The 72089-nt window shown below is 33.8% G+C and overlaps 5 protein-coding genes, 1 long non-coding RNA gene and 1 pseudogene across 7 annotated transcripts; 2 read left to right on the top strand and 5 right to left on the bottom strand.

The window, feature by feature from the left end:
* Positions 1-21393: 21393 nt before the first annotated feature.
* Positions 21394-22590, bottom strand: LOC140878852 (F-box protein At3g07870-like). Its single transcript, XM_073282475.1, has one exon. The coding sequence runs from the start codon at positions 22588-22590 to the stop codon at positions 21394-21396; it is 1197 nt and encodes a 398-aa protein (XP_073138576.1).
* A 4057-nt stretch (positions 22591-26647) lies between these two features.
* On the top strand, positions 26648-30332 carry LOC140884852 (uncharacterized). Its single transcript, XR_012150747.1, has 3 exons — positions 26648-27104; positions 27741-27863; positions 27959-30332. It is a non-coding gene; the product is annotated as an uncharacterized lncRNA (long non-coding RNA).
* Positions 30333-35385: 5053 nt separating this feature from the next.
* Positions 35386-37469, bottom strand: LOC140881348 (F-box protein At3g07870-like; annotated as a pseudogene).
* Positions 37470-38092: 623 nt separating this feature from the next.
* LOC140885150 (F-box protein At3g07870-like) lies at positions 38093-39397 on the bottom strand. Its single transcript, XM_073292084.1, has one exon. It carries the CDS (start codon positions 39359-39361, stop codon positions 38165-38167), a length of 1197 nt encoding a protein of 398 aa, XP_073148185.1. The 5' UTR covers positions 39362-39397; the 3' UTR covers positions 38093-38164.
* A 4729-nt stretch (positions 39398-44126) lies between these two features.
* On the bottom strand, positions 44127-45648 carry LOC140885058 (F-box protein At2g23160-like). Its single transcript, XM_073291972.1, has one exon. It carries the CDS (start codon positions 45510-45512, stop codon positions 44304-44306), a length of 1209 nt encoding a protein of 402 aa, XP_073148073.1. The 5' UTR covers positions 45513-45648; the 3' UTR covers positions 44127-44303.
* Positions 45649-49984: 4336 nt separating this feature from the next.
* Positions 49985-51811, bottom strand: LOC140884788 (F-box protein CPR1-like). The gene has a single exon (XM_073291647.1). It carries the CDS (start codon positions 51764-51766, stop codon positions 50459-50461), a length of 1308 nt encoding a protein of 435 aa, XP_073147748.1. The 5' UTR covers positions 51767-51811; the 3' UTR covers positions 49985-50458.
* Positions 51812-62708: 10897 nt separating this feature from the next.
* Positions 62709-66790, top strand: LOC140882368 (protein-tyrosine-phosphatase PTP1-like). Of its 2 annotated transcripts, none has more exons than XR_012150204.1 (8): positions 62709-63063; positions 63611-63707; positions 63793-63875; positions 63981-64115; positions 64560-64694; positions 65360-65508; positions 65587-65723; positions 66265-66276. XR_012150204.1 is itself a non-coding variant. In XM_073288336.1 (8 exons), exons 1-8 carry the CDS (start codon positions 62839-62841, stop codon positions 66346-66348), a joined length of 1050 nt encoding a protein of 349 aa, XP_073144437.1. In that variant the 5' UTR covers positions 62709-62838; the 3' UTR covers positions 66349-66790. The 2 variants fall into 2 exon arrangements, 1 of the variants encoding a protein (XP_073144437.1); XM_073288336.1 differs by having other exon boundaries at positions 65582-65723; positions 66265-66790.
* Positions 66791-72089: the final 5299 nt, after the last annotated feature.

Genomic DNA, 72089 nt, shown 5'->3' with positions numbered 1-72089 from the left:
GAACGTGTTGGGCCTCTAGGCTAATTAATTAAATAGATCTAATGGGTGCAGGTGAGCATAATATTGATGATGACCATATGGCCCCCGACTGGCGGTGAGGGCGTCTGAGTGCCCATGCAGCTAGTCTGCCCTTGACCTTCTGCTCAGTTGATGTTTAGCATTTTTGAGATATTTAAACATTATGTTATTTTCCGCATATGATATAATTTTATTTAGTTGTATGGTTTGAGGATTTTCTAATTATTTATGCATGGAATTTGAATTATTGGATTTACGTCTAAGTTGCATGGATTTTTATGTATGTTTAATTATTTAATTAAATTGCATGAAAATATACTTTATGTAAGTTATTTTATGTTAAGATTATTTTAAGTATATAGAATTATTATATTTTAAAAAATTTCTAGAGAGTTAGGGTCTGCATTGCATTTAGTGTTAGTTTAATGCACAAACGAAATCGTTTATGTTGTGATTACTGATAGTATCTACCTCCATGTTTTTTTTTCTTTTATTGAAGATTATTACTTACGAATTTGGTTAGTAATAAAGATTATAAACTGTCGGTGAAATGCAATTAAGATTGGTAAATCTTAAAAGTAAGAGATTCTATTTTCCTAACCAGCTTCCTATTTCATATATAGTAGGAAGTTGAGAATGATTTTTTTCATTTGAAGGTGGTGGGAGTTATGTCTTCGGATAAAGATCTTTTCCTTCTTAGTCAATATTCTATCATAGTTATATTACTGGTTTACTAGGCCGATTTCCTATATACGGGGAAGTTGTTCGGTGAGAATTTGGGCTCATTATTGCGAGATACTCAACCCCCACTCCCTCCCTCCCGGCCCCACCCACCCAACCAAAAAAATAAAAAAGAAAATAACAAATGTGAAGTAAAGGAAGGAAAATATTTTAGACTAAGATAGATTTTGAACTTTTGACAGTTTCTTTTCTTTGTCTTAATTATAGACTTGCATAACGCTGGATATCTGCACATATATATATTTTCAAATGCAGTTTCAGAAGAGACCATTGAGCTGTTAGTGACCCATCTTTTCTTGAAGCCTTTTCCATTCAGACCTCCATGCTCTTGAATAAGTACTGGATTTCTGAGGTTAATTTCTTTCTCATATGCTTGTGTGTGTGGAAGATTCAGGTCCTTCTATTAATCTTCAACACCCTTCCCATTATCACAGGTGGGTGTTTTGATTTTTTTGTCAACTTTTTTGCTAAGTCAAACTTCATTCAATGCAACTAACATATATATATTTCTAAATTGTTGGTTTTTATTGATTGACTCTTTCAAACTTTTTTGGTGATTAGATATTTATTTTATCATATGGCTTTAGCTTAATAGAATTGTGATGTTCTGCAGTGTTATAACTTCCATCTGATGATGTGGAAGATTCACTATGTCTGATTATGAGTGGAGACTCATTATGTGAAAGGAATATTTTATTCCTTAAATTTCTTCAATTTTGAAAAGAATTTATTTAATATCTTTTGTCTTTCTTGGACATGAAGTAATGTTATATAAGTTATTTATTTTCTTGAATAACTTGATTTGTGATATTATTAAGTTTATCATATCATATCTAATGGGTATCGTTTTTCTTATTGTGTAGATTTAATATGATCAAATCTAGAGAATCCTATGCATACAAGGAAACCAAGAAGAGAATGATTCTTACCTATATATTGAGATAGGCGTGCACAAAGAAAACGGACCGACCGAAATCAATAGAGAGACCGTGAGGCTTTCTGATAGCTTCACATACGTACTTTGAGAGAAAGATTGAAGATCTGTGGAAGCTCGTATCGGTCAAGACTTCTTGATGCTTTGAAGAACATTTGAAGATCAAAGATTAAAGAGTGTTTCGTTTCTACAAGTTTTGGCATCAAGATTTTTAACTCCTTACTCTATTTTATTTATTCTATCTTGCATAAAATTTTTAGGAGTTATTTTTTATGGTTTATTTTCTCACATGTTTTGAGAAATTGAATTTTACAATAATCACTAGTTTTAGGGTTTGTAAAACTCTTTGAATTATTTTCTAGTGAAATTTTGCCCAGAGGCGCTGCAAGAGTATTTTATACTCTTGCTTATTTATCTGAGTTTATTTATTTGGTTGCTTGTTTATTTTATTCACGTTTTAATTATATTCCGCTGCAAATTACTCAAGGTGTTATTGTAGGTGTTGTCAACACCTCAAACTATTTATGTGCAACCACTATTCTCTTACATTATGTGTTTGTAATTGTATGTAGTTTAAAGTTGGCTGTGGATTAATTTCTAGATATTTTATCATTACATACCTTTGTGTGTATTTTCTTTTTTTAGTCTAAATGTCGGCGCATTGCATCCTATTATAGAGGAGGTTGTCAGAAGAAAGTGAAAAAAATGATAGGTTGTCAATTTATTTTGTTTTCATGGTGAGTTCAGTGTTGCATCTTTTTTTATTTGAAGTGGAAAGACTGAATTCTTATCCATGGGGTTGAATTACTTTCTGGATAGAAATATAAAATCGGATATGTTGATATTATTGGTTAGCAGACATAATATTCTAAAATCCACCACCTCAACTCTGACATTTCTCAGTAATTGATTAGCTAAAAATGTTGCCTGGTTGTATTAGTTTTTATTTTACAATGACTTTAAGTTCAGATGACCCCAATGACTCATTGAGTTTGATTTACAAGTTAAATTTTTTTTTGGGTTGTTTTCACCATGAAGAATAATTTCTTACTTTTAGATTCCTAAGATTATTATCGCAGTATGATTGGGGTTTTTCTCCATTGATTGTTGACATCAATGGTGATTTGACTTCTGATGATGAAATAGAAATTAAAGTTAAGTGCTGCAACTTAAAAGCGAACATCGAGGCTAGCAACATATTTTCTAATGACATATTCGAGTGGTATCAATGTACTGTTTATACTGAAATTTGAGATCTATTCGTATGCCTTCCATTATGCAGAAAGAGTTTTCAAATGTATTCAAGGTGTGGTATGATTCTTTGGGAGGAGATTGTGTTGGTCTCACGTTGCTTTCAAAGGTATACATCATGATTCTCATTGCTGAGTCTCTCATGAATGTGACTATTTCATTCTTCACCCTTAATTATATGATTTCAGAAATGAAGAAGATATGAGTTTTCAGAAGATGACATGTAATTTATTTGATTCGCTACAATCTATGGGTAAACTGGTAAAGGATTCATAAAAAGTGTTCATCTTCTCAATACCCTAATACTAAAGAGGTGTACATCCAAGCGTATTAAAGAGAGAGCCCAAAAAGCTTTGTGCTGAAATTTACATTCATAAGTAATTTATTTGGAAAAATTACTTAAAAGATTGTGATTTGTCATGTCTACACTTGTATTTGTTTCGAGTACTGCCTTTATTTTTTGTAAGATCCAAATGATAAGATGGTGGGGGGCTGTAGGTTAATGAAAGTGATTTTAATTGATGTGTTGATATTGAGATCATGGGATATTGGAGTTAGGAAGTGTGGGATCATGAGAGAATTGTAGTTTTGATCTGATGAATAAAAAAAATCCATTATTCGGGTCGACAACGTTGTTGTCTGCCAAAGCAGAGTGGAGATCCCAACACAGCTGCTGCCATGATCGATCATTTGTCTCTGAACTCAAGTAGTGTTGATCACATGAATCCCAATTACAGTAGTAGCTCATCAAATCCATGTGCACGTAGATACCAATCGTACAAAAAATTCTTTCAAATGTTAAGTGAATGAAAAGACTGCTACTAGCTATATATGATTAATTAAAGTGATTTTAATTGATGTGTTGAAGTGTTGATGTTTCTTGCGTGATCAAACATTATTGCTTACATTTATTGGTTGGGTGTTTATATATTTTTACGGATGTCTTATATTATTGGATTTCGTCTTTAATTAGTTTCATAGTTTTGCTGCCGTTATAAATTTATTAATAGCAGCCTGCATTTGTTTCTTTTATGTTGTAGGCCTATTCGTTGTTGTGATGTCTGATCTTTGAGGTCTCGCTACGTCCCAAAGAGAAAGAAGGTGTTTTGTGTTGTCTTGATATAACAGAGGAGTTGCCTGTGCAATATTGTGGCACAATCATTTTGTCTACATTGATGTTTTAAACTTAATTTACTCGAACGTTTGTGGTTTATGACTAGTATTTTTGTTGTTTGTATGTAAGTAGATTTTGACCAAGTTGTAGAAATTTTATGTAGTTTTGATCAACTAATTGCACATTTTATGATGTTTTAAATATTATGGACATCTATTTTTTGTAAATTGACCCTTCACTGGGCGTTGGATTCCCATAGAGACTAAAGAAAACGGTTTTTATTTTGAATATAACCGTTGTTTAGTTTGATCAAAGACAACGGTTATAAAACATTGTCTATCTCATTTTTAACCGTTGTCTATTATGGTCAAAGATAAGGGTGAAAAAATGTTGTAAAACTGATGTCTTTTGTCCTAAACGACAACGGTTATGTTTTTAATAAACAACAATTAAAAACCGTTGTTTTTTACTGTAAAAGACAACGGTTTTATTTCTTCAAAGACAACGGTTTAAAACTGTTGTCTTTAGACAACGGTTTTATGTTTTTAATATACAACGATTAAAAACCGTTGTCTTTTACTATAAAAGACAACGGTTTTATTTCTTAAAAGACAACGGGTTAAAATTGTTGTCTTTAACGAAAAAAGACAACGATTTTTCATCGTTGTTTATGACCGTACTTTTAATTACACGACTTTCAATATCGGTTTTGCATCCTCAATTAACTACATTTTTCCACCGTAGTCTTTAATTGTTTTTGTTGTAGTGACAGTTCGTAAAATATTTCTTCAAATGACCATCTCACCACAGAGAAAACAAGCACCAGAAACACGAAGACACTGGCTTAGAGAGTGTCTCCTCCTACACTGCTCACAACTACCATTCTCTTACTGCCAAAGCGGTAAACACTGTCGGATCTAGAAGAAGAAGAGGAAGTATCACCCTGCTTCTTAAAATACTGGGCTCGCAGACCTAAGGAACTCGAAGGTCTATAAGTCTGTAACTCCCTCGCTCTCCTCAAACTGATCTCTTCCCAGCGACAACGGTTTACCAAGCCCTCATACGACGTAGAATCATCGCAAACAGTCACTCTGTCAAAGATCTCTTGGTTCATACCAGAGAGAAAGTGGTCGTACTTTGCCTCAGAACTGGGTCAATGTGCGGACATTAAGGAAGCATATCATTAAACGGACATCGTTCCCTGCTTCAGATTAAGGAGCTCTATCTCCTTCGCCTGAAGAAGGGCTAGATGAAAGTGCAATTGTCGCAACGAACGACAAAATTCTGGTTACCAGGCATGACCTTGATCGTGGATTAACTGAGCGGACACGGATCTCCACCACTTACGGGCTCGTCCCTCTAACATTAAAGTTGCAGCCTCCATATTCTGGTTTTCGGAACAATAAAATGCAAGGAAACAATTCTCCATCCTCTCTCGCCAATCCTCTGCTACCTTAGGATTCTCGCCTCTCACCAATGGCTTAGGCCTGATCTGCACAAAATAATGAAACTCAAACCGACATCTACCTTCTCTACGATGACGGTGAGCTCGGTGATGTCTCTGAGGCTCCTCCTCATCACCCAGTGCACAACACTGCTCTGTCTCTCGAAGTCTCTATCCGCCATTCGAAAGGACTAAGACACATTAAATACCCACAGAGCCAAACCTAATTTCCAAGAATATCCTATGCATGCTCTGATAACAATAAATATAGCGACCCTACCTGGATCCGCTACTAGTCAAAACTAATTAAGCATGCATTAAACTAAAACCAAACATAATCAGAATTTAACAACGGAAAGATTTTTTTAAAAAATCCAAGTATAACCAGTCGACGGAATACAACCGACACTAAAACTATGAAAAATTTTGTTTAATACAACCAAATTGAATAGGGTATCAAATTCCTAACAACTAAGGTGAGCTCACTGCAATCCTGGCCCCTGGTCTCCAACCTGCCGCAATTAGGGATGACAATTTTCTCCGAACCCGATGGAGATACCCGACCCGAATGGAGGAGGGTATGAAAGAGTTTTTTGGACCCGATTAAATAAATAGGTAAATGGGTATGGGATCTCATAAATGGGATGGAGGCGGATGTAGTAACATCCTACCCATATCCGATCCGATACCCGATTAAATAAATAAATATATATATATATATATATATTTAAATATTAATTTATATTAAATAAATGCTAAATTAATTTGTTTTTGTTGAATTATGTTAGTTGGATGGAATGATGAAAATTATTAGTATAAACCTAACACTATTTTGTAGGATAATGATGTTGACATAAATTATTTCTAATATTTAGTTATTTATTATGTAATTATTAGGTTATTGATTTCTTTTATATTTCATTTTTTTTATTATTTTCTCTTAAAAATTTTGTATAAAAATCTCTTAAATAAGCATAGTTTTATCAAAACAATTCAAATTTGAACAAATGTATTTGTATGGGGTAGATACGATAAATGGGGATGGGTAGGGTAGGGATATCCTATACTCCGACGTATATGAGGATGAAGATGAAATTGAATACCCGATGGGTATAAGGATGAGGATGAGGATGAGGAAGGGGATGAATTTAATAAATGGGTATGGGGTTGGAGACATGATATCCTACCCATACCCGAATCATTGTCATCCCTAGCCGCAATCCATCGGCGTCGTCCAATCTGAGATCTATCCTATCTAATGGGATGTCCAAAACATATAAAAAATACCGGGCATGAGCAACTACGCATAATACGAAAGCTATGATATATAAACAAATATGATGCATGCAATGAATTTAAAACTCAGTCTGCTCAGTGGCGATAATCAAATATGCAGTACCGGATGGAAGACACTCCGCAAGGTACATCCACATACTCACCCTATCATCGTGGCGTCAGTCTCCGCCTTCGCGGCGTCAGTCTTCGCCGTCGCGGCGTCTCCTGGTGATAGAAAAACACTAAATATAGGGCTGAGCCTCCCTACCGATGTGACTCATTTCTAAAGAGATACGAGTCCAATATGGTCATGCATGTGCGGTAAACAATAAAACATGTCACATAAAGTGCACGATATAAACATATATATCATGCCGGATATCTCGGTCAGTACTTACGCACCTCGACTCCAAAAACCCCTAGAACAACAAATCTAGATCCACGCCTACAAGTCAACAATATCCGAGTCACTATTACTACTTAAAAGTGAAAGCCTCAACTAGATTATTAGATACTCTCTAAATTTACTAGGGACCCAAAATTATACCTGCGTCCGCAGTCAGCCCGCTGATGTTGACAATCCAAACTCCTAAACACAGCTCCACTACAATTTTTGGAACGCCTTGCCAACTCTCGGTCTCCACTTTGCTGGCTAGGAATTGCCTAAATGGACTAGTAAACAAGAGGATATGAATGGACGAGGTGCACCAAAATGAGCTCTCGGACCCCTTATTTATAGGCCAAGATTGGAGCCTCCGATCAGCACCATCAGAGCTTCCGAACTTCCACAAACTCTACGTGTAATGAGCTCTTGACAAGTGTCCAATCCTAATGATTTTTATAACATGGCATGTACAATCTTGGGCGCACCTGTAAAAAATTTTTATGTAAAATTTTTGTGAAAATAAAATTAACTCCATCCGGGTTATGAGCATGAGATTGAAATCCTAATCACCTTGTTCTAGAATAAATATGCGGATTAAATGGGGTTAAGAATTTAAAAAGTTTAAAATTTTGAAATAGAATCAAGAACAATTCCATCCGGGCTTGGAAAGTGATTGAAATTCTATTCACTATTCCACATCTAAGTTTGCGGGTTCAATGGGATTGTAGCTCCATCCGGGCTATAGACGAGGAGATTGAAATTTGAATCATATCTTAGTTATAGATAATTTTGCGGGTAATTATTGGGGCTTAAGAAAATCGGGTGAAAAATCCGGAGTTGCGTAATTATATCTCAAGAGAATTGTGTTTGTTTAAAGATTGTTGGGAGGAAGGGGCTTTTGATGGTGATACTCACAGTGATGTGCCATAGGTCGCTAAACAGTTTTAAAACTATGTCTTTTGAAGTTGCATGTAGCTGGAATAACATGACACACACGCACGTTCGCGCTTAACTGAAGGTGTATCTTGGAAAATCAAGAGTATTCGTAAGTTTATTTTTGTATGTTGGAACTTCTCTGAGGCTGTGATGTTCATGATCCATCCTTGCTTATGTTTTTGTTTTGTTTACATTTTGTTTTTGCATGTCTTGCTAGAGGGCGAGCAAGGTTTAAGTATGGGAGAATTTGATAGTTATGTTTTGTATGCATATTTGGGTTTCGTTTTACTGTTGTTTTACATGCATTCATGTGTCTTTGTTTATGTTTTATTTAAGATTTGTTCTTATTTCAATTTTAAAAGAAATTGTAAGGAGATAATGGGTCGGACAAAAAGACAAATTCAAATGTTGTCACTAGATGTTTGCAACATCTGGCATAACATGCAGCGAAAATATTAAAAAACGTGATTAAAACAATACCAACTAAATAACAACACACAAATAATTAAGCACAAGTCCAAAAAACTCGTGCAGCACCTCAGGACAAAACTTTCACTAGAAAGATAATAAAAAGTTTTACAAAAACTCTAAAACTAGTGAATTATTGTCAAAATCAATTTTCTCAAAACATGTGAGAAAATAAATAATCAAAACAATAAAAATAACTCCCTTAAACAACAACTCAAAGTAGAATGACTAAAACTCAGAAGGGGTTGGCCCTAGATGCCAAAACACGAGAGCAACACAATCTTCAATCTTCAATATTCAAATGCTCTCAAACCTTCAAGACATCTACAAACAATAAATTCAACAAATAGACAAGAACTTTGGTGTTGTTGATGATTTTTTCAACACGAGAGGCAACACTATACTTATGAATATATCATGTGCATGTGGTTGCATTTTACTTTTATGTTACACTCTGTTTTATGAATAAAATAAGTCATACATAGGCATTTTGTGTGAATAGTTCTCTGGTTTGGGTAAACTTTCGAATAGATAAAGTTTTATGGAATACCCTATTTACGAAAAATTGAATTTTTGTTTTCAAGTGGAGTTAAGATGAAGTGGAGTTATTTTTGGAATTTTGGGCAGATATCTATTTCGGATTATTGTCATACTTAGAAAAATTTTATTTCCATTTTCCAAAAGCTTTCGGCTGTTTGAAAATATTACCGTTGGTAATTATGGAGAGTGAGTTTTTAACGTTTGATGGGTTTGTTAAATTAGATAAGTTACCGTTTGAGAGTAGATTTTGTGCTTATATTTAAGGATATTTCACATAATCTTCTTATCGTTTTCTATCTCTCAAACTTTTCCCCTTCAATTTTCTCTACATACCCTACCCGTCTCTTACTCTCAAATTTTATTTCCAATGGCAGGCTTTGATCCACATGATATCCGAAGTGAAATGGGCTTCAAGGAATGTTGCCCACAATGTTGCAACACCGGAATTCCAATCTTCACCACCCTCTTTGGCTATAGTTAGAGTTCCTGAAGAGCCAACTCCTCTAGCTGTTGTTCCTCCTGGTGAATCTGGAAACGAGATTGATGTGGAGAATTTGCCCAATTTTACTGTACTCAATCAAGTGTTTCCCACACAACCAATTGCGCATCGATCCAAGAGGCAAGCAGGATACAATCTAGATTTTACACCTTCAAAGCATTTTTAGCAGAGGTGCTCGTACTTCACTTGGTGATGATGATCACACCTCTGGTGATGATTCCAATGATGAGAATTATGAATTAGTGGCCCGCAAGAAACCCACGGTCGCCATTTCCACCCCTGCATCTGCCTCTATTGTTGTTTCTGAAGGCTGTGTCATGAGTAATTCTAGTGAAACTGCGGAGTCTGCTCCTACTAAAATTTTCGAGCAGACATGTAGTGACCCTCACTGTGATCACCTACTAACCAGAAGCTTAAGCATGCAATTAAACATTAAATAATATTAATAAGAGTAAATGCGGAACTTAAAATAAGATAAATACCAGATAAGCAAAATCTAGTGGTCAACCCTAAAATCCTGCCTTGGACACCACCTAACCTCCCAGTTATCAAGAGAACTACCTGCATCTGCCCCATTGAATGGGGTATCCAGAAAATAGAAAAATAACCGGAATTGAGCTTAAAATGCCCAGTACGAGAGTATGAGTATACTATATTATATGTGCATGTATGCAAGTGAACTGGGTACCAAGACACTCAGGTCAAGAAACTAGATGTGAGACCTCGATTCTAATCATCTAATCAAGAATTAAACCAACAAGCTTGGACAAAAGCCAAGGTGGAACTCAAGTAAATTTTTTTTAAAGGGCCATCGCTCGATCGCTTGAACTCAACCGATCGAGAGCGGCGAAAATCCGAGCTCACTGTCTCCGAAGAAACAAAGCTCCCACTCGATCGGTTGAACTTAGCCGATCGAGCGGTAGCGAAAATTCCAACACACTGCCTCTGAAAATTGAGTCTTGCACTTGATCGGTTGAACTCACCCGATCGAGCGCGCCCCTCTGTACAAAAATTCCAGAATTTTATCTAAGACATGCATTCCTCCATTCATCAATCTCAACATGCATACTCAAACAAAAAATGACATTCAAAATACAATACATGGTAGTTCTAGAGTTATACAATTCTTCGAAAGTAGAACATGCATCAGTTCTAGCTATTACAGATCAAAATACAAGACAAGTTCGAACTAATCATTTGACTTCTACAACACCAAGGCCTCAATCTATCAACTCGACCACCTAGACACGCGATCTCTGACTCGGTCCTTCCCCACCTGTCGCCAAGCACACATACAAGACAAGACAACAGCCGGATAAACCTGTGAAAATAATATTCTAAGCAACAAACATGCAATATCAATTAATACATCAACTCATGATATACGAATAACAACAATGCAATTCAAGAGGAATCTAAAATGAAGTGCATGTCTTTAAAGTCCGGGATTATCAAGTCTGGATAATCAAAAGGTACTCCGGTTATTCTCTTCCTCTAATGGGATCCCGAGGATGAAATATCACACAAATCACACCGACTCTCTCCTCGAGGTGGATAATGCTTATTTCAATCCTCTAGACTCTGAAGCAATTATAGAGAGTTAAGTCAGTCATTGTAGTAAATCGCCTACCAATGCCCTCTACTATAATTCTCAAAATGTCTAATTCAAAATAAAATGAATCAATTGGCTCAATATGAATGCAAGTGCAAATCGTAACTCAAACAATAAATTCAAGTAATTCAATTAACATGCAAGTATGTGATTTCTTTGGAACACTCGAATCAAGTCGGATTCGAGTCACTCGTTCCATTCCAGTCCAGTCTAAGTCGTCTTATACCACTTTTCATGCTTCACAAGCTTCAACTGTGACGCCTGGGGCTGAAGAGGCAGGGAGTGATCGCCGGTACCAAGAGGTTGCACGGACAATGAGCGGCTTCTGGTAGGCTTCTAGGCGGAGGGAGACATGAATGAACCGATCCCGTGCCGGAATGAGAGGGATTCTGAGACTGTATAGGTATGGGACTAGATTGTTGAGGAGGGTTTAAAAGATTTCATATGTACTATTCATAACAAGAAGGTGCATCTTCTTTTCGGGAGCTCATCACATAAGAACTCCAAAGTTAAGCGTGCTTGACTTGAGGCAATTATAGGATGGGTGACCCCCTAGGAAGTTTCTCAGGGTGCGTGTGAGTGAGGACATAAGCACGCTGAAAAGACCCGTCTTGATACAGTGGGGCGTTACAAATGGTATCAGAGCCGACCTCTCTTAGTACGGTATGGTTCGGGGACGAACCAAGCGGAAGCTGCCCGGGGCTGAAGAGGCAGGGAGTGATCGCCGGTGCCAAGAGGTTGCATGGACAATGAGCGGCTCATGGTAGGCTTCTAGGCGGAGGGAGACATGAATGAACCGATCCCGTGCCGAAATGAGAGGGATTCTGAGACTGTATAGGTATGGGACTACATGGTTGAGGAGGGCTTAAAAGATTTCATATGTACTATTCATATAAAAAAGGTGCATCTTCTTTTCGGGAGCTCATCACATAAGAACTCCAAAGTTAAGCGTGCTTGACTTGGGGCAATTATAGGATGGGTGACCTCCTGGGAAGTTTTTCAGGGTGCGTGTGAGTGAGGACATAAGCACGCTGAAAAGATCCGTCTTGATACAGTGGGGCATTACATCAACTCTGTAAAACAACAAATTACTCATTCAAAACTCATTCAAACTTCCTCAATCGATAATAAGAAATCGATACTATACCGGCTTCAATCTTAAAAACAAATCGACTGAAAACGGCTCAAATCAACTCAAACCGATCTATAGCCCACAACTCAAACCGGCGGAATAACGGCTATATTCTGATCAATCCGAAATCAAAGACAATAGTAAATACATCGAATACACTCAAACCAATATCACATCATCAATAACAACTCAAAACAAACAAATCTTAAAACCTAATTTCTCAAAATTCAACAATAAAATCGTAACAAATATGAACGACGCTCTAATTCCGATCTGACAGAGAATAAACGATAAGAACTAGTTCAAGAACATCATATCCGAAACTCAGTCGATTCTAACAACATCTGGAATATGAAGTATAACTGATCGGAGAAATACTTACTAAAGAACGAAGCTCTCGCAGCCCGGATCGCTAATCTGCCTTCAGAAATAAATTCTAATGGACAGATCGAGCAGAAACCGAAATCTGAAAGCTTGAGGGAAGCTTTGGTCGCCTCTAATGGAGAGAACCGAGTTGGAGGGGATTAAGATGAAGAAACAAGACTAAGTCAACATTTCCATGTGTATATAATATATAAAAACTCAATTTGGCATTTAAGTCCCTGAAATTTCCAAAAATTGCAAAATAGTCCCTGATAAATATCAAAACGGCCCATGAATTCTAAAATATTTGATTATCTCAAATAAAGTCAATTACGATAAATTTGGGGTGTTACAATTCTCCCCCTCTAAGAAGAGATTTCGTCCTTGAAATCAGATACGATTTCAACACAAGGACGAGATAGAATCAAAAGACTGCAATAAGAATTCACTCTTCATAAATAAGTCCAGAAATTCTTCTCCAATTAGAACTCTGTCTCTCAAATACTCCTTCAAGTCCAAAACACCATCACTGCACTATCAAAAACTGAATTCGTTAAGTCTCGAAGCTGCTTTTAATTCTGGTCAAAACTCTTAATCATTCGTCTTAAGAAATTCAGCATCTCAACAATTAAAGAACATAGAAACTCTGGTCGGTTAATTCAGCAATACTCCTTCCGTCTATCGAAAGTCTTCTCATTCTCGTCAGAAAATCCTTCTATGCTCAGTCACAAATCGAATCATCTCTAGTTTTAACTCATGTGACACAGAAAATCATCTCGAATTAACGGGGATCTTCCTCTCTTCTCGTACAACTCTTGAAAAGTTCCTTCAATAATTCATCAAATAGTTGTCGTTGTACGAAGTCGCCACTAGAATCAAGGATTCTGCCAACTAGTGCTATGTTGAGCACTACAGCTCATGGCATCTCCTCTAACGTTTGTCTCGTCTGATCTGACTGTCCGTCGTTATGATGATATTGAAATAAAATACGTTGTAATCAAACAACAAATGTCTTTTTTAAGTCTATGCCGAAAGAACGAGTGCATCGAGGATATTTGTCTAAACTGACAGACTTCGGCAAAACATGACATCTGACGACCTCTGACAAAATATCAATCCTCTGGTCCTGACTAAAAGTCATTCTGTATGGAATACGGTAGAAGATTTCATCAATCGGTCAATCAAAATCAGATAGTAGATAAAATAAGAACAAATCCTTCGGCTTCTAAGATTAGAAAAGATTGCGGAAATCTCCTCGTAAAGAAACGATGCCAAACCTTCCAATCAATAAGGTCACTGCGAGCTCAAGTTCAGAGCCAGACCTTGAGTCTCGAGCATCTTCAGATGTCTCGATGCCTAGACTAGAGCGTGATTCCTCTGAATAAGAGTATATCCAAAATTCTCGATAAGAAAAAAATATTGAGTACTGAAAGATCATCCGTACCGACTTCAAGAATACTGGAGTGCTAATCAACAGAAATTCCATCACCAGATCTTACAATCGAGGAAATTTTAACTCGATCCAATCAGAATTCAGACATCGAAGAATAGCATACAACTGCTTGGCACCAAAATCTGAAATACGATTCTCAAAAGCTCTGAATGATCAGTACAATTCTCATTCCAAGAAGACAAGCAAATCATCGATAAGAATTCCTAGTTTCAACTAATACTTCTGAAAGATCCGGTTAATAGAAAAATTAAAAACACTATAGGAGTGTTCGTCAATTCGAACGACCCGACAAAAGTTAGAGGCACGATAAACATTAAACAGATTCTTCAATAAGAAAGCAAGAGACTCACCAGTATCTATCAGTACAAAAAGAGCAGAAAAACCCAAATTGAACGTTTACCTGTTATGTCATTATCGGTTGCAGCCTGAGCCTGATCTTCAGCCAGAGCATAAACTCGTGCCTGCTGTCTGGGAGGTTGGTTCGTATGCTGGTTACCTTCCTGTCTCTTTTGCTGTTGAGGTTGGAAAGAGTGGACCGTAGATGCTTGCCGCTGAGGCTGAGCTGTCTGTCTCGAAGAATTTCCACTCTGTGCTTGCTTAGAGCCCCGCTGAGGACACGATCTGGAAAAGTGCCCCGCCTGGTTACAGATATAGCAGCTTCCAAAAATACCTCTACACTGATCACTGGAGTGACGACCTCCGCAATTGGCACAAGACATGCCTGACTGACTCAAACTCTGTCCCGATCCAAACTGCCATGAGCCACTAGAGCTCGAAGAACTGCTTCCATGCTTCTTAAACTGCTTTCCCTTCGGATGATAGTAATCCTTCCTATTACCTCCACTGCTACCACCCTCAGAACACGGTGGTTGATTCTGAAATTGAAAAGATTGATTCTGGTAATGATGTGGTTGGTTCTGAGACTGACTAGGCTGCTGAGACACAACTAGATCTCCTCTCTGTCTCCACAAACCTGCTTCAGCTCCTTTTGCATGATTCATGGCATCCCCAAAATTATCAGGCCTAGCAGTGTTTACAAATGTGAAGATATCAGGGTTCAAACCATTAATGAACTGATCGGCTTTTGCTTCTTTGTTGTCGGCAATGTGCGGTGCAAATCTCAGCAAACTATCAAACTTGGCTACATACTCCTCGATATTCAGATTCCCCTGCCTCAGATTGGCGAACTCGGCTCCCTTATCCTTTTGGTACGAAACTGGGAAAAACCGCTTATGAAACTCAGTTTTGAAAAGATTCCAGTTAATATCTGTACCTCGATTTTCCATGGCTCTCTTCTTCGTGTTCCACCAGTTCTTAGCAATACCCCGAAGCTGATGAATGACCAACCTGGTTCTGCGGTCATCAGAATAGTCAAGGGAATCAAACAATTGATCAGTGTCATCCGACCATCTCTCACAGTCAACATGATTCTCTATACCCTGCAAAAATGGTGGGTTAAACGACTGAAACCTCTTCAGTAAGGTTTCCATAGGCATTGTTGTGGCATCCATCTGATCAGTTACGGTACTAGCTTGCTCGTTTGGAGGAGTAACTGGCAGTGGATTTCTGTTAATTACTCGACAAGGACCCATCTGATAATCAAAGGTTAGGACACAAGATATCTCAATCGCTGAAATTCGGTGCCCTTCAACCTCTCAGAATTTCGGATACAAGTCGATAAACAAAAACAGTTATATCTCAAGTAGTTCTATGCTTTATAATTAAAATCACATAATCATGTAATTCAATTAATTCTCAAATAATAAAGCATGCTCGCATGAAATTTAAATAATCAATAAATAACTCAATCACATGCGAGGAGCCAATTTAAGCGGACTCGATCTACCCCACTCACTTCTAGTTCAACCAAAAATTTATCGCTCTGATATTACTTAATGTGAGACCTAGATTCTAATCATCTAATCAAGAATAAAACCAACAATCTTGGACAAAAGCCAAGGTGGAACTCAAGTAATTTTTTTAAAGGGCCATCTCTCATCGGTTGAACTCAACCGATCGAGGGCGGCGAAAATCCGAGCTCACTGTCTCCGACTAAACAAGGCTCCCGCTCGATCGGTTGAACTCAGCCGATCGAGCGATAACAAAATTCCAACACACTGCCTCTGAAAATTGAGGCTTGCGCTCGATCGGTTGAACTCACCCGATCGAGCGCGCCCCTCTGTACAAAAATTCAAGAATTTTATCTAAGGCATGCATTCCTCCATTCATAAATCTCAACATGCATACTCAAACAAAAAACGACATTCAAAATATAATACATGGTAGTTCTAGAGTTATACAATTCTTCGAAAGTAGAACATGCATCAGTTCTAGCTATTACAGATCCAAATACAACACAAGTTCGAACTACTCATTCGACTTCTACAACACCAAGGACTCACTCTATCAACTCGACCACCTAGCCATGAGATCTCTGACTCGGTCCTGCCCCACCTGTCGCCAAGCACACATACAAGACAAGACAACAGCCGGATAAACGGGTGAGAATAATATTTCCAGTGTAAGCAACAAACATGCAATATCAATTAATACATCAACTCATGATATACGAATAACAACAATGCAATTCAAGAGGAATCTAAAATGAAGTGCATGTTTTTATAGTCCGGGATTATCAAGTCTGGATAATCAAAAGGTATTCCGGTTATTCTCTTCCTCTAATGGGATCCCGAGGATGAAATATCACACAAATCACACCGACTCTCCCCTCGAGGTGGATAGTGCATATTTCAATCCTCTAGACTCTGAAGCAATTATAGAGAGTTAAGTATGTCATTGTAGTAATCGCCTACCAATGCCCTCTACTATAATTCTCAAAACGTCTAATTCAAAATGAAATGAATCAATTGACTCAATATGAATGCAATTGAAAATCATAACTCAATCAATAAATTCAAGTAATTCAATTAACATGCAAGTATGTGATTTCTTCGGAACACTCGAATCAAGTCGGATTCGAGTCACTCGTTCCATTCCAGTCTAAGTCGTCTTATACCACTTTTGATGCTTCACAAGCTTCAAATCTGTAAAACAAAAAATTACTCATTCAAAACTCATTCAAACTTCCTCAATCGATAATAATAAATCGATACTATACCGGCTTCAATCTTCAAAACGATTAAACTCCTGCAACCTCGCAACTCAACGGCCTTCGAACGAATCTGTAAAAGAAGTAATAAAGGCTCGAGATAAAAATCGACATTCAAACTCGACTGAAAATGGCTCAAATCAACTCAAACCAAACTATAGCCCACAACTCAAACTGGTGGCATAACGACTATATTCTGATCAATCCGAAATCACAGACAGCAGTAAATGCATCGAATACACTCAAACCAATATCACATCATCAATAACAACTCAAAACAAAAAATATCAAAACCCAATTTCTCGAAATTCAACAATAAAATCGTAACAAATCCGAACAACGCTCTAATTCCGATCTGAAAGAGAATAAACGATAAGAACTAGTTCAAGAACATCATATCCGAAACTCAGTCGATTCTAACAACATCCAAAATATGAAGTATAACTGATCGGAGAAATACTTACTATAGAACAAAGCTCTCGCAGCCAGGATCGCTAATCTGCCTTCAGAAATAAATTCGAACGGACGAATCGAGCAGAAACCGAAATCTGAAAGCTTGAAGGAAGCTTTGGTCGCCTCTAATGGAGAGAACCGAGTTGGAGGGGATGAAGATGAAGAAACAAGACTAAGTCAACATTTCCACGTGTATATAATATATAAAAACTCAATTTCGCATTTAAGTCCCTGAAACTTCCAAAAATTTCAAAATAGTCCCTGATAAATATCAAAATGGCCCCCGACTTCTAAAATCTCTGATTATCTCAAATAAAGTTAAATAAGATAAATTTGGGGCATTACAATAGCTCATAGACCGTGCCCAGGGTATATAGCACGCTATGCCATTGCATCAAGAGGTGTCTCCTATACCCACTGGATAATGGTGACCTGATACTAGTACAAATATCCAACCATAATGGTGACTTGAAACAAGACTTACATATCCAACCATCCACAACTCGTAGGGTGAGCGCCATATTACATGATATCTCAAGGATATGAGATCAATATGTCATGTATGCAACATACAGGCATGACATGTTGTACTAATAAATCATATAAACCATGCAATCACATAATACATGAAGACACATAATACATGCATACTCAATTTGGGTATCTCGAATAATACTTCCGTACCTTTACTAAGGCAGATCTTAGAAACTCCCCTCTAGGTTCCAAGCCTACCATGTGGCACTACAATGCATAATAACCATGCATTAACTACCATGCCAAACATCACCTAACATGCTCTAAAAGCCTTAATAAACTATAACCTACTCCCTATTTACTATAGGGAACCAGAGCCATACCTTCGTCCGCCGTCAGCCCGCTAATGTTGTATGCCCCAAAGCTTGGGCATAGCCTAGCTACGACCCCAGGATACCTCGCCAAAGCTCCGTCGCTTGGTCGCTACTATGAACACTGTTTGTAATATAAAAATTACTACCTACTCCAACTCTTAAAATAAGATTACCCAAAAGCTCTTAAAATCACCTAACATGGGCCAAGGAGAGGTTTGATTTTGCAACCAAATGAGAGCACTCGGACCCCTATTTATAGACCTCGATTGGACGGTCCGATCCCCGATTCGGACGGTCCGATCTTTGTTTGGTTTCCATGTCGAATGAATGCAAGTTCGGGTGGTCCGATCCCTCTTCGGATCGTCTGATCCCTTACGTCCGATACACCTGTAGAATTCCTTTTGACATCTGTATTTGGAGAGTTCGGACCGTCCGATCTCACCCTACCTTCGAACCCAGTTCAGATCCTCTGATCTTCCAGATCCCAATAAGCCAATTAACCATTTTTCGGGCATTCTGGACCCAAATCCTTGGTCCGTTAGATCATAGTAAAATCCCTTAATCATGTTTTGTTAATTCTAAACGTGATTAACAAATTAATCTTATAAAATGGAACCGGGCTTCTACAAGACAACCCCTGCCGATCTTCCTGTTTTTGATGAGGATGATGTTTCCTTGGCTCAAATCTTGGTTAGCCTGAAGAAAGTGAAGGTCGTTGTTCATGCTAACCCCTCTGCTCATCTCCAATGATGAGCCTGATTATGAGATGATGGATAACTTTGCTACTGGGAAAGAGCAATTTAATGAAGGTTCCTCCACCTCTACTTCCTCTAATGCGAGTTCCTCCGATAAAAGTGCTGATATTGGTGATGAGGAAGATACTAAAGATATTTCCAGCACTAATGTTGATGATGAACAACTTGAGAAAAAAGACACTTCTGCTGTGGCTACTGATGTTGTTGTTGATGTTTCCAACACCACAGGCAACACTGCATATGATGAGTATAATGTGGATGTTGCTAATTCATTTCTATTTTACTATGGTGATGCTGCTATAGTATGGCCCCTCTATGTACACAGAGGTATGCTAAGTGAAAGGAACATTGATGGGAATGCCTACTGTAGGAACAATTTGATTGACCTTTTGAAGCTTAGGAAGCTTTATTCCACAGTTGTGACAGTTGTGCCATATTGCAAGAAGGCTGTTCTGGAGTTTTATGCCAATCTCACAGCAGACATTAGGAATCCAGAATCAGGTAAGTATGGCCTTGTGTTTCTTCATGGAAGGTTGTTTGAATTTACCCCAACTTTGATCAACTCTCTCTACAATACTCCCGAAGTGGAAGAAGGCAACCACCCATACATCAATGAAGTGATTTCAGTCCTTACTGATGGTATGGTCACTAAATTCAATGACCATTTTTATGCTGCTAAGCTCACATCTTTTTACTCAGTTCTACACAATATTTCAGTGCGCAATTTGACGCCCTCAAGGAATTCTATAGTGGTAACTAGGTCACTGGCATTAATTCTCCATGCAATATGAACTCGGAGTTCTTTTAATTTTTGGAAGCAAGTGGTTAGGACAATTCTTCAGTTTTCTGATGGAGGATTTAAGTCAACGAAGGTGCCATGACCTCTCTGGGGTTTATTCGGAACATTACTGAAGATCTGTCTGAACAACCTGGGATACTCAAGATTGTAGCTGGATTACTCAAAGGGAATCGCGTACTTTATTTGCCCTGGACTGATGCTCCTACCCTTGCTACAGTTCCTGATGTTGTACCTGGTGTTAACAACACGGGTGACAATACTGAATTAACAGTGCCTACTTCTTATTCTCTGGAAGTTTCAATGAATACTATTCAGTTGCTGATGACTCATGCTGAAGAATAGATTGCACAAGCTTAGGAAGATCTGGCCAGCACTTTACTTGCTAATTGTAGGCGTCAACTTGACATTTCTGGCCAAAAAGAAGGAGATAGTGCACAAACTGAAGCTGGTCCATCTGGGACACAAGAACAAGAAAATGATGAGGATGCTGAAAAAGCTGAGGTTTCTGATAGAGGTCAATTTTAGATTGATTGGTGTCACACCCATTTTATTATTTTTTTCTCTCTCATCTTTGTTTTAGCTTCGCTTTTATGATTAATATATTTGTTTTTGTTTTGTTCTAGTTATGTGTCTTAATTATTCCTACTTATAATTGTTTCCTTATACTTGTAGGACTCTATTTATGAAAATCAGCTTCTCTTGGATTCAAGTCTATTTAAAGAGGATTTTCACGCATAAGTGGAGAGAGCTTCAGACGTACGTTCACAGAGCATCTATTGAAGAATTCTGATCGAGAATTTGAAGATTTCTGAAGAAGTATTTTGCAGCCATCGTTGTTGTTGTCCCCATGTTGTCGTTGATGTTGAAGACATCGGAGATAATACTTAGTGCATAGTGTTTGAAGATATTTTATGTACATGTCTTCGTTTTTAGGCATACAGGGAGTTGCATCTAATTTGTTTTACTCTGATTTATTTAGGATGCAAGTTTGATTTCTAAACATATTGAAAAATTTAGGATTTAATGATTTTTCATAAAATCACTAGTATTACTTTGTAAGACTGATATTATCTTTCTAGTGATATTTAGCCCTAAGAGATACTTGTGCAAAATTTATTTACTTGATGTTATCTACTTTACGCTTTTATTTCCGCTGTACTGTGTTGTCTTTGGTGTTATAACACTGAATACAACACCGACCGTGTTATTAACAAACTGCATACACGGCTTATTTCAATATTCTTACCAGCATCGTTTTGATTGTTCAAAACGAAACCACATGTTCCCCGTCGAAGCTCTGGAGTGAAAGAAAGCTTGAATTGTGAGGCGTCGCCTTAAACCAACCACCAGGTTCAAAATCATGGGTAGATATGTCAACTTTATGATTGGTTTCAGTCCTTTTGTTGTAGAAGAACACCAACTTCATATCTTGCCAAGAAAACAAGATGTCTCCATTTTCATAACCTTTGATGGGGTAAATCACATCGAATAGTTCAATAGAAGGACATATATTTGTGTCCATAAGAACGAATTGTCTCGTCCATGATTCTTGGACCCCATATTCCTTCATCGTCCAGAAAACGATGCCCCTCTCAATACTAGAGTCACAAATGCACAAGCAATCACCCAAAACTCCTAAAATATCACAGTTCCCGAACCATACCAGCTTTATTGGATATGGGGGAGGAGAAAAGGGCTTAAACGATTCATCTTCAAGATCGAAACATGATATTGAAACCGTGGATTCGCATGACTTTCTTACAAGCCCGTGTAGATTTCCGTTAAGAAACACGCCAAAGGAGAAGTGAGCTTGCTCAAATGGGGAGTTTCTTGCAATGCTTCTCCAAGAAGTACCTGCTGCCCCAAGTGTGTAGACCAGGTAATCATAGAATTCACACTCGTAGTTTTCAGACCTCACACACTTCCACGCTTCGTGCACACTCTTTTGGAGCATGTAAACGACCTTGTACTGGCTGGTTATCGAGCTTACCCCGAACCCACAGTGAGTAAAGCTAGCAAACTCCACAACGCGTGGAAGTCTAGGAAGAGAGATGTACTGACGAGTGATGGGATTGCATACATAAATCGCATCATTTATCTTGCTGAGGTATCTCAAGCAGAGGAGACCATGTACCGAACTTTGCGTCTGTATTTGGTAATCAGCAGGGGAGGTGATGAATTCTCTGGGATCAAATTTCATCACCTCATCACCGTGTTGAATGACGTCATTTTCGACTACATTGCATCTGTACTCACTCCACTTTGGATCAGTGTGAAGCACAAGTAGTCCGGGGGTCGATACGGAGAGATGGAGTCTGGCAAACTCAGTACTCGAGAGAAGCTCGTTCCAATGCTTGCAAACACATCTGCAAATTACGATGGTTCGCGTCGGGAGCATCGATAGGATACCGGCGATGATTTCCGATGGTAGAGCCATCGAGATGGTAGTTGGCTTATTCATTTTTTAGTCTTTTGGAAGTGGTCCATTATACTAAGGTTTGAGAGACTTCCAAATGCAAATATCTGTATATATCATCTAGATTCTATATGGATTATTTAATAATAAATAAATAAAATAGAGTTAGAGTAAATAAAGTATTTTATAAGATGGGTCGAGACTTTGGATTCCATCACCTTTATTATCTATCTATTTCTATTATATTAAACGTGGCTTCTTTATTTTTAAATTCTTTTTTATAATAATTTAATATTTTTTATTTTCTACAACTATTTAATTAAAAAAAATGGATTGTACGTCAACTAAGCGTGTAATTAAACAAACTTTACATTATCACACTAATACAAATATAAAAAAATATAGAGTTGAAAGTTGAATGTTGAATATTAGTATGTGATGATGTAAATGATTATATATTTATTTTTGGATTAATATCAAATGAGGATCTATAAATAGGTCTATTTATTTGTGATGAAAAACACAATTGAGTAGAGAGAAAATTTTTTAAAGTATGTTTTGATATATTTTGAGCTTTTGAAGTTTTATCTTTTTACCGTAATTTTTACTTTTTACAACACGTTATGATCACAGTATGATCGCTCGAAGATTTCTATAATTTCCAAAGCTCCAATACACCAAGACAAAGCAAAAATATTCAACAAGTAAGAATATTTATTTTATTGTTTATATATTTTTATTATGTATATATCTTAATATATAATTTCATATTAATATATAAAATGATGTCCATGACACGACATTATAATAACGTGATATGATTATATTATATATTACTACCTATATATTTTTATGGGTAAATTGCATATATCACCCTTGTGAAATCCCGTGTTAGCTAATAACCCTCTGTGAAAAAATTTTAAGCTAATAACCCCCTGTGATTTTAGATTTGTAGCATATACACTCCTTCTGGCTAAAAAATAACGAAAATGTTCTTGACTTTTATGAACTATTTAATTTATCATTTATTTTGTGTAGGGGTATTTTCGTCATTTTTTAGCTGAAAAGGGTGTGTATGCTACAAATCTAGAATCGCAGGGGGTTATTAGCTTAAAAAATTTTCACATGAGGTTATTAGCTAACACGGGATTTCACAAGGGTGATATATGCAATTTCCCCTATTTTTATTGTGTATATATACTAACTATATTTGTATAATTTCATGTTATTATATAAAAAGATGTCTATGACACCACATTATAATAGCGTGATATAATTACATTATATATTATTGCTTATATATTATTGTGTATATATACTAACTAAATTTGTATAATTTTATGTTATTATATGAAAGGATGTCTATGACATCACATTATAATAACATGATATGATTAAATTATATATTACTGTTTATATATTATTGTGTATATACACTAACTAAGTTTGTATAATTTCATGATGTTATTATATAAAAGGATGTATATGACACCACATTATAATAACGTGATATGATTACATTATATATTACTGCATATATATTATTGCATATATATACTAACTATATTGGTATAATTTCACGTTATTATATAAAAGGAGTCTATGACACCTCTTATAATAATGTGATGTGATATACATTATTATTTAATTATGATTATCATTTTATGCATCGTATATTTTCGTAAATTTTTATTCACCAAATCGTAACTAACGGTAATAAAACAGATATTTTTTTTCCTATAAATATGATCGCTCAAACACATTTCAATCACAGCAAAACTAACTCTTTCTCTCAAAAATTATTTCACCTCGATTTTTCGAAGAAGAAGATGACATTTTTAAGGTTATTTTTTTTATATTTTTAAGATGATTATCCACCGAGCATTTTTTTTCTATTTTTAAGCATGCTTGCCCTCATCGTTCTTCATATATTATACTCACATATATTAAATAATCTTGATCCAAATTATAATAATACAAAATACTTATCCATACTACAAATGGAACTTGAGGGTAAAATCGAGATGTGATTATTTTAAGAAAAACAAATATGAAGAAAACTTCTAAATCTACTTGAATAAATTAGAAAAACTACCTGCAATCAACGAAAATCGTGTTTTGTTTCCTTTCCATTTCTCATTTTATATTTTTTTAACCATCGCATCAGGAGGTATTATACCAGAAAACCGTGGACGTATCCGGATCCAAAACTATGGTATTCATCCACAAAATATAACGGGTTTGAGCGACCTCAATCACTGACTATGCAAATCAAGACATAAAGCTCAACGTGTCCATGCATGCAGCATAATATCTGTAGCATAACAAATACACATACAATCAACGCCACATAAAATAAGCAATCATATAACATGTATACTCAATCTGGTATCTCCAAGAACCTGCAGCCCCAAGCGTGCATGTAGACCAGGTAATCATAGAATTCACACTCGTAGTTTTCAATTTTTGGCAGGTTTTTTTAGTCTTTTGGAAGTGGTCCATTATACTAAGGTTTGAGAGACTTCCAAATGCAAATATCTGTATATATCATCTAGATTCTATATGGATTATTTAATAGTAAAGAAATAGAGTTTTATATTAATAAGAGTAAATAAAGTATTTTATAAGATGGGTCGAGGCTTTGGCTTCCATCACCTTTATTATCTATCCATTTATATCTATTTAAAAGTGAATAAAATGTCAAAATTTTACAATTGTGAAATAACAACTTTTTCCTTTTATTTACACTATAAGTAAAACCATATGAAAATATAAAAGGTTATAAAAGTAAAAGGGAAAATAATTTTTTTGGTCCATTAACTTGTCCATGTTTTGGTTTTGGTCCATTAACTTTTCCGATGTGGGTTTTGGTATACTAAATTTGCATTTTTAGTGTTTTTTGGTCAAACTGCATATGTGTCAACTTCTGATTGGTCCAAAATGATAACATGGACCAATCAAAAGCTGACACGTATGCAGTTGGACCAAAAACATTAAAAATGCAAAGTTAGTGTGCCAATACCCATATCGGAAAAGCTACTAGACCAAAACTCAAAGGGGGTAAAGTTACTGGACCAAAAAACTTATTTTCCCAAAGTAAAAAATAACATTTTAGTTAGGGCATAAACGTAAATCAATATTTATATTATATGTAAAATCGATTATTATGATAAGGTCAAAATTGACAAAGTGTGTGCATATTAGATAAAGATTCAATTTCCAAAAAAAAAATAAAATACTAAAATACTTTGTTTTTATTTTTTTGTAGATAAAGTGAATATATTTTTTCCACAAATATTTTAAAAAAAATTCCACAAAAATTTTAATTAAATACTATTCAGTTTGTTAAAAAATTGAAATACCATATACTTGATTTTTATTTGTTTGTAAACTGAATAAACATATTTTTTTAAAAAAAAATCATATATATTTTAATTTATGTAAGGGCCTATTGAGGTAATAATTATATCATGAGTTCATATTTAAATATAAAAAATTATTAAATTTGCAAAAGTTATTAATATATATATATATTTATATATCATATTTAAATATAAAAAAATATTAGATTTGTAAAAGTTATTAATATATATATATATATATATATGTATATTAAATTACATACTCATGTGGAAATAAATCAATTCAATTAGAGTCAAGTTTTAATCTAAAATAATAAATAAAAAACACACCAACACACACATATCATATATATAAAAGTTAAAATTAAAAAAAGCTAACTAATTTTTCTCCTCATAAAAGCTAAAACCATTAAAAAAAAATTATGAGATGGTCTTGCGATTCATGAAGAAATCTTAGATACACCAAATTAAATAATTATAAGAATATGCATTTACTCTCAAAATATAAAAAAAAAAAAAAAAAAAGTTGAATGTAAATGTTTTTAATTAATGAAATTTAAAATTCAATCAAAACTTTTAGAAACAAAAATATTATAAGCAAAATGAGATAATTAGATTTTAAAAAACAAAAAATTAAAAAAAATAAATGATGTCCAACAAATATATCAATCATTAAATGATATTATGAATAACCAAAACCCTAGGTTTGAACTTCATTATCGCGGCGACTCATCATCGCCGGTCCCTGACCCACCAGGCGGTGGGAAAAAGTCCTATGTGGCGGCGTTCATGGCCTCCTCGCCCAGAACATTGAAAAAAAGCTTTTTACAAGGAGAAGACAACCAAATCTCGGGGAAGCAGATGGTTATGTATAAGAATGCGCCGGGTATTTTCTTTTCGGAAGAAGAATTAATCGATATGAGCAAAGTCCATCCATTTGCTTTGATCGGTAAATTCTCAGGTGGATGGCCAACAAAGGAGAAAACTATTCAAGCCTTTGCTACTGTTGGTTTCGCAGGCCCTTATTCTGTCAAATTCTTGCGACCTGGATTCCTTTTCATCGATTTTAAACTCGAGGAAGACATGGCACGTTTCTGGGGTAAGGGTAGATGGTTCCTTCAGGGCCATATCCTCCGCGTTTTTAAGTGGCCACCATCTTTTGATTATCGAAAAGAAAGTTCTATTGCGCCTGTGCGGGTTAGATTCCCTGACCTTCCAATTTCTTTATTTGATAAAGCACACTTATTCTCAGTTTCAAATCTGGTGGGTAAACCATTAAAGATGGATGAACTTACGTCTAATGCCAGAGCATCTCACGATGGCTCGAGTATGTATTGAAGTCGATCTGCTTCAGACACTTCATTCAAAAATTTATATTGGCATGGGGAATAGAATTCTGGAACAGCGGGTTATCTATGAAAATCATCCGAAATATTGCTGTCATGTAGGCCATAAATCTGACGAGTGCTATGCTTATGGGAAAACCCCAGACCACAACCTAAACCTCGGACCAAAGATCTCACTAGTAAAATTTTCAGCTTTTACTTTGACACCATTTACTTCGTCAATTATTAATTACGAAGTAATATGTAACAATACACTTCAGTAATTAGACTGCCGATGTAAAAACACACATTTTACTTCGGATTTTAAAAAACCGGGGCTTCACTAATAATTTTGTGTCATATTTTACTTCGGCATATTATATTTGATGAAGTAAAAAGGTTAAAAAATAAAAATATAATGATATTTGCTGAAGTAAAAAAGATGAACAAATCCTTAATCTCCCATTCACCTTTTAACTTTCTTATATATTTTCTCTCGTACGTACAGTGAAAAAAAACTCATCGCCATCGATCTTATTTCTTCTTCAACCCTAGCGGCCGCCACTTTGCATCTCCAGCCGTCCACCACCGCTGGGAACTGCTCGTCAATGCCGTAATTGGAAAGCCCAAGGTCTGAATCCTAGCAGCACTGACCGGTTCCTCCAGGTTTGATGTCCATAGCCAGAGATCTAATTCTTGTTTTTCATTTTCTGTATTTCTCGCTAGAACCCGAGCAGCCACCGTATTCGGCTTGTATCTCTTTCATCTGGCGACGAAATTTCAAACGGTTTGATCAGTTTTCTTCCTTAAATCAGTAGCTTCGTTTTGGGCTATGAATCACTATTTTTTATGCTTGTTAGTGCCGACACCGAGCCTTTTTGCGAGCTGTTTCCTTCACGTTGTTTCACCTACGATTTTTCGATGATTCCAGCTTTGATTTTGGTGTTTCAGACCATCTTTAGTCTGTATTCGAAGTATAAGACAACTTCCAGTGGAGCCCCACCATTTTCCCAATTTTCAGATCTTGTCTGCATCGCATCGAAGATTTACCTGATCTCGGTGCCGAAAAGAAAGGCTGGCTCTTGTAGAATGCCAACCTCCTTGCATCCTCTGTAGTTTACTGATATATGGTGTTTCAATTTCTTGATTAGGCCTATGGGCATGTGGCTCTTGTTTGACTCCTATTAAAGCCTTGTCTTTCCTCTTGAATGTGATGAAACAGGGATTCCAATGCCGACAATGTGTCTTTGGAGCACTCAACGAGGTCGATGGAAGAGTTGGTGAGCCCTTTGGATTCAACTACAACAGCAGAAAGCTGAGGGTTCTTCCCTTCTGATTACTTCAAATATCCCATCGCCATTGGGGCATACCATGCAATGAAAAATGGAGTGTTCACATCAAATTTTGCGGGCAATTTCGGACCTGGTCCTGAATCAATTGTTAACTTCTCCCCTTGGTCACTCTCAGTTGCTGCAAATGTCATAGACAGGAAGTTCTTGGCTAAGGTTCAGTTGTGAAATGGTAAAACTTATGAGGTAACTAGATTTTGTGTATAAAATATTTATAAATTTGCCATACTGTATAAAATATTATTCAATATTTGAATAGGTTTAATTGTTTTATAAATAGTCCTTCGAACAAATTAGGAAAATTTCCGTGAATTAAGATTAGGTCTGATGTCTTAGATCGACTACTTGTTACATGAATTTTCTGGTACCTATGTGAGTCCTTGATCGAACTTTTTCCATATTTGAATTAAATCAAATTTTTGCTGCATTTTAATTAAGTTTATTTTATTTGCAATTTTAATTATTAGTTTAAAAATCTGAATCACTCTTTTTTATTAGTCTAGATTAAGTAGAAATAAATATATTTTGGTATTCATATATATATACAGTCCCTGTGGGTTCGACATCTGAACTTTTGTCCACTATATTATAATTTGATCTGGTGCGCTTGCCAGTTGATTTTTAATCATACCGATTCAGCCGGTCAGAGAACGGAACGTCCGATGCAGTATCGGAGCTTCTGATGTAGAACGGAGCTTCCGATGACGTGCACCTATGACTAAGCTTCCGATTTTGACAAGTGTCGTGCATGCGTAAAACGAAGCTTCCGTTGTGCACAACGGAGCTTCCGATCTGCACCAGATTTTGCCTATAAATAGGGGTCTCCGGAGATCATTTTCAAATACGAATTCCGAGTTTTCTTCTTCGATCAGTTATATAGTAAGCGTTATACAGAGGGCCCTATCGATAATAGTGAGATTCTGGAATAACAAAGAAGTTGTTATAGTCATCCAGAGTCAGCGACATCAAAGGGCTTACTACGGACGAAGGTATGGTTCGGGAATCTATTTAAGTTTTGGGAGTACTTATGAGCTTAGTTAAGACGATACGGTGAACTTTAAATTTAGGCTTGGAACCTAGGATCCTACTTTACTGAACTAGCTTAGAGGTACATACACATTGACTGAGATTGCCAGCGAGTATACATGTTTATATGTTGCATTTATTTGGCATTATTATATGGCATGATATATGATTTACCGTTTTCCATATACATATGTCATGTGCATATACACGTTGAGCCTATACCTTGATATATCTGCTTATAGAGCCGCTCAGTTTTATACTCGATAGTCTGTCACTGAGAGTACAGCGACGGTGGGGTCATGTATGTCTGACTACTCTGGTGTACTAGACGAGTGTGGTTGCACCCAGAGGTTGATCCGCGCGGTGGCAGCACTCATGTGGCGCCGGTACTGAGCATGACTTTTCAGATGACCCTTTACCAGTCATCATGTTGCATGCATCATATATATATGTGTACTCATGTTTATGTACTGGGCATTAGCGCTCACGTCCAAGTTGTTATCTTGGACACCATATTCCACGGGGCAGGTCGCAGGATGGATGGAGCCGGAAGCTCGAGGTAGGACTAGGGAGCCGGAGCTTTTCAGGAGATTTTATACAGCAGGATTTGCTTAGCTGTATAAATGTTTTAGACAGTTTACTTTTAGTTTTGCGATATGGTTGTATCACTACAGTATTAAGCCTGGACTTGTTTTACTAAGCTGATATGTAAATTATGGATTATGTTTCCGCACGTTTTACTTTGTTAAGTATTTTGCTGTATTAAGTTTAGTGCATGCTATTAGTTGCCAGTTAGTAGGTGATTCCATGCAGGATCACTACAAAAAGAACGCGCGCGAGCGCATTGTTGGTGGCGCACGAGCGTGGTATAAAAATCCAGCAACTTTGATGAAGATACGCGCGCGAGCGGGGATGATTCAGGCGTGCTCGCGAGATAAGAAGTCTGAGCCACTCTTTTATATAACTGCGCGCGCGCGAGTAACTTTCCAAGCGCGCGCGTGTGTCGCGAAGTTAGAATTTTCCGAGAAAATATATTTCGAGAAGGAATTTAATTGTACGGGATCAGGGCATTATAAATAGAAGTTTTTAATTATTTTGGAGGGTTTTCTAGTTCCGAATCCAGACGTAGAGAGACGCAAGGCGGCAGGCTTGGGAGAATTCTTTTCTTTTCTTTTATTTTCTTTTGTCAATTCATGATTTAAACTTGGTTTTGAATTATGAATTGTGAGTAGTTTTTTTTTTATTCGATCAAGGCCACATGATTGGGCCAGACAATTTATGTAGAAAACTTGATTTGTTTATTTGAGATTTTCATACTTGATTTGATTTTATTGATTATAGAATTTATATTTGTCTTGTGAATTTTCTGGCCAGTTATTTGCTTGCATAATTGATTCCAATTCGACAGAGGAGGTTTCGATTTTGAGCACTTCGATATTCAACATAGTGTAAAACTGACTAGAAATAGAATTCGGTTTCATTATGCGGTTTAGGTGTAAACTGAATTTTCACAGTTATTCATGCATTCAAATTTGAATAGAATTACGAAAGATTAATCCGTCAAATTTGAATATGTTTGATTGTTCTAGAAATAGTCTTTTGAACAAATTAGGAAAATTCTCGTGAATTAAGATTAAGTCTGATGTCTTAGATCGAGTGCTTGTTACATGAATTGTCTGGTACCTACGTGAGTCCTTGATCGAAATTTTCCCAAATTTGAGTTAAATCTAAATTTTTCAGCTGTGTTTTAATTAATTTTATTTTAATTTTAATTTTTAATTATTAGTTTAAAATCTGAAATCCCTCTTTTTGATTAGTCTAGATTAAGTAGGAATAAATATATTTTGGTATTCATATTTATACAGTCCCTGTGGGTTCGACATCTGAACTTTTGTCCACTATATTATAATTTGACCTGGTACGCTTACCAGTTGATTTTTAATCATACCGATTTAGCCGGTCAGTCATGCACGTTCATCCATTGCTTTGATAGTAAAATGCATCATAGTCTTCTACAAAGCATAGTTTATACCATGCATCTAGGACTGAAGGTTTAAGAAACGAATTTGTTGTAGTAGATGAGTCCATATTATTTTCTGAAAAAGAAATATTAACCATGATCATTTCGTAATCTATCATGTTATGGCTCTGATGCCACTTGTAAGGAAATAATGAGTTGGACACAAAATCAGATTCAGATTTTGTCACTAGATGTTGGCAACTTCTGACATAACACGCATCGAAAATATAAAAAAAGTGTGAATAAAACAATACAAACTAAATAACGACACAAAATAATAAAACACGAGTCCAAAAGACTTGTGCATCGTCTGAGGGAAAAACTTTCACTAGAAAGATAATTAGGAGTTTTACAAAAACCCTAAAACTTAGTCAATTATTGTCAAAATCAATTTTTTCAAAACATGTGAGAAAATAAATAATCAAAGCCATAAAAACAACTCCATTAAACATCTACTCAAAATAAAATGACAAAAATTCAGAAGAAGTTGGCCTAGATGGCAAAACACGAGAGCAACACAATCTTCAATCTTCAATCTTCAAATGGTCTCAAACCTTCAACACATCTACGAACAATAAATTCAACAAATAAACAAAAACTCTTCAACGTAAAAGCACTCCAGAAAGTTGAGTTCCTTGTCTCATACTCTACACTTAAAACTCTCTCAATTCGATTTTTAAGCTCTTTTTATTCTGCTTGCTCCACATCACTTCTTGTGCAAGCCTTCACGCCTCTTATAGATTTCTTCATTATCTTGTTTCCACGTAGGCGTGAAATCTTATCTCCAAATAGCTTGATTTCTTTCCTTAATTTTATAATTCAAATCAACAAAGATAAAACAATAAAATCATTAAGTTATTGCGATAAGAAAATATTATGACAAGTACACAATATCTCGTATCTTATTAAATAAGGAAATAAATCAATTTAAGATTTTAAGCTAAAAAAACAAAAGAATTAATGAATCTTTAGAAAGATATTTTAAGGAAATAAATTCCCTTTCAGAAACAAAGATAAACAAATTAGGAAAGAAACAAAGATAAACAACATTAATTTTAAAATGTTAAATATTTTTTATAAAATAATTATTCAAGCACATTATTCTTAAACAACTTTAAAAAATTTAATATTTTTTTTTTTTTTACAAAAACACCTTTTATAAAAATATTTTACAGTGTTTGATTGATCGATTTGAAGATAAATAATTCAAATAACAAATTCATAATAATAATAATAATAATTAATCTGAGAAGCGTCTCCAATATTCTGGCAAAGAAATTGGCCCACCAACAATGGAGCTGATTCGTTTTGTTTCTGGATTGGAGTTTCATGTGGTGCCAACAACAGGATAACAAAACCGGACCTCCATGGTTGGAATCTTGAAGCACCATTGCACCACATCTTGGGATTTTAAGATCTTTGGATATTGAATGAAATTAATCTGAAACACTATCTTCATAGAAGGTATATTTCTTCTGTTTTTCGCAACCTTGTAGGGGGATATTCCATTTGAGATGGGCAATTAGAGTTGTTAACTTTTATTCAAACAACTTTGTCTGGGAATCTTTCAAGAGACCTTCAGCTCCCAAATCTTGAGGCGCTGAGTCTTTCTGGGTTTACTTGATTGTAGAAAGCTTTGGCTTTTAGGTCTATACGATAATGATTTCACATGGGTTTTATTCTGATTTCTTTTAGTTTCTTATTAATGTTGTACAAAAATGATTTCTCACTAGACTTTATTCAATACTTGTTAAAATGATTTTGTAACTGGTGAGGTCCCCTCAGAGCGCGGTATTCTTGACCTGAAATCACTTCTCTTGGTAAGTAATGGCTTTTCTTGGTTCATTCCTATCTCTATCTTCAACATCACAACCTTCTCTTCCGGGGTCAACTTCCTAGAGATGCCGGAGCTTTACTTCCAGATTTAGAAGATATCAATCTAGGACTCAACTACCTCTCGGGAATGATCCCTAATACTCTAAACAATGCTTCTAAGCTCACTGGAATAGACATGGCCAAAAACTCATTTACTTGTAGCATACCAAATATTGGCAATTTTGAGGTTTCTTAGGTAGGAGGCTGGTTCTTGGAGAAAATAAACTAACGGGCGAAAATCCAATTAAAGGAACTGGAATTTATCTCCTCACTGGCCAACTGTCCTTATTTGCAGACAATGGAGATTTCATTGAACCAATTCGATGGCGTGCTACCTACTTCACTTAGGAATCTATCATCGTCTCATTGGTATTTTAGTGACCTTTGGATGCCACATGACGGGCTCCATTCCTCCAACAATTGCAAACTTGACGGCCTTAAATTTGTAGCATTGAGTAGCAAAGAGTTAATAGGATTGATCTCAAAAACAGTAGGAGATCTAGCACAAATGGAAGTCATACATCTTGTGCACAACAAATTGCAAAGGTTAAATCCCCTCGGAATTTTTCCAATTAAGCAGAGTGGGAGAACTGTACTTGTGTGATAACGAACTAAATGGCAGGATACCAACATGCTTCAGGGATTTTAAATCCCTTAGTAGAGTGTTCTTAGACTCCCAACATATTATCTTCTGTGGTGCCAAATTTATGGAATGTTCCAGATCTTTTGGAACTAAACTTGTCCACTAACTTCTTTGGTGGTAACATACCATCAGGGATCCCAAATTTGAAGTCACTGCAGAATCTCGACTTGTCTTGGAACCAATTTTCGGGTGATATCCCAAACTCCATTAATATGCAGTCACTATAAAACCTGTCTTTTTCACACAATAACCTTCAAGGTTCCATTCCTCTTGCTATTGGAGACTTATAAGGCTTGATATCTCTGGATGTTTCACACAATAATCTCTCTGGAGGTATTCCAAAGTCCTAGAGCCCCTTGTGTTTCTGAGTCATCTCGATCTATCCTTCAACAGATCAGAAGGAGAGATCCCAACTGGAGGACCATTCTCGAATTTTACAGCTCAGTCGTTTGTAATGAACTACGCACTTTGTGGTAATGTTTTACTGGAAGAAGCCAAGAACCACCGTGCCATGTTGAAGCTGTTGGTAACTCAAGTCCAAAACACATTTCCATCATCAAATACATGTTAGCACCTACGGTATCAGTGATCTTAGCCGTTGCCTTATCGGTTTGGTTAATACGGAGGCATGTAGCTAACAAAACACAACAAGAAGTTAAGATCACGCCGCTTCTTTCTTGGGACACTTTCTGATGGTTTAAATATTGCATTGAAGGTTTTCAACATGCAACTAGACCGAGCAATAAAGCTTAATTTAGTTTGAGTCATAAGTTGTAGCAGCGCAGATTTCAAAGCATTGATTTCAGAGTACATCCCTAATTTGAGCCTAGAGAAATGGCTTTACTCTCCCAATAACTTTTCGGATTTGCTACAGAGATTGAATATAGCAATTGATGTTGCTTTAGCTCTTGAATACATTCATCATGAAAATCCATCACCAATTGTTCATTGTGACTTAAAGCCAAGTAACATCTTGATCGACCAAGATATAACAGCAGTTGGTGATTTCGGTATCTCCAACATCCTGATCGACCAAGATATGACAGCAGTTGGTGATTTCGTTATCTCCAAACTCTTTGGAGAAGAGGAGGCTTTTCGTCAGATGATAACATTGGCAACCATTGGTTACATTGCACCAGGTGATCTTTTTTTCCCTTTGAAATTCCTTGAACTATCATTTAAATCAATGATTTGACCTGTCAACTAACGAGTCTATTTTCCAAAATCTTGGCTGCAGAGTATGGATCAGAAGGGAAAATAATTGTGATGTTTACAGTTATGGCATCACCTTGCTGGAGTTATATACAAGTAAGAAGCCGACTGAAGACATGTTTACCCAAGAAATGAGCTTAAAGGATTGTGTGCACAAAGCATTACAAGAATACATGACAACTAAAGTTGTTGCCGCGGGTTTAATCGACTCAGAAAAACTACATTTCTCTGCAAAGGAGCAGTGTATCTCGTCTATCTTCGACTTGACTGTGAAATGTTTGGCCATTTCACCTGAGCAGAGAATCGGCATGATCGAAACAGTGGCGATACTCAAAAAGATCAAAGTCTCATTTCTAGCAAGCACAACTTAGAAAATGGCACTGTTATCCTGGTACGAATTTAAACAAAATAAATTTATGATGATATCTGAAACTTGGCATTTTGAGTGTTATCATGTAAATATTCTTCTCTTTTCTTCCTCTTTTTTTTTTGGCATCTATTTTGACAACTTTAGGTGAAAAAGCATTTTATAACAGTACCTCACAAATCTTTTGAGATGATTTATAACAGTACCTCACAAATCTATTTTGACTTCTTCACTCAAAATATATTCTTACCGACATTGTTTTGAATGTTCAAAACGAAACCACACGTTCTCCGTCGAAGCTCTCGAGTGAAAGAAAGCTTGAATTGTGAGGCATCGCCTTAAACCAACCACCCGAATCAAATTCTTGCGCATATATGTCAACTTTATGATTGGTTTCAGTCTTTTTGTTGTAGAAGAACACCAACTTCATATCTTGCCAAGAAAACAAGATGTCCCCATTTTCATAACCTTTGATTGGGTAAATCACATCAAATAGTTCAATAGTAGGACATATCTGTGTGTCCATAAGAACGAATTGTCTCGTCCATGATTCTTGGACCCCATATTCCTTCATCGTCCAGAAAACAATGCCCCTCACAATACTACAGTCACAAATGCACAAGCAATCATCCAAAACCCCTATAATATCACAACTCCCAAACCATACCAGCTGTAGTGGACAGGGGGGAGCAGAAAAGGGCTTGAATGATTCACCTTCAAGATCGAAACATGATATTGAAACCGCGGATTCACAAGACTTTCTTACCAGCCCATGTAGATTTCCATTCAGAAACACGCCAAAGGAGAGGTGAGCTTGCTCAAATGGAGAGTTTCTTTTAATGCTTCTCCAAGAACCTGCAGCCCCAAGTGTGTAGACCAGGTAATCATAGAATTCACACTCGTAGTTTTCATACCTCGCGCAATGCCACGCTTCGTGCACACTCTTTTGGAGCATGTAAACAACCTTGTACTGACCTGTTATCGAGCTTACCCCGAACCCACAGTGGGTAAAGCTAGCATACTTGACAAAGCGTGAAAGTCTAGGAAGAGAGATGTACTCACGCGTGATGCTATCTTGCTGAGGTATCTCAAGCAGAGCAGACCATGTACCGAACTTTGCGTCTGTATTTGGTAGTCAGCATGGGAGCCAATGAATGCTCTGGGATCAAATTTCATCACCTCATCACAGGGGAAGCCGTGTTGAATGTCGTCATGTTCGACTACATTGCATCTGTACTCACTCCACTTTGGATCGGTGTGAAGCACAAGTAGGCCGGGGGTCGATGCAGAGAGATGGAGTCTGGCAAACTCAGGACTCGAGAGAATCTGGTGCCATTGCTTGCAAACACATCTGCAGGTTATGATGGTTTGCGTCGGGAGCCTTGATAGGATACCGACGATGATTTCCGAAGGTAGAGCCATCAAGATCAATGCTGGCTTGTTGATTTTTGGCATCTTTGGTATCGCAAAAGCTTTATTTGCTCAGGGTGATTGATATATTTACATATGTGGAGGAGTACCATAGCAAGTGGAGTCGGTCTTAAAGTTGGTCAATTACTTTCCTGTTAGGTTTGAGAGACTTCCAAAGTTCCAAATGCAAATATCTGTACTATCTATACTATTTGATGAAAAAAATAAAGAATTATAAAATTATTTTTGCTACGTATGTTCAAGTGATTTTCAAAATTAACTCTCACAAAATAAATTAACAAATTTGATAAAATGTCCAATTTTGAATTTTTATTTATTTTGACATGACATTCTTTTGACATATTTGGTAGAGCCATCAAGATCAATGCTGGCTTGTTCATTTTTGACATATTTGGTATCGCAAAAGCTTTATTTGCATAGGGTGATTAATATATTTACATATGTAGACCATAGCAAGTGGAATTGGTCTTAAAGTTGAAGCTTGTGGTGGTGTTATTATTATTGAATGAAAACTTAGGCTTTGAACAACTGGAATTTTAGTTTTTGGAAGTGGTCAATTACTTTCTTGTTAGGTTTTCCAAATGCAAATATCTATGCCATCTATGCTATTTGATGAAGAAATAAAGAATTATAAAATTATTTTTGGTACGTATATTTAAGTGATTATCAAAATTAACTCTCACAAAATAAATTTAAAAAAATCTTATAAAATGTCCATTTTAGAATTTTTATTTATTTTCGCATGACATTCCATTATTTCCCTTTTTGAGCATGAAGTAACTCGTTTCTGATGCTGATCAATGTTTCCAAGCAGCAAACTAATTACTGATCAAGAAATATAATAAATTGACTACATAACATATAAAAATTATAAAAGAATAAACTGCTCAAATGGTTGAGTTCCATAAACACCAGAATACAGAACATAGTTCACAATTCATAAAGATAATCTCATTGTATAGCTAAAAGTTCAAATAAAGCTTTCCAGTTTCGAGCGAAAAAAGAAAGCTCACTGGACGGCCCCTGATGGATCTGCATATGAAATAACATTTTCGACTTCGAAACTTTCGAGCGAAAGAAAACTTGAACTGTGAAGCACTGTCTTGAACCAAAAGCTAGGATCTAAATTATGGGTACACATATCAACTTTATGACTGGTTTTGGTCTTGTTGTTGTAATAGAACATGGTCCGACGTTGCCAAGAAAACAAGATGTCACCATTTTTATAACCTTTGATGGGGCAAACAACGTCGCATGGAATAGAAGGACTGATATGTGTGCCAAGAAACACGAATTGCCTCGTCCATGATTCTTTGACCCCGTATTCCTTCATGGTCCAGATAACAACTCCCCCCTCATCACTCGAACTCGTACTGTCACAAATACACAAGCAATCATCTAAAACTCCTAAAGCATCACGGCAAGCAAACCATACTAGCCGTAGCGGATATGGAGGAGGCGAAAAGGGCTTAAATGACTCGTCTTCTAGATCGAAACAAGATATTGAAATGTCGGATTCGGGAGAGCTCTTTACCAACCCATGTAGATTTCCATTAAGAAAAACGCCAAAGGAAAGATGAGAGAGCCCAAATGGTGAGTTTCTATGAATGCTTCTCCAGTAACGTCCTGTCCCAAGTGTGTATATCAGGTAATCATAGAATTCACACTTGAAGTTTTCAGAGATTCGGCACTGTCGTACTTTTTGGACGCTCTTTTGGAACATGTAAACGACCTTGTATTGGCCGGTTATCGAGCTTACCCCGAACCCATAATGAGTAAAGTTAACAGACTCCACAATGCGTGCAAGTCTGGGAAGAGAGGTGTACTCACGCGTGATCGGATTGCATACACAAATCACATCATCTATTTTGCTGCTGTATTGCAGGCATAGCAAACCATCTACCGAACCCTTCATCTCTATTTGGTAATCTGCAGGAGAGCTATTAATGAATGCTTTGGGATCAAATTTCATCCCCTGATGAAGTTGAAAGCCGTATTCATGTTCGACGAATTTGCATAGGTACCGACCATTTGGATCAGCTTGAAGGACAAGCACTTCTGGGGTCGATACAGAACGATGGAATTTTACAAACTCGGGACTTGAGAGAAGCTTGTCCCATTGCTTGCAAACACATTTGCAGCTTATGATGGTTCGCCATGGAAGTCTAGATAGGATATTGGCGATGATTTCTGATGGTAGTTCCATCAAGATTAATGGTGTTTTGGTATTGGCAACCTTTGTATGCTTTAGGCTTCATTTTTGGAGTTTAATGGAAAAGAAAAGAAAAGATTAAGAAAATTTAAAAAGTGGCAAAGTTGAATTGGTCTTAGAGGAGGTTGAATTGGTATTAGAGTTGAAGCTTTCTCTTCAGTGTAATAAATATCCTTACCTTGTTATTAATATATACCTTGTTGAATGATAACGTAAGACTTGCAATATATTTTGATATATTTCTAAAATATAAATAAAGATATTATATCATCAAACTTGGAACTCAAATTTAAATGTTTAATTCTTTAAAGCATCCTGTATTTTATGGGCTAAGTTTTTCTTGTGAAAATTAAACAGCTATGTATTAGATGGATGAATTTGACTGCAAAGGAAGGGTTTGCAAACTTATTTCAAATGAGGATAAATTTGAAATCAACACAACAAAGAAATTGTATCAAACACCATTGTAAAATTTACGATGAGCTAATATCTCTCTAATAAGTTTTGAGCATATGAGTTACTCTCTTATATTTTTTTCTGAGCATGTAGACCTCTATTCATATAATTGTGAAGACAACACATACATAGTGATTTTACTTCTAATAATTTTTAGATGATAAATTCCCATTAAAACCCTTCGTCCTTTTATATTTGGTATTCATTTTTCTAAATCAATTGTTCATCAATTAATTTATACAATATACAATTTAGGTACAAAATAAAAAAAAAATCACAAATAAAAAAATTCATCATTTTTTTACTTTTACAGGTAGAATAGATTAGATATATATTATCATTTAATATTTTTAGTGAAAAATAATTTTTTTTTTTTATAAAACATCTATTCTATTTTTTTAAGCATTGTTTTTAGATTTTTTATGGATTATGCTCATTCATAATGAATTTTTTTTACTAACACTTTTTAGATATAATCTATATTCATTGTGAATTTACATTACTACTCTTTTTCATTATTATGTAATTAATGTGTTTTTTTTTAATTATTTACTTATTTGACTTTTCAATTAACTTATTTATTTAAAAGTTTACTATGAACTCTTTCAAATAAAAAATTAAAATATTCTTAATATTTTTAAAGTAATTTTTACCATGATTTATAATTTATTTTATTTGATCATATAATTCACACATAATTACATAAACAAGCATGCGAAATGCTAATAATATAATAATTTTTCGTATAATATATTAATACTTAAAATCTTACTATTATATATTCTATTACAACTTAAACATTTTTTATACACTACTTTTTTGTTGTCCACTTTCATATTTTATCATCTACTATTTATTATTTGATTTTTTTTTATTTGAGTTTTCCTGCAAAATGTGTGTAACTTATTTATCAATTCTATTACTATTATAAATATATGAGTAACACTTATGAATTAAATTAAAAAAAATTTACACACCCTTTTTTTGTTGTCCACTTTCATATACACTTGTGAAAAAGCAGTTTATGCAAGATAGATAGTGAGTAGGTAAACTGATAAGAGACACAAGGGGATGTTTATGGATGTTCGGATATTTTAATCACTCATACGTCACCCCTTCTTTCATCTCGGAAGGATATCACTAGAAGCCTTTGAATTTTACAAGCAATTTGCAAAACCCCGATCCAGTTTAAGACTTATACACTTGCCTAAATAAGAACTCCTAGTTACAACTCAGTTTTAGTCCTAGACTGATAAAATAAAGATGTTTATAACTCGATTGACTTAGCACAAAAATGATCCTTCAATGATCAGAGTATCAATTGAACGTTTGTGCTTCGAGTTCTTTGATCGATTTTCAAGCTTTGAGACTTTGAATATTCACACAGTAAGCGATGTTGGCAAAAGTTGTTCTTCGATCGATCCAGATCCCTATTTATACTCTTCCGATGTTAACGGTAATAAATTCAAATAATGATTTTTTTAATAGAATTTTGAAATATTCTCGTTGCATTTGTCATTTTCAAGAACAAATTCTGAAGCCGACATTTTCCTTTGAATCGCGGCACTAACTTCTGCAGAGTGTGTCAGAGTACGGGAAATTTTATCCAAAAAATGTACGAAGGTAAACTGATGATGGATCAGTTTAGCGTCTTCGGTTTAGTTGACTTGATCACTTTCAGTTGAGGTCATACGCGAGACAGTTTAGCGCTTCTTTCTTTATGTAGTAGTTTCGGTTTGGGCTTGGCTTTCCAGTTTAGTCCAGACTCTTCAGTTTATTCTTGGCTTTTCAGTTTAGTCCAGAGTCTTCAATTTAGTACTATATTTTGTAAACACCAAAACTTAATTTCTCAACAGCTTTCAACGACTTGATTTATTTAGCGTATTTCCTATGAATTTAAGACAACAAAATCAAAACATATGTGAGGATCAAATTAGTTATATAAAAATAAAATTTGGCTACAAAATAATTATTACAAAAATTTGAAAACAATGATACGTTAAAATTAAATAGATATTTGTTAATAAAAATACTTTAGAAAAATAAAAATTTGTTGAAATATAATTCTTAGGAATCTAAAAATAATGAGCAATAAAATGATTAGATGTTTGATAATAAGAATATAATTTCACTAATTAAAATCATTAAATAAGAATATATATATATAATAGATTAAATATATATATATATATATATAGTTCTTTATGCCCACTTTATGCCCACATATATATAGAGTTCTTTATGCCCACTTTATGCCCACCATGTACAAGTCAACTCATCTATTGTACCGATCAACTCATCTATTGTACATGGTGGGCATGAAGTGGGCATATAGTATTGGACACCATAAAAGAACTATATATATATATATATATATATATATATATATATAATCTATTATCCCTATAAAAGTATGAATAGAGTGACAAAAATTTAACAAAATAACAAAAAAATTTGATGAGGATTTTGTACTTTGTTCTTAAATTGTATATAGTTTTGATTAATTCCATGGACATCTTCATAATTCTTATAAAATCTTTTAAAAAAATTATATATAAAAGTAAATATATGTTTGACATGAAAAAAAATATTTTTCAATGATATTATAAAAAATGTGTATTTAATCTTTTCTATCTATAAGAATATGAATAGAAGTAAAAAAAAAATATTCATTAGAGAAATAATATTTAAGACTCAAGTATAAAACTTTTTTTTTTTTTTGAAAGGAAGCATAAGACTTTTAAAAACTATTAGAAATTTATTACATCTAAAAAATAAAACAAATAGAGTATTTGAAATTTTAATTATATGCTAATTTTATTTTTATTATAAATGTGAATAAATTAAAATTTATTTTATATTATATCAAATAGAATAATACATGTACCTACTCGCACTTGCTTTTTACTAATAGTAACCAATTTACACCACACTGCCAAAGGCACTAATGGTGAGCAGGGGCGGCCCGTCCAGGGCCTCACTTTGAGACGGGACTCCGATTATTTTTAAAATATTAGTATTTAAATTAATATCTAAATAAATTTAATTAATAAATAGTGATAAAACAAAATAAAAAAATCGTGAATAGGATTTTATGACAAAAATCTTGCTCCAAATGAGTTAAATCATCACAAACTCTCATGGTTCACTAACTCTGTTCAACTTCTAACTCCTTTCTACATGCGGCCCTCCAACCAATTTAATTCATGCACGAAAATTTTTCTCAAAACTACGTTGCTTCATAGGTAGACATACCGTTAACTTTTTTTTACTTATTATTCAATTAAATCATGTTGATTACTCAGATTGCAGGTTATAAAATTGAATAATTTTATAAAATTTAAAATCTTTCTTTTCATTTTTTTTCATTTACTAATAGATTGTTGCATCATTATTTTATTAATTTATATTACACTAATTTATTAATATATCTCTCTTATATATATGTATATTTTTTGTCCGTATTTGACTTCATTATTTAGTACTATTTTACATTGTTTACGAATTTAGTTAAATAGTTTCATTCTTGCACAAATATTTATAAAAAATGTTAAAAAATGACGACTTTGTTTTAAAATTTAGTAAGAGTGAATTTTAAATAATATTGGTTTTTGAATAATTTATTTTGAAAAACTACGTGTAAAATTATTTTTAATGTATATGTTCTTTAATAATATATATATATATATATACACACATATTATTAATGAAAGGAGATAATATATTTAACTTTGCTCTGTACTACATTTTTCTCATAATCGCCCCTAATAGTGAGGCTAATAAATTTGAGCTGAGACGCCACAAACTGGTTGAATCTGAAAGAAGTTCATGCTTCTCCGAAAATCATGCTAAGAACATCTTATGTCATCGTTCCAAAGACAGTAATGTGATGGTAAATTTCAAGGCTATCTGCGAATGATTTGAGATCGCCACAAAAGAAAATTGCACTTGACTAGTTTAGTTTGAAGGAAATTTTGAGATCGCCACAAAAGAAAATTGCACTTGACTAGTTTAGTTTGAAGGAAATCAAACTGGAACATTGGTGAAACGAATTAAGAAGAAGCAGAAGATATTTTGTCCGGTTTTGGTTGGTGATGTAGATTGTAGGGTCCTTCTTGATACCATGTGAAGTTTGGAACAAAGTCTAGAAGGCTCTCGCATATCTTTTAATCATACAAATACAATAGCTTTACAATATATACACCTATAAATATATATATTTAATCTATTGCGTCAGTTAATTTTTAATTGTGTGATTCATCCTTGAATTGATTTTCTTCTTGATCTCTGGAGTTATCCTTGACAATGAAACTTGGCATTTTGAGTGTTATCATGTAAATATTCTTCTTTTCTCTTCCTTTGGCATCTATTTTAACAATTTTTTTTTAAGGTTAAAAAGCATTTTATAACAATACCCATTTCACAAAATAAAGCTAAAGAAAAACAGACATCTTCACTTAAAATATATTGTTTTGATTGTTCAAAACGAAACCACATGTTCCCCGTCGAAGCTCTGGAGTGAAAGAAAGCTTGAATTGTGAGGCGTCGCCTTAAACCAACCACCAGGTTCAAAATCATGGGTAGATATGTCAACTTTATGATTGGTTTCAGTCCTTTTGTTGTAGAAGAACACCAACTTCATATCTTGCCAAGAAAACAAGATGTCTCCATTTTCATAACCTTTGATGGGGTAAATCACATCGAATAGTTCAATAGAAGGACATATATTTGTGTCCATAAGAACGAATTGCCTCGTCCATGATTCTTGGACCCCGTATTCCTTCATCGTCCAGAAAACGATGCCCCTCTCAATACTAGAGTCACAAATGCACAAGCAATCATCCAATACCCATAAAATATCACAACTCCCAAACCATACCAGCTTTATTGGATATGGGGGAGGAGAAAAGGGCTTAAACGATTCGTCTTCGAGATCGAAACATGATATTGAAAAGGTGGATTCGGGGGAGTTCTTTACCAACCCGTGTAGATTTCCATTCAGAAACACACCAAAGGAGAGGTGAGCTTGCTCAAATGGGGAGTTTCTTGCAATGCTTCTCCAAGAAGTACCTGCTGCAGCCCCAAGCGTGTAGACCAGGTAATCATAGAATTCACACTCGTAGTTTTCAGACCTCGCGCAATGCCACGCTTCGTGCACGCTCTTTTGTAGCATGTAAACGACCTTGTACTGGCCGGTTATCGAGCTTACCCCGAACCCACAGTGAGTAAAGCTAGCATACTTGACAAAGCGTGGAAGTCTAGGAAGAGAGATGTACTGACGAGTGATGGGATTGCATACATAAATCACATCATCTGTTTTGCCGAGGTATCTCAAGCAGAGGAAACCATGTACCGAATTTTGCGTCTGTATTTGGTAATCAGCAGGGGAGCTAATGAATGCTCTGGGATCAAATTTCATCACCTCATCACAGGGGAAGCCGTATTGAATGTCGTCGTGTTCGACGACATTGCAACTGTACTCACTCCACTTTGGATCGGTGTGAAGCACAAGTAGTCCGGGGGTCGATGCGGAGAGATGGAGTCTGGCAAACTCAGGACTCAAGAGAATCTGGTGCCATTGCTTGCAAACACATCTGCAGGTTATGATGGTTCGTGTCCGGAGCATTGATAGGATACCGACGATGATTTCGGGCGGTAGAGCCATCAAGACCAATGCTGGCTTGTTCATTTTTTTTTTTTTACATGTTTGGTATTGAAAAACTTTATTTGCTTAGGGTGATTGGTATATTTACATATGTGGAGTACCATAGCAAGTGGAGTCGGTCTTAAAGTTAAAGCTTTCTCATGGTTGCGTTATTCTAATATTTATTTTGTTTGAATGAAAAGATAGACTTGAACCACTCGAATATAGTCTTTTGGAAGTGGTCAATTACTTTCTTGTAATTAGGTTTGCGAGACTTCCAAATGCAAATATATATACTATCTATGCTATTTGATGAAGAAATAAAGAATTATAAAATTAATATTTTTGGTATATTTAAGTGATTTTCAAAATTAACTCTCACAAAATAAATTAAAAAATCTTATAAAATGTCCATTTTAGAATTTATCTTTTTATTTATATATATATATATACTATCTTGAAGTAACGTGCATCTCCAATTAATAAGATATTTACTTTGTTTGAATGAAAAGATAGACTTAAATATGCATGGAAGGAAACAAATCGCAACTCGCAAGTACTCACGCGCGATCGGATTGCTCATATGATCAATTCTCATTTAGTCTTAGAGTTGATTTTCTCTTGCGTGTATTATTATCTTATTATTACATATATATGTTGTTGAATTGAATGAAAACTTAGAATTGGACAGCTCAAATTTATATTGTACGTCAACTACTTATTATTTGTTCTAGCCCTCTCGAAGTTAATTGTGTATGCAATTAACTCTATTACTCGTTATTAATTACTGATCAAGAAATATAATAAACTAGAAAAAAAAAACGTGTGATGCACGTTGATACAAATTTAAAATATTATGAATTAAAAATATATATATTGTTAAAAATTCAATTTTTAAAATTTGTGTTATTAGAAAAAAAATAATATAATAAGCATAACACAAATAGAACAATATGGATTGAAACAATTTCTTGAAAAATGTTTATTCATCCACACACCAAACAAATATACAATAAAGAAAAAACGTAACACAACATAATCAATCAACAATTTAGATAGAGATATAATTTAGATAGAGATATAATGACAATTAATGATGAGAATAATATGTATCAAAGTATAACCAATTAATATAATAAAGAACGTCTATCAAAAAAATTGGACACATAACAGTTATAACCAATTAATATAATAAAGAACGTTGTTGCGTAATTTTGTGTCCGCAAGTGCACGGTGTCAAGTTTTAATAAAGTGAGAGTAGAGTATCGTTCCCACGAGGAGTAATGTGAAAATTATTGAGTGCTTGTAATGAAAATTGTAACGCCCCAAAATTATCCTAATTGAGATTATAGGAGATTAAAATTGATAATCAGAGATTAAAAAATTTGAGGATTTAATTGATACTCGATAAGGGACCGATTTGCAATTTTTGAAAAATTCAAGGACTATAGTGCAATTATTGACTTTATTAGATATTTATAAGCTTAAATTGACTTTTCTCCTTCACTATTTCTTCCCAACACGCCTCATCCTCCATTGAAGACTTCCAAACGCCTCCAAGCTTCTCTTGATTTCCGATTTCGCTCGATCCGTCCGATAGAATTTTAATCGGAAGAAAGATTAGCGATCACGGCTACGAGAGCTCCGTTCTACCATAAATTTTTCTTCGATCCAGTATACTTCGATTTTGGGATGTTGTCAGAATTTGTTTAAATCTGGATATGTCGTTCTTGAGCTAGCATATATCGTATATTTGTAATCGGATCGGAAAAAGAACGTCGTTCGAATTTGTTATAATTTTTGGAAGTATATTCGAAAGTTGGGTTTTAGAAATGGTTGGATATTGGATAATTTGTTGTTGTTGGAAGTTGTTTTGGATCGTTATATTGCTGTCTGTGATTTTCCGTCAGTTGATTTATAGCAGTTATGCAGCCGGTTTAAGTTTTGGGAGTTCGATTCGTTTGAATTGATTGAACCGTGTTAGTTGGGTTTGATTGTCGTTATTGATCCTCTTTTGCCTCTGTACAGATTGGTTTGAAGACTGTAAGAGCCCAGAGTTAGCAGAATTCGAATCGTTGAAAAGTTAGTCGAAGAGAGGTAAAGAGTTTTACCTTGATCGTTTGAATTATTGGTTGATTAGATTTTGATATAAATCTCTTATTGTAGCTTATCCAGAGTTGGAGCTTTTGAATCGAAAAGGTACAAGCAGACATCGTTTAAACGGGATAGAACACTAAAGACATGGTTCTTGAGTTGGAAACTTGTATTTTGTTGATTGAACTCTTGTTATTAATTGAATTATGGTTTAATTCTTTCGTTTTTTATATGCATTCATCTTGAGCCTAAATCTTTGATTTCAGCAGGCAGAACGACCCTTTTATATTAGACATTTTGGGGGCTATAATCGAGTGGTCATTACAATTTACGTCACTACAATTTTTTTTCATATTTTAAATTATAATTTATTTTTAAATTTTAATAATTAACATAATTTTAATAGTAGTTAATTTCAACGACATGCATTAATTATTATGTCATCACATTCAAATGAATCGATTTATTTCTTATTTTCATATCACTTACATGTAGTATATGTAGATATATTAAGAATAAATATCAAAAAAATATTGTCTTCAACAAAAAATTTCTCTGTTGTTTCATTTATAATATTTTAAAATATAATATTTATATTAATTAATATTTATATCTGATCATCTTAAATAAACGGTTTCTTAATCATTATTATATATACATGATAATTTCACTATATATTATTAATTAATAGTTTTAATTATTATTTTAATATTTGTTCTAAATTTATCATATTTAATTAAAATTTTATTTTATTTTCTTTTGCCAACTAAAAATTAAACATTACAATTATAATAAACATACTTTTATAATAACTTTTTAATTATAAAATTTCATTAATAGGCTGTATGATTTATTCTATTCTTTTTATTCACTTTATGAATAGTTTAATTATTGACTATTACTCAACCCTATTACTATGTTAAAAAAAATAACATGTAAACATATGAGGAAATATTTTAACAAAATAATTTTAATACAAAAATATAAAATATAATAAATTAATCTCCTTGCCATAATATTTTACATATTCAAGTTATTATTTGTAAATAAATTATTTTTGCTCAAATTTTTTATTAAGTATTACTTAATGATAATTTATAGTTTTATTTTCAATCATTTGAATTTTTTTATATTGAGTAGATAAATTATGTTTATCTAACCATTTTATTGAACTCTATTAAAAGTAATTTTTGTTTATAATTTGCTACAGTTTTATTAATCTATTGATTTTTATATCAATTCATGTGTGTGTATAAATATATGCATAACATTTCATTTATTAAAGTGATCATAAAAATGCATGATATTTTATTTTTATATTAGAATGTATCTTTCGTAAAAAAAAATTTAAACAATTATTGGGTTATAATCTACATAATAATAAATTTAGATGTATTTCTTTGAAATAATTTAACCATTTTTTAAACAACCAAACTAATATAATAATCATGAAAAAAATAATATATGTATAGAATATATTATCAAACACATAGAACTTTGAAATAAAACATCATAATAAATAATTGAAATAAATATTGAAATTTTGATTAATTAATGTCTAGTTACTTAAAATATTTTGAAAATTTTTGAAAATACTATATAATTTTTACTATAATCATTTATTTATGTTGTAAACTTTTTATTACTATATTATTTGAATTGTCCTCATGATAATTTATTTTTATATTAGAGTGTATCTTTCGTAAAGAAATATTAACAATTATTGGTTTAAAAGCTATACAATAATAAATTGGCATGACCAATGTTTTTCTTTGAAATAATGTAACTATTTTTTAAACAATCAAACTAATGTCATAATCATAAACAAAATAATATAATTATAGAATTATTAAACACAATCATAATATTGAATATTTGTGTAGTTACTTAAAATATTTTGAAAATTTTGCAACATAAATAAATAATTATAGTGAAAATACAATATAATTTTTACTATAATTTTGAATCATTTATCCAATATTCGATTGAATAATAATAATATAGTATTAAAAATTTTATATTAGAATCTTGCAAGTACATTAATGAAATAAAAAAAATCATATAATAACATATAAATTTTATGTATAATAATTTTTTAGATAATTTGACACAATCAATAGTAAAAAAATGGAAGTTATAGAATAAATAACTTCTATTAAGATGGAAGTTATATGTGGGATATTATTACACTCAATCAATTATTACATTCAATCAATTGTCTTGTGTATTTTCTCATTTTTGTCCCTATTGTTTTTTGTAATTTTACTTATATAACCCTCGTTAAAATTTCATTCATATGAAACAAAAGGGTAAACATGTATATACACAATGCAAAAACTTTGCCCCTAGATTCATACTTTTTTAGTAGGTAAAGATAAAAATATAGATATAGACATAGATATAGATATTGACTACATAACGAATACAAATTAAAAAAAAATAATAAACTGCTCAAATGGTTGAGTTCCATAAACACCAGAATACAGAACATAGTTCACAATTCATAAAGATAATCTCATTGTATAGCTAAAAGTCAAAATAAAGCTTTCCAGCGAAAGAAAGCTCACTCGACCCCTGATGAATCTGCCTTTTTTTTTTTAATGAAAATGATTTCATTAAAAGGGTAGAAAATGTACAATGAGAAATATAGAGCTTACGAATTACGATCACACCAGCTAAACTAAGCCTCCCCGGGAGAAATACAAATAAAGCAATGCTAGACAGCTGTCTTCACAAATTAGAGTAACACTCTTGTGAGACGGTTTCATCAGTTAACCCAACCCATATTTTTTTAAGGAAAACCCTACCCATATTTATAATAATAAGTAATATTTTTGGCATCAAATGTAATACTTTTTAATGGATAATCTATATAAAAAAAATCCGTATAAAAAAAATTACCTTTGAGACCGTCTCATAAGAATTTTTGTCCACAAATCAGCACATGAAATCACAATTTCCCCTCCGAAACTTTTGAGCGAAAGGAAACTTGAACTGTGAAGCACTGTCTTGAAACATAACCAAATGCGAGGATCTAAATTATCGGTACATATAACAACTTTATGACTGGTTTTGGTCCTGTTGTTGTAATAGAACGCCATCTGATGTTGCCAAGAAAACAAGATGTCGCCATTTTTATAACCTTTGATGGGGTAAACAACGTCGTATGGAAAAGAAGGACTGATTTGTGTGCCAAGAAACACGAATTGCCTCGTCCATGATTCTTTGACCCCGTATTCCTTCATGGTCCAGAAAACAAGTCCCCCCTCATCAATCGAACTCGTACTGTCACAAATACACAAGCAATCATCCAAAACTCCTAAAGTATCACAGCAAGCAAACCATACTAGCCGTAGCGGATATGGAGGAGGAGAAAAGGGCTTAAATGACTCATCTTCCAGATCGAAACAAGATATTGAAATGGCGGATTCGGGAGAGCTCTTTACCAACCCATGTAGATTTCCATTCAGAAAAACGCCAAAGGAAAGATGAGAGAGCCCAAATGGTGAGTTTCTAGGAATGCTTCTCCAGTAACCTGTCCCAAGTGTGTAGATCAGGTAATCATAGAATTCACACTTGAAGTTTTCAGAGACTAGGCACTGTCGTACTTTTTGGACGCTCTTTTGGAACATGTAAACGACCTTGTATTGGCCGGTTATCGAGCTTACCCCGAACCCATAATGAATAAAGTTAACAGACTCCACAATGCGTGCAAGTCTAGGAAGAGAGGTGTACTCACGCATGATCGGATTGCATACACAAATCACATCATCTATTTTGCTGTTGTATTGAAGGCAAAGCAAACCATCGACCGAACCTATCATCTCAATCCGGTAACCTGCAGGGGAGCTAATGAATGCTTTGGGATTAAATTTCATCCCCTGATCACTGTGAAAACCGTGTTGATGAAGTTGAAAGTCATCTTCACGTTCGACGAATTTGCATAGGTACCGACCAATTGGATCAGCTTGAAGGACAAGCACTTCTGGGGTCGATACAGAACGATGGAATTTGACAAATTCGGGACTTGAGAGAAGCTTGTCCCATTGCTTGCAAACACATTTGCAGCTTATGATGGTTCGCCATGGAAGTCTTGATAGGATATTGGCGATGATTTCTGATGGTAGTTCCATCAAGATTAATGGTGTTTTCGCATTGGCAATCTTTATATGCGTATTGGTGATGATTTCTGATGGTAGATCCATCAAGATTAATGGTGTTTTGGCATTGGCAATCTTTATATGCTTAAGAGCCGTACATATACACGCAGACCGTGGGAAGTTTGAATTGGTCTTAGAGGAGGTTGAATTGGTATTAGAGTTGAAGTTTTCTCTTCAGTGTAATAAATATCCTTTCATTGTTATTAATATATAGGTTGTTGAATGATAACTTAGACTTGGTACTTAAATCTAAATATTTAATTTTTTGTAAAGCATCCTGTGTTTTATGGGCTAAGATTTCTTGTGAAAATTAAACAGCTATGCATTAGATCAATAGATTTGACTGCAAAGGAAGGATTTGAGAAACTTGTTTCAAATGAAGATAAATTTGGAACCAACAACAATTACTATCTTGTACAACTTGATATAGTAACTAAGAACAACTTGTCATTGATATAGTAACCGAGAACAACTTGTTATTGATGATAAATTTGTATCTGTCACAACATGCTTATCAGTTTATCTGAAACAAGTAATTATCTATGAAGATCTAAGAGTCATTGTTATCAGCCTAACGTGGAGCTAACAAATACAACTGACAAGACTGAATACAAGCTGTAAAAAATCTTGCTTTAAACAATTCTGACAAAATTGGACTAACAGAATGTGCAAATTGCCAGCTCGAGCAAACTGTGTTGTGTTTCGCACTGCGAGCGTCCTCTCTGCTTCACATTTGCTCTGCTTATTGAAGTCATCTAACTTGGTGAGGTTCTTCTTGGACGCCTCTGTTCTCTACCAATATTGCGAGAAAACCTTGTTGAACTTTCATAAGTGCCATCATTGGTGCTTCGGCCACTTTGACTCCTTGCAGTACTTCTTTTAAAATTCTTGCCTTCAGAAGTCACAGTTTGTCGTTTGAACCTTTCTCTATTAGTTGCATTTTCATCCTCAGCCCATATTCTTGGGGTCCTTCTAGAAACCATTCGATCACCACGAACATTTGTTTGCTTAGAAAACCTTGTTGAACTGTCATGATCATTCTCATTTCTGCCCTGCCCATTTAGACTTCTATCCACATTTTTTCTTTTAGGATTGTGATCTTCAAAGTGTGCAGGTTGTCTTTTGAAGCTTTCTCTTGTAGTTGCCTTTTCACCCATGTCCGATTTTCGCAATGCCATACCACGGATACCCTGATCACTACGGTAACTTTTACTATTAGAAAATCTTATCGAACTTCCACGTTCATCATTATAATTACTACCCTTTCTTCGTTGTCCATTTGCTCTCCTAGCTGAACTTCTTTTAGGATTACTGTCTTCAAATATTTCAGTCTTCACTTTGAACCTTCCTCTTTTAGATTTAGTTGTGTCCTCGTCCTCGTCCACCTCCTCATCATCCTCATTATCATCAGATAAGTCGTCCATTTCAGAATCAACTTCCTCCGCATTTCCTTCATCCTCCAATTCCTCTTCACCTTTCCTTGTATCGACAACAGTCTTTCGCTGCTGGGTGATTTCGGATTTAAGCTCATCTTTCACTACATTCATCAGTTGGACATACTTAAACCTCATATCCATCAAAGGATGCCTCTCGATCAATATCCCCCTCTTATAGGCCTCCCTTAAAACAACCGTATGCATCCCAACCTTACTAGAGACATAGAAAATGCCCGGATGTTGCAAAAACGCGCGCTTAAACCTCGACCTCAGCCCAAAAAACTCCCCAAGAGAAAGCAAGTTCTCCCTCTCTGCCTTATTTCCTACAAAAAGGCTCAACAATTCATGCAACACTGCCACCGCCCACTTATCAGATTCATCAGTCTTTGCAGCCAAATGCATTGCGTTCTCGTAAGGTGAGACATAAGGCAGCTTTTGCCACTCATCTGCCCACTTTTTGTACTTCTTGTCCATCTCAAAATCTTTCGAGTACTGCAAAGAAAAATGAATCTTCCCATCCTTATCCCCCTTCTTTTCCATCTCAGATACAGAGAACTCATCACTCCAGCAAACCAACTCGAGCATTTTCCAATTTCCACCCAAAGGACCCCCATCAATCACCCGAAAATAATCCGGAAACTCGGGTATTACACTTGTCTCATAATCCTGAGGCAAACCCAACTCCCATTTCAACCTTTCCAATACAAAGATTGGAACTTTGTGGATCTTAGCTATCATCAACAGCTTCAAAAGCCGGCGAGCTATATCTTGCTTGTGATTCACACTTTGATAAACCAATCCCTCCTCGGAGCTCAAAGAAATGACTTCAGGGGTGAGCTTGACATGGGGGTTGACGCTGAGAGAGCCGGGACAGAATTCTTGGAAAATCGAGGGATACTTTCGAACGAACTCTATAGGTCGAAAAGGGATTTGGAGGGTCTCTTTCGATTGTGTCAATAGGGATAGTGGGGCAGACTTTGAGGGCTCGGAAATGATGAGATCTTTGATGTTGATGACAGGTTTGAGGTGCCTCTCACGAGCCACGGCGTAGTCGAGACCGCGGTCTCGGGGGCATCTTATCGAGGCGGCGGAATCGTACAGACCGCGGACGGAAGAGTGGCGGTTATGGAAAGTGTAGTCATGGCGGCGAGAGGCGGAGAAGAAGCGGCGGAGGAGATGCATGACAGGGTTTTTAGAATGGTTGTACAACCCTCGAGTTATTATTCATTTTGGCCAGGTTTACGGAAACAAAAACAAAAGGAAAAACAAAAAACAAACGTTTGGGTTGTGTTTTGATCGAAATATTTCAAATTTATGGATTTCGATTATAATTTTATTTATGATCATGACACATTGAAAAATCTCAAATTTATAGTTTAATTATTTACACATTTGACATTAGATGGATTGAAAATGATTCTAAATCACTACTTTGTTGGATGAACTTAAAATTCATTCTAACTACCATGAATTACCATATAAATATAAAAGAAGTGGATTTGATGTTTGTGGTGTTACTTCTCTAAACAACAAAAATACATTTGAAATTCATTGATTTGAAATACTTTCATCCAAGCGGAGTATCTCAAATCGTACCAACCTATATTTCAATTTCTTCTAACTTCATCTCAAATCGTACCAACTAACCTATATTTCTGTGGGCGACTCAAATGATATATATTATCCCTATGAAAGTAGTCTTAGACACCGTTTGCTTTGAATTATGATATAAGTAATATATAAATGAGTAATATAATGTAATAAAAAATAAATAAAAAATAATAGTTAAAATAGTATTGGATTTGATTGATAGATTATAGTTTATTTGATTTGATTGATTAAATTTTATATAAAAATGTTATATGACTATTTTGTCTTTTTAAACAATAAATAAAATAAAAATTATATTATTTATAAGGGGTAATATAGTAATTTAAATTCAATTATTTGATTGATATATTATAAATAATTAATGATTTGATTGATGTAAACTAAATAGTTAATATATGGATAAATAATATGATGAGAAGAACGTTGGATGTGATGAGATGAGTTATACATATATTAGTAATATGGTGAATAGAACGGTGTCTAGGTACCTTTACATCTATAGCATACACATTAATTCTGGTTAAAAAATGATTAGTTTAAATGACTTATATGAACTCTTTTATTAACCTTTATTGAAGATTTAAATAAAAAATCACTACATTAACTTATATTTTCAATCATTTTAATTAATTTAAGTAATAAATTTTATTTAAACTCATTACTTAATTTAAGATAATAATACAATTTACAATTAAATTATATTTAGTGTATGACAAATATTAAGATAAAATAAGTGTATATAATTTTTATAGTTATTTAACTAAAATTTGATTATTATATTCAATTAAATATATAATTATAAAATAAAATTAATTTAATTATTTATTTAAGTATGGGTATTTTTGTCATGTTATTAACTGAAAGGAGTGTGTATGTTACCAATCTAAGGAGTTATTAGCTCAAAAAAATTTCATATATTGTTATCAACAAATTCGGGACTCTTATTTTACAAGAGTGACATGCAATTTCAAGGACACAGCTCCACAACTACATATATAATCATACAACATAAACAAAATCATTACTTCGTTTGCCACATATATAAGAATGGAGTTCATGTGGATTTCCTCCCCGCGCGCCGAAGTATCTGCAGCACAACGAACAATTGATCACTAATTAATAAAACTGCAACACCAAAAATGTCGAAAAAACATTAAAAATGAAACAAACCTTGGACAAGAATTGAGATGGGACTACTGGAATGCATGTGTTGTGCAATTCAAGATGAAACTTAAAGTTATCGATCCGCATAATTAGAAATAAGTATATAGCATAAATGTAGTGGACGTACATATATAAAGTCGCATACAAAGTGTGATTGATCGATTTATATATGTAAAGCTAATATGGAAGATTATCATATTATCAGTTACTGCAATTTAAAGCGATTCCCTATCTATATCAGTAACAATACAGTGGGAATATTACAACCATGGAATTACAAAAGTTTTATCCCGGGAAATTTTTAAGATGTCATACAATTTAGAGAACTTTGTTGCATTCTGAGAATATGCAAACCTGCTACTCTGGCAAATCCAAAAAAAATGGATAATATATATATACAATTTTTTTTTTTTTTGAATCAGATAATATATACAATATGAGAATAAGAATGTAGCAATATATTAGTAACTTTTGCTTGATGCAACAACCTGGTAATTGTGGTCTATTCCAATCAATTAGCTAATCTTTTTCTATATATCTTATGCAATTTTCTTGGATTTAATCTACACAAATTGAGAAATAACTTTCATCCTTAAAAATTAGTTTGATTGGTTGTGAACCTATAAAGTTGAGCCGGGTTAAAGGACACTAGTATGCATCATATAATTTGTATGACATTTAAAAATGTACGTAAATCTGCAACTAATGCAATGACAGATTGTCATATGTTGTGCAGAAAGGATCAACAAGAATGTTTAGCATAAGATGTGGAAAAGGAAATTACCGTGAAACAGGAAATGCGAGCTAGAGGGACATATCAAGAATTTTAGATGATGATTTGCTCGATTGCCTCACCGAGATCTTGAGCAACTGTATCCGAGTTATTAGTACAAGTGCTTGAACATGAAGCATATATATAGCCTGGGGTGTCATCGTCATTGTTAAATTTAAGTTCAATGTCAGTGTCTTCCCCAAGCATATCCTTGGCTGAAGTCACCACAGCACGTGAACATCCAAGTAATTCAATTGTTTTTGAGTGGTGGGATTTCACCTATTTGAGCTGGGAGCACACAAGTTTGAGGTGCTGAAGACTTGGAAAATGGTCCATTTCAGTTCTCCACTCCTCTAGATTGTGAATCATGAATCGATAGGAATCTCAATCGATCGAATTCTTCATCATTCTTGAAGCTATACTGCTACAAGAAGATTCAACATCATCTCTTAACATTTTGACTAAGAATCAAGCGTCGTTGGCTATATATCTGCATCAGATCAAAGGGTATGTCCCTGTTCAAGATAGAAAGAAACTTTTCTTTTTCCCCCTCCCTTATGCATATATTTCTAAATAGATCATGCATGCTAAATCTCTTCGATCGGATTCCCCAATGAATCATTGGCATCCAAAATAACAAGATTTCTGTCAATAATCCTCGTCTAGAAGCTGCATATCATGATAAGTGGTAAAAGAGTCGGCATATGCAGCCACTTCTACATCCCTAGTCGTGAATATGATTTGACTACCGTTTCCATCATCTGGTAATAGCCTTTTGATGTGATCCCAAGCCCGTGTATCCCAAACATCATCTAATACCATTAAATACTTTCTGCCACATAAAGTTTGGTATAATTGTTGTTTGACATCCTTTTCTTGATCCCAAGATACCCCTGCAGTGACTTTTCGTGGATATCGTATGTTTGAGATATGACACCCCAACCACCAATATCAAATGTTGACTGATTAGAAATTGTTGCGAACTGTCTTTTTTTGAGTTTCTTAATCTCTAAAAACTTATGTTGATTGAATGTGACATTTAAATCATATTTTTTATTATTTTCAATTACTTTGATTTCTAGATTTGTCATTAATAGATAACGAAAGATTTTGTCTTTTTAAGATTTACAAGTCTTTGTTCAATATCTGCTATATCTTGAATTATATATTATATCATCTTCAAGATTGGAAGAATAATTTAGAACCTTTATATGGGACTTTAATTGTTCTTCACACATATCAATTTTAAAACTGATATTTTTAGTCCCTAAATTAAATATGTTAAGTTTATATTTTGGTTGTACTAAAGTACATCTTTTATTAATCTAAGATTTTTGTTCTTGAATGCTATTTCTAGATCTTATATACATACATGTTTTTTTGAATCCTTCTCCGAAGGGAGATGTGGATATGTTGGATCTTGACATCATATATATTTATAATAGTTTTACTACTGATTTTATTTTTTAATAACCAGGCTTTGATACCAAGTTGTGAAAATCATCTGAAATCATCTCACTCATCATATTAATCTATATCTAGTAAACTGTTTTCATCATGTTGTTCAATTAAATGATTTTCCAGAATAAATATTTGTTGATTTATTATATTCATTTCATTGTAAATCTGGATGCAAACTGGATCTGTGTTTAATAGAGTTTTAAATTTATCTTTCAGTTCTTGAAATTTTTTATATAAAATTCGTATTTCATGTTTGATAGTTATTCCATGCATTATGAAAACAGAAAATTTTCAAATAAATTTTAATTTAAGGGCAGTAGGAGGTCTTAGGGAGGTTATCTTTATTAATCAATTCTTGGTTTTGAGCAGAAGCCAAATCTTTGCTTTCCCTTAACGATCACTTGATCAAATGGTACTCGCTTTTCAGATCTCCAGGTTTACTCTAATCATGAATCTTCAATCGTTGGCTTTCAGCCTTATTCCTCCCTACGCTCTGCTTTGTTTAGTTAATCGTCATAAGGCTTAATTTATTTTCGATTTTATGCTTCTTAATTTCTGATAATTTTCATATGTCTTATATAAACTAGAGCGTAAGAAACTTAAGAAAGAATAGGGAGACTCAAATTTTACTTGTTATTTCCACAATAATCATCTCACTTTTATAGAAGAAGAGATCAAATAATACAAAGATAAAACAAAACAAAACAAAACAAAAGAAGGGACCACCCCTGATTTTGCATAATTTAAAATGTAACATAATGGAAGACAGTACATTTATTATCTGAATGGATGCCTTTACACGTGGTGTGGTCCACGATTGTAATTTTATTACATTGAGTCGCTGTCTGTATCACTGGTGGTTTCGGACCACTTTTTTATTGGTTTTTATTCTTTGACAACGATTTCTTCTGTCTTTTATTCTTTCTTTAGGCAATGTCCACATTTGTGAGTGGAAATCATTGTTCCTAATTTCTTGCATAGCATCTGTTGAGTTTCTCTGGTCATGTCAACTCTTTCTTCATAGTTCGGAGCTTCAAATTGGGCTAACATTGCTTGATCTTTCTTTTGGATGAGCTCCTTGTGCCCAGTGGTTAATAAAATTTTACTAGATGCAAAATTTATTTTAACATGTGAGTTTTCATCAATCTTTCCAGTTTTTTAGATCATGTCGATTAGTGTTTTTATTTTTATCTTCGGAATTGTCGACATATCCATCACTGGTTTTTCTTCATTTGATCATTCGAATAAGAACTTTTATTTATTTTTTCGACATTGAATGTATACCATTGAGTGGTAAAATTTGTCATTATCCCAATTTGAAAGGGTTGAATGAATGCTCAATGTTAATACTGGATCATCTTTAAGGACTGCTTTCTTGAATTGAATAATACTATTTCTCAATTGATAGGAAAATAGTTCTATTTCTTAGTTGTTTGGACTGACTTTCAATCTACTTAATAATACATTTGAGAAGAATCTTGCAACTTCATGTGCTGGAGCACCTTGTAGTGTTCTTGCTCGGGATATATTCTGTGTATCACTAGTCTGTAATCAATAACCTGCATTTGTCTTGATTGTCCTTAAATAATTTAATGTTTCAAAAAACTCATTCTTGAATTTTTCTACGAAATTTGTTTTCTCAAAAATTTGTTTTTGTGGTCGTAGATTGACCATTTTTCTTTTTCTTTTTTCCAAGACGTCTTTGAACGTCCTTTCTTTTTCTTTTTCTTTTACATTTTTCGGTGCTGGCTGTGACCATCGGTTTCTTTTTATTTTCTTTTTCTTTGTTGTCAGTGTTGGCTATGACCACTGAATGTTTTTCATTCATCTTCATTATTTTGTCGAACGGAGTTGCCATTTTGATTGATGTTTTTGGTGAGGATGATGATGACGAGGTTGTCATCTTCTCTTCTGTCCTTTGAATTTTTCTGATTAAATTCTTTTTTTTTTGCTGAAGAATTTGGATTTATTCCTATAAGTCAATCAGTTGTTCTTTTAATTGACTTAATTGCTCCATCTTAAATATTTCCTTGAATAAATCCTCCACAAGAAAACATATTTATACATATAAAATGGTTAGTAATTTAACTCTTTTCGTGAGTAATTCGGATAGTTTTATTATGCGTATCATTACATTTATGAATTCTTTTGCAAGAATTGAACCAATCTTCATAAATGAGATTGATTATTTTACTCGCAGAATAATTTATGTTTCTGAATATAAATCACATTTCATCAATTTATATTCCTCATGCTTTTTGAGGCATGTTCGGATGACTAGCAGTCATTTTCTGGATCACTTAAGATCTCTTTTGTTATTCGGTTACTACGGATAATATAAATTGGATGAAGTTCTCTGGTTAATGCATCTGGCAATGAATTATCTGTTCATTTGACATGTTGTATCTCGAACTGATAATAGTTTAATTTTAATTGCCATCTGACTAACCGTGATGCATTTTTTCCTGCATTTCTTGATATTTTTTTGATTTGAAATATGTTAAATTCATATTATCTGTTCGTACTAAAAATGGTTTAGAGAAAAGATAAATTTCATAAGTTCTAATCGTAAGAGTTAGAGCTAGTAATTCTTTTTTATTCGAGTGATAATTTAGCTGTGCGCCTTGAAAAGTTCCTAATGTATAATTGCATAGTTCTTCATTATTCCTGGTAGCTGTTTTAGTAAGCTCTTCTAAATTTCTTTCTCCTGTATAAGCTTTTAAACATGCTCCCAGTATTATCTGATGCATCCGTTTCAATTATTATTATGTCTTTATTTGATGAAAAATATAATTCAGGAAGATTAGAATTGTTTTCTTTTTAATTGTATCTATATAATTAGTATATTCTTTTGACCAATTTCATTTATAGTCTTGTTTAAGTTTTACTTGTAGAGATTTTCTTATCTCTGCTAGTTTCTTAATGTAATTTCCAAAATATGTTAGTAATCCTAAAAATCTTCTTAGTTGATCTTTATCTTTGATTTCACTAGGGAAATCATGGATTTTTTTGAGGATATGTTGTTGTAGACAATGTTTACCATCTTCAATTTGTAATCCTAAATAATTTATTTTGGTTTGAAATAATTGTGCTTTCTTTTCAGAAAATATAATTCCACCTTTATGACAAATATCTAGTACTGTCATAAGGTCTTTATAATGTTGATCTAATAATATTCTTGAATAAATTAATATGTCATCTATATAAACACAACAAAAATATACATATGGTTTGAATGATTTGTCCATGTATCTCTGAAAAATACCTAGAGCTTGTTTGAGTCCGAAAGGTAATACCGTCCATTGGTATTGTCCTTTCGAAAAACTGAACGCTGTAAGTATTGCGTTTGAAGATCTAGCTGAATCTGCCAGAATCCTTATTTACAATCTAGGCTGGAAAATATTTCATTCCTCCTATATAAGATAGTAAATCATTCTTATTTGGGATGTAATATACATCCATAATTGTTGCATTATTCATTTTTCGATAAACAATTTTCATTCTTTTCTTGTCAGTATCCTTCTTGCTGACATAAAAGGCTGGTGAGTAATTATCTTGAGTTTGAGTAATTCTTGTCAGTATTGTGTACTCTTGCTTGAAATGATTATCTTGAGTTTGAGTAATTCTTGAACCTTTTTTTCGAATATTTTTACATCATCCATGTTGCATCTTTTTGGTGCTTCTCGGATTGTGATATTAGGATCTTTAAGTTTTATTGAAGCAATAAATTGTTTTCTTTTCTTAATTTTTTCCTGAGGATTTTAAGAACAAATATCATGAAATTTCTTCATGATTTCTTTTTCAGGATTAATCGTTAAAATATTCTCTATTTTTAATGCTATCGGATTTGTATATCGTTTATGAAATTTTTTGTAAATCCTTCATTCCCTACACGAAATGCTGTTCGTATTTTGAGAATGTGAATCATTGATGATCTTTTGTTTATAGTAATGTGATCTTCAAATTGCTTAAATGGAAGATATTTGTCTTAGAAAATTATTCACTATTATAATATTCATTTCATATTCTATTTGGTATATAATTGGTATTGTAAATTTTGTTTCTTCGATTTCTATTTTTAATTTTTCTGCTACTGTATATAGCATAATAATTGATCCATCGCAATTCAAACTTTTAATCATTTATCGTATTTCTTCTAATAATGATATGAAAGTATATGTTTACTTGCTAAACACATACTTGCTCTTATATCAACATAAGCATATATATGGTATGTTTTATGTTCTTTAGTTTTAATTTGAATCTTTATATAAATATTATTTGGATTAATCTTGTTTTATATCCATTTGCTCACTTTTTTTAAGTGATTATTAGGATGTGAATAGATAAGACTATAATAGGTATTTTTAAACAAAATTTTCTCTCTTCATATAGTAGGAAATAAGTTTAAATTGATTAGAGAGTGATAAAATGAAAACGGGTTTAGTGAGTGATTTATAATTTCCCGTTATATGATTTTGGTTAGTTTTTCATTTTAATAAATAAAAATTTAATAAATACTTACGAGGTAAATAGTAAAAATGGTCGGACAAGGGGAGACTGATCTGAAACCCGAATAACTAAAAACGGAGGATCCGAAAAACAGTGGATTTCAAATTCTCGGAGCCACGGGTAACGCCGCCACGAAGCGCCGCCGCGGGCGGAGATCTGCGATGAACACTGCCGGAGAAGACCTCTCATCCAAGACAACTGTCTCTGGTACCGCGACGTTGCCTTCTGCAGCGGCCAAGTCCTTCGATTTTTCTCCGGATTTGACGATGCCGGGGCCCCGCCTCACCAGCGACCAGCTCCGATACTGCTCCGAAGCACTTCAATCCTTCAGCGCCAAGAAATTCAGCTCTCCCCAAAAGATCCGTCAGGAGTTTCAAATCCTGCAGGTAGATAAATTACTCGTTCTCTTACTTTCAGGAAATGGTTTCTTCCTTTAATTTGAGTTATTTACATAAGGGTAGGCCTCGACACCCAGAACTCTCAAATTTAACGTTTAATGATATATGTAATATGAGTTTCAACCTAATTTTTGTATATGTCTTGACCATAACTCAAAATTGAGAAGTAAGAAGTAGTGAAAATGGGGAACAAAAGGATATTCTGTAGTTAGAGAGTTGACAAAAGAAATAAGTGTATCACGGTATGGATGATTTTCTCATTCCTGCACAGAGCGAACTTTAGTCGTTCCTTTGGTCACATTCTGTTCTGGAACCTACTCGATACAGAACCAGACTTTGTGCTGGGCGGAGATTCCGAAATCATATCATGAAACGCTTTGGGATAATCTCTCGCCATAGGAAATCTCATCGGTTTTGTTTTTTTGTATTTCTTTGAACATTTCCTCTGCTATGACATGGACAATGAAATTTTGATGTATCTTATTGATTTATTTCGCTTAATTCTAACTAGTAGAAGATGGTTGTTTGACTGCAGGCAAATAGGATGAGAGCATTGGACATGAGGAATAGGTGTACTGTGGCTCTGGATGATACAAATCACAGCAAAAACAGATACAGTGATGTATTGCCGTGTATGCTGATCTACAATAATTTAAGTTTCTTAAAGTTGTCTATTCGCCTTTGTAGTATATTAATTCCTAAACTTCTCTGCTCCAGTTGATGGTAATCGGGTCATTTTGAAGCAATGTAAAGATTACAGACCATCTGCGAGGGGATATATTAATGCCAGTTTTGTCAAGGTACTTGTCTGGAAAATTGACATGCAATTTAGTGGCATGCTCTCATAGTAGTGCTTGGGTATCTAGTTGAATACATTTGTGATTGATTCTTTTTAATTATCGCAGACTTCTGAAAGTGTTTCTGAGTTTATTGCGACTCAAGGTCCACTGCCACACACCTATGAGGACTTCTGGGAAATGATAATACAATACCGCTGCCCAGTAGTAGTTATGCTCACCCGGTTGGTTGACAATTACCAGGTGACAGTCCAATCTTTCTGATATTCATAACCAAAGGATTAGACCCTATAGTTTCCATCTCAAATGATTTTTTTCTATATTGTTACCATTATTAATTATGTCGCATTATCTCTACACTTGGACCTCTTTAACATTTGAAGCAGTTTCCACCTATCAGTGGAATTTTAGAAATATGCATGTCTTTCTTTGGTGAAGCAGATTGTTATGTTCGTTTGACACCACTTGAGGTGTTTTAAATTCTTCGTTAAGCATCTCAAGTTTCTAGTTGTCCAATGGTTTTTTCTAGTTGATGTTGAAAAATATTTTCTTGGGTAAGCATCGTGTCAATTTAGCGCATTTTTTCCTACTTATTATCAAGCATCAACATACATGCTTATTTGCTTCACATGGCACTCTTGAAAAATTTTCTGTGCCATTGTTCATTGTTTAGTAATACTCACGCAGACAGTGAAATGTGGTGATTATTTCCAAGCGGAGGATGGGCCTAGAGAATTTGGAAACATATGCATCATCACCAAGTGGATGCAAACGACTGATTCTTCATTGATCGTGCGATGCTTAGAGGTGTCCTACAAAGAGGTAAATGTACCATTTGGCTTTAATGTGGTCAACATTAATAAAAATATTGCAATACAAGTGATGATGTGTTAATCAGAGACCATATAATACAAATATTTAAAAGTGTTCGTCGAAAAGATCCAGAATGCCCATTATTCAAGGTTACCGAAGTTTTGAGTTTCGTAATGGTGTAATTATCCATTAACCATCACATTTGGCAGTCAATCAGCTAGCTCAAGTGAAGGGTAGTTGGTTTCCCATGGTATGATCACGGGTTTGACCACTCAGGTGGAAGATTTGGAGAAAAGATAGAGAAATCCACCACTTACAGTTTCTACATCATAAGTGGACCTTCAACTTTACTAACATTTTTACTACTGTTTTGGTAATGACCTCGAAACATTTTCCACAAGATAAAATGTATGCAAATAGATGCTCCATTTTTTGAACATGGAAAGGAGGAAATGTTTGAAATTTTAATTTTTTGTGACTTGGTTTGTTCCGACCTCATAACTTTCAGTAAATATATGATGGACTTCTGTCCCCATCAGTCTTCATCACTGATCATCCTCTATATTTATGTTCTGTACCAAAACTAACACTAGCCCTTGGCCTCCCCAAAAGAGAACAAAATTGCTCTCTTTTGAAATGAAACATTTCATTAGTGTTTCTTCTTACTATTTCAGCCTGAGGAGCCTCCGTTGTCTGTTTTGCACATTCAGTATCCTGAATGGCCTGATCATGGAGTTCCGAAGGACACTTTTGCTGTTCGTGAAATCTTCAAAAGAATATATACTGTTCCTCCTGATCTTGGGCCAATTGTCGTGCACTGCAGGTCTGCCTTCAGCATAGCATTTAAAATGCGACCTTCACAAATTATTTCGTCTGACACATATTCCTTCTTGCAGTGCAGGTATTGGTAGAACAGGAACTTATTGTGCAATTCACAATACCATCCAAAGAGTTCTTGCTGGAGACAATACTGCTTTGGATCTTGTCAACACCGTAACCACTTTTAGGTCACAGCGAATAGGAATGGTTCAGACACTGGTAAAATTTTCTTAAGACATTTATCATACTTACCGTTTAAATGTCTATCTCATCAATTCAAAAACTCTTTTGACCATTAATAGTTACACTTCCTATATTATCCTCCAAAACTCCCCCAAAACCCCCATTATAAAACTAGATGTAGTTGGCTCAAAAAAAAAAAAAAACTAGATGTAGTGTGAGATCTTTGAGTCGCAAAAAATTTGTATATATAAACTGGTCCGTCTTTGTTAAATTTTGATGCAGTGTATGAGTGTATCACTATCAAGCATCAATCACGCATATAGGACAAGTTAATAAGCTGTTTTTAGTGTTCTAATTTGGGATTTTCGAACGCAGAATACCTCTTCTAACAATGAAAGCAGATACAAATTCGATTTCTCTGATTTTCAGCTTTGTACTGAGGGTTGCTATTCATAGAGAATGTGAATAAAATTACTGTATAAGAATGGCCGTTAAGATTATTATTCCGCTAGCAATCTCTTATTCTAATGTGAATTCATGACATATTCTGCTTACAAATGTCTGCCAAAATTTGCAGGAGCAGTATCTCTTCTGCTACGATGCCATTGTTGATGAACTAGAAAACATTATTTCTGATAACAATTCTCGAAGCCGTGCATGACAACTTTTTAACAGCTTCATGCTTCAAAGTTCTCCTCGTACACTGTCTGAGGACTCCACTTCCATTATCTGTTCGTTAAACTCCCAGCCTTCCGTTAACTGAAAATAAACTGGTCTTGTTCTTCTCCTTCTTTCGATGTAGTATTCTTTGCTGCTTAGTTGTGTATGTCATTTCACGCCGTAAAAATGGTAGTCTTTCTGATGATCGAAGGATCTGTAGTTGCTATAAAAGCCAGGCAACTAGGCAAGCTTCGTTTGTCTATTCAACCAACGTTTCATTGTTAATGTACCAACTTCTGGACCTTGATGTAAGAGTAGCTCCTGAAGCTTTGAATTCTGTGGTTTCTTATTTAATGGGACTTATTATTTTCATGCCACAATAAGCGTGATGTAATGGAGAATGTACATTCCCTTTTTAGTTATTGCATTGAAATATAGTATAACATCATGGGTAATTTTAGCAGATGGGGATGTATGTTGGCTTGTGCAACATCCCATTTAAGCACAATTCTAAACCATTGGGAACCACTCGCTCATTTGATGAGATAATGAATGATATAAAAAATTGAAAAATAATTATTTTTAACTTTAATTATTGTAAAACTTGAGTTAAGGTGGAGTGATGTTAGGATATCGAACTTGAATACATCAGATTGGGTACCAAAACTGTACCTTGGTATTCGTGAAATTTCAAATGTATTGATTCTCGAAGCTTCGGGTTGAATTTCTGGAGTCCAATGAGATCTTGGTGCGTTCCCATTATACTGGGTGATTCTATGCTACACCGGGTGAAATACACTCCTTTTGTGTTTTTTATTGAGATATTCGCGCGAAGTTGAAAAAAAATTATGTGGACCCTGCTTGTATTTTTTTTGTCATTTAGCATGATATTTTTTGTTATTTAGGGAGATGTTCGCGCGAACATCTCAAAAAAATTAGGGAATGTTTCACCCGGTGTAGCATAAAATCACCCCATTATACTGTGGCCATGTCATGTGATAGAGAAATATTTGATTAAATTCTTGCAGTTAGAAAACCAGTTTTTTAAATATTAAAATTGTTTTGGTATACGTCATAAATTAGTAAATAAATTATTGTAAATGGTTAATTGATACATGATCTAATTAAAAAATTAATTTTACTTTTAAATAAATTATTTTTAGTGAATTTAATTAATGCGATTATATTTTCAAAGTTATTTTATTGAGTAGAAGTGTAAGAGTAAATTTATATCTATTTAAAAACTGTAATAAAGAAGTATCTTACTATTTTTCAAATATATTTATATTTTACTCATTAATATATTATTTATTTAAATATAATCAATTTTCAAAATATTAATAATATATAATAAAATGATATTTTTTAATTTATTTTAAGTAAAGTCACATTCCATAAATAAATCATATATATAAGTAAAATATATTTAATTTTACATATAAAAATATAATAATATAAATATTTTAGGCTTACATATAAATTCATTTTGGTACGCGAACTATTAATAAAATGTCAAATTGATAGATTAATTATTGTAAATAACTTAATTGATAAATAATCCAACTAAAATTCAATTTTATCCTTTCATATGATTGTTTTTAAGTCCAATTATTTGTAGTAAATTCAACTGAGAGCACATTGTATTTTTCAAAGTGATTTTTATTGATTAAAATCTAAAACATAAATTTATATTAATTTAAAATTTATAAGAAATAAGTATCTTGCTATTTTTATAATATATTTATATTTTACTAGTTAATAATTTATATATTCAAATATTATATATTTTTAAAATATTAATAAATATATTTTTATATCATATTAAATACTTCTCTATTTTTTTGAAAAAAATTGATATAAAAATTATATATTAATAAAATCATACTCAATAAATAAATCATATATAAGAATACAATATATTTAAACCTAATAAAATATAATTAAATAAATAATTATTTATTTATATTTATTCAAGCACGAGTAAAAAAATATAAATTTAAAAATTCTCAAAATCAAGTGGAGAAATTTTAGGTCATTAGAATTACGTAAATCGAAAAAATGAGTGAGATTAGTTTCTATGAGATTTGTTTTTTCACGATCTAAATCTTTAGTGTTGAACATTTTTTTGAATTCCCAACAAAACAATACTAGATTTTGAAAAACTAAAATGATGATTATGTTTGTTTCTATAGTTTAGAAACAAGATCAAGAGCTTTATGTGACATATATTTATTTTATCATATTTTTATCAATATATTACAATATTTGTTAATGCATAATTTAAGTTAACAATTATTTATAATGTTATAATTTCAAATATATATGATATTTTTCAAATTAATAAACTAATATCCTTGAAATTAAATTATGAACCTCATAAAATTTTAATACTAGTAATTGGACTTAATAGCAATTTAGATTAAGGTTAAACTTGACTTTTTAATTTGGTCATGTAACAATTAAATCATTTACAATAGTTCATATACCAGTTTGATATTTTATCAATAGTTCGTATACCAAAATGAATATTACTAAAAAAAACACAAACTTGCCAAAATTCTTAAATCAATTGTATAATTTTCGGTCATTAAAATCATGAAAATCAGAATAATGAGTAAGATTGTATATAGGAAATTTTTTTTTTCATGATTTATAAATTTAATATTGAATATTGTTTCGAAATTCTGACAGATCAAGACTAAATTTGAAAAATAAAATGATGATTATGTTTGCTTTAACAATCTAAAAATAGTATTATCAAATTCGTTAATATATATTTATTTTATCATATTTTCTTTTATATATTAAAATATTTTTTGTTGTACAGTTGAAGTTGATAATCATTAATCATAATATAAATTTAAATAAATATAATATTTTTAAAATTAAACAATAAAATAACCTTGAAAATAAAATTGTGTATCTAATTGATTTTAATAGTGGTAGTTTGACTTAAAAGCAATTTAAGTTAGAAATAAACTTGATTTTTTAGTTTGATCATTTATCAATTAAATCATTTGTAATAGTATATATACCAACTTGCTAATTTATCCATAATTCGTGTTAAAAAAATTTAATTTTACTCATTTTTCGAATAACACGCAATTTTTATTTTTTTAAATCATATTTTTCGAAAAAACAGATATCCCCTATCCACATGACCACATCCCCTCACCTCATTGATGATTGACCAAGTATGCCCACGGTTTAATGAAAGAATGGTGGTTTGAATTTGATCAGATTTCTTTGAGGTCTTAAATTTGGGCCCCTTTTACTTCTTGGAAGTATTCATTTCGCTATTCTTTTTCTTACTGGTAAATAAAAATAAATTCATTAACTCAGATAAGAAATAAAAATATATTGGGAATATATCCACAAGAAAATATATTAAACAACGGGATATTGTTTTATTGTTAGAATAAGTGGAGGTGTTTAGGTAATGTTTGCAAGATATAATAATTTGTTGAGAAAATTGCATATATCACCATTGTGAAATTCCGTGCTAGCTAATAACCCCTTGTGAAAATTTTTTAAGCTAATAACCCCCTGTGATTCTAGATTTGTAGCATACACACCCATTTTGGCTAAAAAATGACGAAAATGCCATCGACTTTTATGAACTATTTAATTTATCATTTATTTTATGTAGGGATATTTTCGTCATTTTTTAGTTGAAAAGGGTGTGTATGCTACAAATCTAGAATCACAGGGGGTTATTAGCTTAAAAATTTTTCACAGGAGGTTATTAGCTAACACGGAATTTCACAAAGGTGATATATGCAATTTGCCCTAATTTGTTTTTAGAATAAAAAATTTATAATCATTTGTTTTTAGAATTTGCAAATACTCTTCTAAATATGTTGAATAAACATCTCACAATTTGAGTAGGTCGTCTTTTGTGAGATCCGTGAGATGGGTCAACCCAACTCATATTTATAATAAAAAGTAATATTTTTTTTCAAATATGACTCAAATAAAAGACCCGTGTCACGAAATTAACTCGTGAGAAAGTAATATTTTTTCAAAGATGACTCAAATAAAAAACCCGTGTCACGAAATTAACTCGTGAGACCGTCTCACAAGAGTTTTTGTTTTCGTTTCCTTTTTGAGCTTTTGAGGTTCTCGACTGTTGTTAGCAGTTAAAAACAAATTTCAATATTTTGAGTGCATCAGACAACTTAATAGCGAAAATTAGGGGTGTAAACAAACAGAGCCGGTTTGCGAGCTTTTCGAGCCGACTCAATAAATATTTGATTTGTATTCGAACTGATCGAACTCGATACGAACCCGAATATTTTCGAACTTTATTTCGAACCGAACTCGAACCAAAATTATTTTGTTCGATAGTTTGCGAATAGTTCACGAGCCTCAATAATTTATTAATATAATATGATGGTATATTAAATATATAAATATTTCAAATCTTTTTGGACATTTCGAACTTTTGAACGAAGTTTCCAAACCTTAATGGAGAGTTTTCTAGTGATATATGATTGAGGATGCAAAAAAATGTAAAGACTTGTAATAAATTATTTATGAAAGTTCGAAGGATAGAAATATCTTTTACATCTCTACTTCTTATGTTTTCACCATAAATGATTAGAAAACTTTGATAATTACAACTCTTGCAACTATCTAATTTAGAAGGGTCTACTTATTGTCTTACTAAAACTCCTAGTACGCACCTTCAACACAAATACAAGGTTCTGTGAAAAAAAAATTGACGGTAACAATTACTCATTCATTAATGAATAAAGTTTGAGTAGCTAGCCCATAGGGCATAGACAAATTAGTAAGACCTAAGATAATGTGAGAAAAAATTCCTCAGCATTGCGGGTTCGATCCTCGTTTGGAGCATATTTCGCATTGAAATATTTGGGGATATGCTTTGGGAGTTGAACCATGTTGTTTCCTCCCTCAGGTCCCTGCCTACTCGTGCACATCCCTCGATTTAACTCTCGCATGAAACAATAATCTTCTAAATTATGTGAGATGGGGTCTCTTCGGGGTCAACCATTTTAAGAATAAAGCTTGAGTACACTTGTGAGTCCAAAATCAGCATAATAGATCGTTCAAATGATTGAATATAACTTTCAGCATGAGTTCAAAAATATTTCAAAATAACTTTCAAAACTTTGTGAATTTCAGATAGATGAATAATCTTTGCGGTTCGTAGAGTATTTTTTGAGTCTTGAATCATCAAATTAAACTTAAAGACATTTTTCAGCGAAATTGCACATAAACTGATACAAGTAATTCCCCAAAGAGTTTTGGGCTGTCATTAGGTTGACTTGACAACTGGCAAGGAAAGACTTCATCTTTTTTTTTTTTTTGAGTGCAATAATTGTTCTTACTGGTAAAACGAACAATCATGACTCTTGGGCTCCTATACGGTTTAAAATATTTGAGTTGCATCGTTACCATATTTATAATTTTTTGCGAAATGACAAACGTTCGGTCCTACAATTGATATCAGAGCCAAGTTCATGGGTGCATTTCTGATCTGACTATACGTCTACTGAAGCATTATATAATCATAACTATTAATATTATTCATGTTTAGCAATAAAATTAAACATTTGAATCTAGCCGTTTCAAACAAGCATTTTACTATCTCATATTTTTTCAATAATAATTTTCTGAAAAAAAATAATTTTCAATTATTAAAAATTATAGTTATTCTTTTTATGAAAAATAAGTAATGCATATGCTTTAAAAAAAAAGAAATAAGTAATGCATATA

Source organism: Henckelia pumila, chromosome 2 (genome assembly GCF_033568475.1).
Source record: "Henckelia pumila isolate YLH828 chromosome 2, ASM3356847v2, whole genome shotgun sequence".
Classification (NCBI taxonomy): domain Eukaryota; kingdom Viridiplantae; phylum Streptophyta; class Magnoliopsida; order Lamiales; family Gesneriaceae; genus Henckelia; species Henckelia pumila.
This window is presented reverse-complemented; position numbering and strand designations above follow the sequence as displayed.

Coding starts and splice junctions, on each gene's coding strand:
- LOC140878852 (XM_073282475.1), bottom strand. CDS start 22,590: ATGAATAAGCCAACTACCATCTCGATGGCTCTACCATCGGAAATCATC.
- LOC140885150 (XM_073292084.1), bottom strand. CDS start 39,361: ATGGAACTACCATCAGAAATCATCGCCAATATCCTATCTAGACTTCCA.
- LOC140885058 (XM_073291972.1), bottom strand. CDS start 45,512: ATGAACAAGCCAGCATTGGTCTTGATGGCTCTACCGCCCGAAATCATC.
- LOC140884788 (XM_073291647.1), bottom strand. CDS start 51,766: ATGGATCTACCATCAGAAATCATCACCAATACGCATATAAAGATTGCC.
- LOC140882368 (XM_073288336.1), top strand. CDS start 62,839: ATGAACACTGCCGGAGAAGACCTCTCATCCAAGACAACTGTCTCTGGT. Junction 63,064..63,610: donor AGGAGTTTCAAATCCTGCAG/GTAGATAAATTA, acceptor GTTTGACTGCAG/GCAAATAGGATGAGAGCATT. Junction 64,695..65,359: donor TAGAGGTGTCCTACAAAGAG/GTAAATGTACCA, acceptor TTACTATTTCAG/CCTGAGGAGCCTCCGTTGTC.